Below are 72089 nucleotides of genomic sequence, written 5' to 3' on the forward strand. Positions count from 1 at the left end.
GAAACGAGGCTCGAAAGAGTAACTTATCAGCGCGATAGAGACTTTTTGCGAGGCTACGGGGCGCGTTACGACGGAAAACAAAGTAGCCACACTGTGAGATGACTCACGTATTTGGTATTCGTTGGCCGCGTATATGTTCGCTTCGCTCTCTCTCTCTTTTTCTTTCTCCGTGGACGATATTTGTAAAAGTACCGGCGAGTGCAAGCGTGTAATAGCGCGAACGCGCGCGCACGAAGGCCAATGTAAATTTGTCTTTCGACGTTTATTCGTTGCAAAGCGTTAATTTCTGTGGGTTACCGCGGCCCGTTGCGACGACGGTACGCCCTTAAATGGCGACCAGGTGGTGGCAGCGGTTTCCACCTAGCGCTATTTGCATTGTTAAATATTACTAATAATCGGACCTGGGGCGCGACGCTGCAGCAAGGGTTGCGCAATTTACGAGCTAGGAATAAATACATCGCATCGCCTACAGCCTTGGACTAACGAAGTTGGAGCTGGTGAACCAGTACGAGACCGTAAAAACGGAGACCACCGGCAGGCTTCTACTTCTTGCGACGGTCTCTACGTTTCGCGAGCCAGATCTCGAACGCGAGATTGTTTCTCACTAAAGCTTGCCTTTTTCGCCAGAGCTCTCCAACTATGTTAATCGATATTCTGGCATTCGATGAGAAAGTTGGATCTGGAATGACGTTGTTTGCGAAGGAATCGTCGGTCATCGTGAGTAAGATACCTACGGCAAATGATGGGCTGAAAATGTAAAATTCGTTCTTTAGTACGTTCGATGACTATTTCTTGATCGAATCGAGAATCGGAGGAAATGGAAACCGATTTAACATACCAACGATAGAACGATAATTTCCTTAATTCGAATATTTTGCTGCTATTAAAAGTTAAACGAGAAAATTACGCCGTTCTATATTTGAAAGGTAATTTTATTTTATAGACGCATCGCGATATGTTTTAAGAGGCAATGCGTATGTTTAGGAAAGGTTATAAGGAAATGATTTACTCTGATGGATCTATGATTGGATATGGGACTTGTAAGAAACAGAGGTTCCGTTGTCACGCTAGAAACCCCATGGTGGCGGGAACTAGAAGTACCGCTACGAGTATAACTCGCTTCCCGCTTGTTTCGTCGTTGTTACGAGTAAATTGGCAAGTGTTTATACAAATACCTGTAATTATACACTGTATCGAATAAAATATACACGACACTGTGGAAAATTCTTAATCGATAAATCGCAAAAGTCCACATTTCGCAATATTTTTGCTATTAAAATAATAAGAACAACTTGATCGTATCACGGGCAACGTTGCGTAGGATTTTATAAAGTAAACGAAATCCAAAGTAACCGGGAACAATCGTTTCGACTTTCCGTGAAATATCTAACGTTCTACCCTAAAAAATCAGACGAATCAAGCTGCCAATATATATTCGACGGTAATGTGAAAAACATCGTAAACCACAACGAACCAAAGAAGGTAAGGCAACGAGACCCACGCTTTCAATTCATTTATACAGGTCAAACAGGCAGTAAAACGATGCCCAAAAAGAAAGAGCAAAGGAAAGTAGGAAAAAAAAGGGGGAGAAATAAGGACGGGAGGGAAAAAGCAAAGATAAAGCGGGACAAGAGCGAGGTAATATCGCGGCGGAAAAAGTTTGGACTCGGAGACAAAGCGGAAATAAGCGTCGAAACCGCGATTCGATGCGTCCCCGGTGGCGAAACGCGGTATGGCTCGCTTTTTTGGCCGTGGTGCGGTCAAGCGAGGTGTCCGCGATGACGAATAATGCCCAGCGCGCAAATCAACGCCGTGAAAAAGAGCGTGCAATCGGGCAAGAAACCGCGCCCGTGTCCCGATCGATCGCGACCGCGTGCGACCGCTGAATGACGTTGTTCCGTGGCAGAACGCAAGTTCTGTTTTTGCGGCATCATTGACATTTTCATTAAGCCGCTTCCCTTTACAGAGATTCATGATTATTTATAGGCCGATTAATGACCTCCGTGGCGCGTCCCAATCGACCTTTTTTCCACCGGGCTCCGCTGATTGAGAGTCAACGCGTGTTTCACCGACAGATAGCATGGCGGTTCGGTTGACGTGGAATGTGAGTGTTGACTGGTGACGTTGCCGTTGCTGCTATTAAAGCGTCAAAGCTGTATCACGCGTTGAACGCGATAATTATATCTAAAATACTTATTTCGCAAAACTGACAATCTTATTTCGCACGTCGGTTAGAAACTGTTCCGAAGTTTAGAAAAAGAAGTGCCATCTGTGCCAGGCTGTATTTTTCAAAGTGTTCAAACTATTTCGTATAGTCCGAAAAGGACTACGCTCTAACGTGCACGCTCGCTAAATTCTGCGTCTAGTAAAACAAATTGCGACCCAAGGAAATAAAAGTTTCGCGCGTCTCAGTTCGCGTTTGTAAATTGTAAAGCGCCATAGAAATTATTACCATCGTCTGTTCAACATTGCGCATTCCTCGTGCAACGTGTGGTACATCCATAACATTGTTGCAAAACAAGGTCGGCAGTACCACTTGTGGACGGGATTGCCTCTTAACATGGAGGAGGACTGCGTGCCGCAACGTCGCGTCAACCACGATGCAATCAAGCTTAAGCGTGCAAATGCGACGTACAAACAAACGCGAACTGGAACGGCAATTATTTACGTAAGCATCAGGATCGTGGGATCTTGTCGCTGAATGACACGTCGTTAGCTGGCAGGATCGATATCCCGTTCGCGAAGAATTATGACTGGTCATCCTTCAGACCGAGCGAAACTTTTAAAATCGTCGATTGACAAGTAGATTTCGATCGATCGTTTCGGTGATTTTTGATAACTGCGACCGGAGTTAGCGATGCGGATAGTACACGAAATGGCACGAAGATCCATAATCCTATTTTTACAGGGATGGATATCCGTAGGAGAAAAATTCAATTTTACAGCTGGCTTTCGATCTTAAAGATGTAACTTCTTTTTTACAACTTCCCTAAGGCTCGTCCTGTTCGTTAAGGAAAAAGAAGGAAAACGCTTCGATGGTGTTTCGCTCTACGCTCGCACGAACCCCAGGCGCATTAATAAAGGCCTGTATCCTCAACAGTTGTTAATTATTTGCATTACTGCGTTCGTACCTTATATTATTCTACCGAAGCTGCCATTCCATCCGAAACTTAATTAAATGCATTCAATTTGTTACACGTACAGGATTATCGACGGAATAGTTTTGCGTGCAAGTCCAGCGACGTTGAAGAGCAAAGGCGCTGACCTTCGGAAGGTCATCCGTCTTGCAGCGATAGACGATATGCTTCCGTGTGCCAGCAATGGCTACGCTACGTTCTCCTCGAGAAATATATTGACCCACGGTTGAATAAAATCATTATTCCTGGCTGTTTGACGGCTGGTTAGTTGATAGAAGCGATTAAGTTGTGAAATTATTTCGAGAAGATGTGTTTCGCTAAATTTATAAATCAATGGTTTATTGATAACGTTGTTTATTCGTGGACGAAGCAAGATATGGTTCGAAGATATATGAAATTTTACGAGAGGATGATTACGTATCGAGCTTCCAACGTATAGATGCGCTGTACGATTCCGACCGGTGAATAATAATTACTTCTTTTATTTCATTCTTACTTTTTATCCAATGGAAGTTTGTCAAGAGCGCGCGATTAAACTGACATTGAATGTTTCTTTGGATAAAATGATTAAGCAGGGAACTGACGCGACGGTTCTCAATCTTTTCCCTATCCCGTTGCGATATCTAAACTTCGTCTATTAAGTGAATATTCCTGCTATTCGATAAAACTTATCTTCCTGTCTTAATTAAATCTTCGCAATAATTTAACGTTGATCGTTTCAATAACAAATCGAGAAATGATCATTTTTCCCCCATTTGCCTAAGTCTGTTTCCACGCAGAATGTCCTTTTCATTTTTCCTCGGATCGACTTCGTTTCATGGAAAACGATGTCGATACTACGTACACATTTTTCTTCGATGACAGAACGATTCGAGACGAAGAATTCTGCCGAAGCAACCGGCGGAGAACCACTGGGTTAAGGCCAGTTCACGCGTGTATGCGAGAGCGAGTACGAGAGTACACGCATGTACTCGCGTACTTACTAGACTCGTGAGCGGTGTACAAACCCGGGGAATACGTACGGCATGTTTGATGACACTCGTCCCTTTGAGCGGCGCGGAAAAACCGACAGGCAGCTCCGTCGCTCAGGATGTCACGCAAGTTAACACGCTTTGATAACGTCCGCATTAGCACGTTCAACCGGACGTGAATCGTCGATGATTAACGCCGTTTCTCGACGATCCGCGCCGCGCAAGATTAGAGATTCGCGGAAACTTTCACTCGAACGACCAGGTAAAACGACCACGCAACGCGGCATGCGTATGGTAATTAATGCGATGTGATTCTGCAGGCGATCGACGTGAGTGAGCTGGAGATCACTGGCGACGAGGCCGCGAGGCTTAGTCCAAGTTAAAAGCTTCTCCGAGTATTCCAAGCGTTTTCGACGATAATGCGAAGAACGAAGAGAGAAGATTTAAAATAACGTGGAAAAATATCGGATTATGATCGATTCGTGCAAGACGCGAGTTTCGTTTCGATCTGCCAATCTCGTCTTTATTCGAACGATTCGCTTTGAAATCTCTAAACAAACCTGTTACGATAACAAAAGAACCAGAGCTAGACGATCCTACACCGACAACGATCGAAACAAAAATCGAGGCAAGTATACTTGGCATCGACTACTATCCGCTCTCTTTGTCGATCGACCACTCTGAAACAACAACGTGACGAAACAACATAACCGGACAATGCGTATAATCATGGGGCGTTCGTCGAATCTATCACGAGGGATAACGCCAGCGATAAAGTATCTGGCAAATGCGTTTCTTCGTTGAAAGACAGCCGAGAAACACGAAAAAAGGAAAGAAGCGAAGAAACAGAGAGAAAATGCAAAAAAATGCTTAGCAGGGTGTGACTCGAGTCAAAGGCAAACAATCACGTCCACGTATCCTTAGCACAATGCCAGTCGCGATTCCAGACGAGGCACAATGAGGCATAATTCAAAACGAAGATGCACGTTATAGGGGCGCTGATGTTCTCTCTGTTCCATCCATGACCTCGGTCAACACGCTTCGAAGAGAAGAGAAACGTATTAATAGGCCGGCGCGGCGCGTCCCCAGCCTACAATGAACAGAGCCGCTGCTCGTCGTTGTAATCAGCGTCGTGGCAAGTCAATAATCATTCCGCGACCGGTAATTACGGGGACAATGACGGCCAAGTAACAATTTCTCGTCTAAACACTGCCATCAATATTCTCCGCGTTCCGGAGTAATTAGCAGGTGTCGGGACGTGAAAGCGTTTTCGACACCGTAATGGACGATATGTGCGTATACGCGAGTGTGTTTGTACAAGGGGGCAAATAATCAAGGGGGAATTCGAAGGAGGAAGCGACGAAAGGGAGTATACCGTGTGATTTCTTTCCAATTTTTTCTTTCCTTTCAGAAGGCGAGGCAAGAAAAGTAGATGAAAAAACACATTCTAGTTGGCTGAGTTATTGGCAGGTTGGATGAAAGGAAGAGACGTAGAGGAAGTAGAAGATGTTAAACTATGCTGTTAGTTCTAATTAAGTTAAAGGATAATATAGTTAACGATAGTTGAGCGATGGAATCTATAGATTTCACGGTGCTTTTTGTACAGTGAGATTTTTATCGTTGGTCGAATAATTTTTCTGAATATGCCACGATAACTACGATTTTTCTACGTCGCTGAATCTACGCTGTTATTGCTACGTGTAGTGTCTCCTATAATTTAGTTTTTCAATGCAACGATAGGTAAAAATAAATTTCAGAATCCTGGCCATCGGTGACCAACTGTTGAACGAGCCGAGTTTCGCATCGACCAACGTTAATATACCATAGAAACAGTATCGGTAGCGGTGCAACGTTGCACAACGATCAATCCTGTTGCATTATTGCTTGCATACCGATACGCAGTTGCTCGTTTTTCCGAGAAACAGGCACGTTCGATGAATAGGGTACAAGGAAACCTTGTATCGCAATGCCCGAGCGTATCGCTGACATCATGAATATTAATAATCCGCTAACGGTACCTGTTTTTGCTATCACGACCGGGCTATGCTCAGGCATTATTGTTCATCTAAATCTTGATCGGACAAGCTCGAAGACAAATTTTGATACCTAATGAATATTTAAAATATTTCAAACCGGCGTATGATTAATTATTTTACCGAACATCGATTATTATGGAACATTTCAATCTTCTAATTTATCTTTTATTATGATTACTATTCGGAGATGATCTTTCAAAATTAAAGAACCACGCGATTCAATGTGTAAGAATCGTTATACGTTTATTCTATCGGCTATCAAATACACACAGAGAATCAATTCTATTTTCTAAGATAAAAATAGGGTTTTTTACCTTATAAGAATAAATTATTAAGGCTTCGTAAGGTCAAGTAAGCCAATAATTGACAGCGATGATATGTAGTTATTTACTCATCAATCAGTAACTATAATGTAGCTATGAAATGGAGAAGCATTTACAACAGTACTTAACGGATGATTCTCCTTTGCTCCTTGTACGTCTTCGATAAATCATTTTTAGACTTGCGTTCGTTTGTACCTTTTTCATCCGCTAGATTTTTTCATCCAATCAATATGCTGTATCAGTTTGGCAACGATCTATCGAAGCATCCTGCGTATTATAACAGCAAAATGTATTATTATCCTATTGAAGATCGTAGTTAGCAAAGTTTCACGATTGAATTTACGTTACATAACGTGTTTAACATTGCGTAACGCGTGTCTAACGTTATTCAAATATCAATCGTGGAAGATATTTTGGCAGGAAATTCATATTTACATAAAGTGGTTGAAGATCTAGTTGATAAATCCAGTCTCTGTTAAATTTGAACGTTACGTGATCGAAATGAACTATTACAGCAAATAAAGTCGAAACGATGTAGATAACTGTAAGTTAAGAACTAGCCAAAAAGTCGTGAGCTAAAAATTTCACCCACAAAACCAATACTCTCTCCGTTAAGTATAGAGTAGCGTAGAACGTAGCGATTCGTCCGAAGATTGACGACATCCTGTGATGCGTTGGAGGTTAAGCAGTAATCATTGGTAAATTCATGTTAATTGTTCGTATAGACATAGCGAGGGTTAAAAAAGATCTTGAAAACGTAAACGGATATTGCGATCTTATGAACGGGGTACGCGGTACGGGGTCAATGTCGCAGAGAATCGCGTTGTATAGCGGTTCCTCGGGAATTCAGAAAAGTAGCACGCCATATGTTCGAACAGCATCTGGTGAACAGGATTTATGAATAGTTTAGAAGTACACGCGAAATCATATATGTAGCAACGCGATTAAATCAAAATGAAATTATAGAAAAGTAACTATGGTATAAGTATAGTAGAGTAAAAAGTTGAATAATTTGAATCGCGTTAGAGCAAACATAATGAAAGAAACGCGGAAGGAAAAGGGGATATCGAGGAAAGAATATAGTTCTACTTCTATGAAACGGATAATATCGGTATTAAAGAAAATATTGAAAAAGAGCATTGAAAATATTTGAAAGATCACAAAACTTGGCAGGATGTATATTCGATGAATCTGCTCTGGTTGTCCTCGAATGGTTTCAAGTAACGACTAATGTTACCATGACTAACGTAGAAGTCAAGAACAAGCGTATTCTAAAGAAAAATTACAGTAGAATAACAAAAAAAAAAAAAAAAAAAAAAACGGCACGTCCTTTGCGTAATTTTTTTTTGCAAATCTCGTTATAAACGAACAGAAATGTAAGAACGCGTGCAAGGTCTTTCTCACGGAATACCTGTTTTTACTGGCAAAACGTTTCTTACTTGGCTTAGTATATGTACCTATCTCTCTTTGCATGATTGTATAATCAGTTTCATGGAATTATTACTTCCTCGTTCTTTTCAAATTTTTTAAAACGAAACCTAACGACGATCTCTGAGAAACTGTAGCACAATCGTGGATAAATAACGTAAAGAATGGATCCACGTAACTCGATCATTCAAATTATCAAACATAAGCGACGCGGTAATTGTAACAGCGAACAAGCAAGCCAGAAGCTTATTTTACGCCTGAAGCTAAACTTGGAAACAAAATTTGTAGTCTCCTTTAAATTCATAAAAACAATAAAAAAAAAAAAAAAAGACAGATTCTACGTTAAAGGATATACGCAGGAAAGATGGAGAATCTGGAAAGTAACGAGCTAGTTCACACGAAGAATGACATACCAAAACCGCCTAAGAAAATATTTCTTCCGCGACTTTTCCTCGGATTTAATTACAAATGTAACGCATGGAATTATAATACTGTAATTACACATGCAAAAAATCCCTTTTTAATGAAACTGCAGTCAATTACACTCTAATTGGATTTGACGATCTTGGAAGAAGCCCATAAATAGATTTTCCAACGGGATGGAAAATACGGCGACTAGCCAGATAGAATTATTATTAATAAGTCAATGGTTTTACAACACTCTCGATACATATCCAACACGATTCGAAGCGTTTCAGAACGCATCATCGCCGAAGGACAAAATAATCCAATGGCCTTCATCGCTCAATGAAGATTGCCACTTGTTCGCTCGACTAATTTTTTCGAAACTAAAAAACGTCCGCGATGAGAATTAATGGAATCGATAATTTATACCGCGCCATTCAGTGAAACATATTTAAATGATGTTTTAAACTGGAGGAATTTATGCGAGCTATACAAACGCGTTACAGTTTTCTCAGTTACATCGCGAAATCCTAAATTAATACGATGCAGTAATCTGTGTTAATTACACGGATAGGTTATGTAATACACGGTTGTTTATTAGACCGTGAACGCTGCAATTAAACCGTGGTAGTCGACATCGATTCGACGATAATCAAGCTAACGTCGAATACTTATCCCTGTAGATGATCGAGAAATTTCGCATAGATATTAAAGTATTGGTGCGCATCGATAGCTTCGAAGCGGGTTCCAAGCTTCCAAGGAATCGGCTTTTAATGGTATTTTAATTAACTTGACCCTAACCCTAAGCCTAATCAAACGCGAAATACGAGTCGGAATTGTTCAAACAGTGCCTTTCGTAATACGAGAATCGAGGATTATATTAATTCCTAAATTAATATCTTTGAATAATATCCTTCTCGTCTGTGTATACCGTAAACCACGTTTCTCCTTAGCTTCATGAGAATACACGAAGATGCCAAAAGCGGTCGGAATCAACGTGTTACGCAACGCGGTATACCGCGAAGCGATTGCCCGCCTATTAGAATTTCACATTAATCGCGTGGCGCGATAGAAAAGCACGCATGCTTAGGACCGTGTCGGAGCGAGAGGAAAATCGGTTGGAAGAGCATGGAGAGAAGGGTCGCGCAGCGGGAAATCTGGTACGGAACCGGAAGCGGGCTAGTTGAAACAGCGGAAAAAAGAAGGCAGGACCGAAAGCCAGTCGAATAGAAAGGGAGTGTGTAGAGAAAAGGCGGCGGTGGCGGCGGCGGCGGAGATCGTCGGGAGTCGGCCGGTGTGCCCCCGAGTCTGCGCGATACAGTTTATTTAAAGCAAAGTTGGAAGGTGGGGGTACGGTGGCTCGGTCGGTCGGTCGGTCCGCGGCGCGTCCTCGCGGAACGCGCGCGAGCTTTAGTCGCACGATCTCGTCCGGAGCGTCGGGCCGCTCCACGTCGCGCCTCCAAGCCTCGATCGATCGATGGATCGATCGCGCCGCCGCGTCCCTCTTCCTGCCGCCCGATCCTTCGAGAAGTCGACCGATCGTCCGTTCAGTTTGTCGTCGATCGTCGATCGTTGATCGATCGGTATCGATCGTTGGCCGGTCTCGTCGATTCGAAGGACAGAGGCGAAGCAGGATCGTCGGTGATACCTGTCCAGGTGAAAGTTTTCGATCGAAAGCTCGATCGTTTTCGTTCGTGGCCATGCTCGTTCTCGTCGCGAGTTTCATGGTGCAGGTGAACCGCGTGCGTGCTGCGATCCGGGCCTATGTTCGATCTCGTGGCTCCTGAGAGATACCACGCGTTTACCGGATCTCAAGGACCTGCAGATATCGTTTTCGAATCGGCCGAGACCCGAGTGAGAAAGGTGCGTACGCCGCGCTACCCAACGCAGATGCCAGTACTTTTTTTCGTTCCTCTTCTCTCCTTATATTTCTCCTTTTTTTTCTCGTTCTTTTTGCTTTCCTTGTTCGCTCCTTTTTTCGACGTGATGCACGGAGATCGTTTTACTAGCGCGGTGTACCAATATCCAAACGAGCCTGTCGATTCCGATGGGAACTAGATGGGAAAGATGGTATTTGGTATCCGCCTCGGTAAGCTACGGAATCGATCGACCGCTGTGTTGTTTCACAACTCGTGTTGTTTCACCGTGCAACCAATCTATGGACGAATTGATATCGCTTCACGATAGAATACATAATAGACATGAATCGAGCTACATAAAACATTGGCCGAGAGCAAGTTAGTGTTGCTCTTGCGGTCGTGAGAGCGTTTTTTTTTTTATTATTCTCATTGCTGGCGTATGAAAATCGGGGCTAGAAGGATCGTGTGGTGTAACTAGGTGAGAAAAGATTACGAGCTCATGGTCACCGAGTCACGATGGAATCTATGGCCGCAAAAGATTAGTGTCGTTTATGAAGAACATTGGTGACAGTACGATACAGAAATGGTGCGATTTGCGATCTTCTATAATGTGGGAACTTGCGATTTATAAAATTTCGCCGATAATATTAATTCGAACGGTCTTTGCTTTTTACCACCGCGATTTCCAATCTGTCATTCGATATTGATAAAAACGATTGAAATATGATATGGAAGGACTTGAACTTGGAGGAGGAAAACATAAAGATGTAATATTAATCAGTGTAAATGGGAAAAATTATCGAAGGTATTCGCATTATGACGGGGATACTTGGTAAAAAAAGAATTAGCTACTGTGGTTTGCCAAAGAAAAGTAAACAAGCTGCACTATGTGTATATTTATACGACGGCAAAAATGTTGCACGACGGCTTTTAACTTCTCAACCAACCAGAACGAGTTAACTCGTCTTCTATGAGAAACGCTTGCGCAGCGAAGTTTGCACTTTTATAAGGATAACACTTAATCAAAGCCTGTTGACGAGTTTATTTGGAATTTTCTAGTGCTGCGAGGCGAGTCCCGGGTAGTTCGAGAAAGAACACGATCGTTCCAGTGATAAAAATTCTACCGAACCGATCGACGTGCTATTCCTTTTTAGCAACATTATGCGAATGACAGATTGTTTACTGCTTAAACGTTGATATAAACTCACCAAGAATTCTATTTGTATAAATCACTGCATCTCGAGTTTCAACGAATTTAGAATTAATAGTTTCCGACATGTAAACGACTTTTTAACCGATTTCTTCGTTTTATAGTTTGCCTCTCGTAGTCGTGTGTCACCTATTACATGAAATTGTGTAAGAAATTAAGGGAAGTATGCCATGTTTGTTAATATTTACGTTCGATCGTAGTCCTGTAAGGAAAATTAAAGGAAACAAAAATGGAGGAAAAACGCAAGATGAACGAGTTTTGACGAACTGAAGCGAAAATGCGAAGCAACTTGCCTGTGCATGTGTACGATTAATGTAAACGTTTGATAATTTCTTACGATAGTCTTTTTTCAACTTCTTATAGAAAGATGCGTGCGTAAAGATCTGCATATATGCAATGTTATTAGAAGAGGGCATATTAGAACAGGTATAATCAAACATTTTCATGATCTCCCCTTCGTTAGTCGTATATATTCTTCCTTCGAGTCGAAGAAAGATTTCCATCGAGAAATCTAGCGCTTTTAAATCAGTAAAGTGGCTACTTACTTTACACACGCTGGGTGCTTCATAATGCCGATCGCTATCTATGCTAATTACATTCTAATAACCTGAATTCTTAGACGGAAGAAATTCGCCGCCATCAGTTCCAATTTAAGCATAACCGTGTTCGAACTCGATTTCTTTCGCTTCCTACGATTCTTAAAATCTCAGATAAAATCTCAAAGGTTTCGCCGACTGCCGAAATACTCTGACAGCAATTCCAATATCGATTTCACAGAGAAGAGAATTTCCATAGTTACGGCACAATCTCGTCCATGATTAAGTAGTCTATAATTTAAAACGATTTAATTGCTAATTAATCGATACGATCGCGCTCTCGCGTACAGAAAAAGAGGAAAGAGAAAAGAACGAAGATTCGAAGTAATAAAATTACGCGATATTTTAATTTCAATGTCAACGTAAGAAATCTTGATGGAAACGAAAGACATTAGAAAAACTAGTCGAGATATCGAGCAAACTGGCGGTGAATTGCGATGGAAAGGACGGGTAAACGCGCTAAAAGGCCGCAATCGCGGCGGTGGTTTCGTTCTCACGGAACTCTGTTGCACAATGCCAAACGCATCGCGATCATAAATTCAGATGGTCCGCCTCTAAAAATAACCGTACAGTATTTTTTTTTCTTTCTCTTCTCTCGCTGTCTGAGCGCGAGCAAGCTCGTTAATTACAACTGCGACTCGTAAGAAAGTAAGACGCTGCACGATGCACGCTGCCGACTTTCCTGTATGCTCCTAATTAAATTCGTTGGAGCGTTTCGCGCGTAGAACCGCTCGCGGACGCGTGCGGCGTGCACCGAGTCGAATTACGTCAGGGACGCGGCGGAATACCGTCACGCGGAAAGCATCGAGCGTTTCCAGGTCGGCGTGCACCGCTAATGGGCAAATTGCTAAATCTGGGACTTTCACTTGCCTCGATCCATTATGCGCTCGCTACGGAAAGCCTCTTTTCCATCCACGTCCTCCTTCGTCGCGTGTTCCGTTCGTGCTTTGTCGTTGGATTCTTTTCGTGGGCTATTTTTTACTTATTAACGAATTAAATATAATTAGCAAGGTAGGAGGAAAATAGGTGTTGGCGTGATACAGTCACTGTGAGATAGTAAGACAAACGTGTGTATAAAACGCTGTACTGAAACTACGTTAACGCTCCGCCCGAGTTAACTAAGTAGCCTACGTAGACCTTCTTTCTAAGAAGATTGTTCGAGGTGGAAAAAAGGTTAATAATATTGCACGAATCGTTGCCTGACAAAGGGTAGAGTAAGGAGGGAGACCTACAAAAGTACAATAGCATGACGCGTGCAAGTTGACAAGGCTATGGACCTGTATCGTAATAGCCGTAAACGTAATTGCAGTTTTATATTCCACGTATATATTTTGTAACAGAATACGTTTTTTACTCTTCTAGAAACAGACAAAAATTTGAAAAGAATTCTTCCTAGAGACTGCTCGGTTTTTGTACGAGCAATCCGATGTTCTTGACTGTGTAACAAGAGAAACGTGTAACATAGACTAAATCTACAAACTTTAAGCTGTGAGAACAGATAATATGAGAACCGTGACGCAAAACGAAAAACGCTACCGCCACTCCGCATCGATCGCGAGAGTTTTAATTATCGGCGTAACGAACCTCCTCTTGTAATTAATCTGGTTCGCGCTTCACGGCAATTTTACCCAATGAAGCGACGCGTACCGGCGATTACGCGTGTTACAGATGACAAACGCCGTTTGATTACACCGGTCCCGGCCGATACCAAAAAAGGAACGCGTTCGAAAGTGAAATGGCGCGCGGCCCGGACGGCTTCGCGAACGAAAGAAAGCGTTTCGAAAGTTTTGCTTGTCGAGGACAACCGGCAGCCCCTGTTTCTCCGAACGAAGATCGAGAGCATACTGCCACTTTGACCTTTGGGCCATCTCTCTTACCTTAAGGAATCGTAACTTTGGAATTCAGTCGAGGGACGTTGAAAACGGCCACTTCGATCTTCTTGCAATTTGTCGGACGGTAAAGTCCAAGAAATATTTGCGTACAAGAATATCACGTTCGTGACTTTACGTTCGTGCATGGCGTAGATTCGAGGGATGGAAGTTTCCTCGACGACAAAAAGTGCACCGTGTTATACTAGAAACGAAGATTTGCAAGTTGGAACATGATAAAATTCACGAAGGAAAAAATAAATTTAATCAAACATTTTAAAACAAAGGATCGCGTATGCGGAGGCAGAAGCTATTTCCCGTGGCGGAATACAAAACGTTTGACCGAACACGGCAGGCATACTGAATCACGAAACGCGCGGAATAAAGCACGCACTTTTAACCATAAGTCTTCATATCCTCGTCATTACGACACGATAAAATTGAAATAAAGATACGAGTCAACTACGTCTCTCGATATTTACAATGAAAATATCAAACTGAAATTATACAAAGAGCCACCTAGTTTTTACACCCTTTAAATAACAGCAGAGGTTATCAACGGGATAATATAGCAGTCTCGATAATCGTCACTTTCGCCATCGATATTTTAAAACATGGTGAAATTTCCACAACGCTCGAGCTTATCGTAATTTCTTTCGTCACGAGCAATTAAACGTCCATTACGCGGCGATTACGGTAACTTGGAAGCAAATAATCGAAAGGATCAAAGACGGTGGCAGATTGTCTCGTGGGTTTCAGGGAAAAAGGAAGAGAAAAAAGTGCTTGCTCATGCGTATTCATGACCGGAACCATGGATAATGCCCGGGGTCTCTGCACATCATATCTTACACAGCTGGAATATTAATTCTTGTCATTCGTATGCGATGTGAGTGCAATGTTGCCGTGAACGCGCGCGCAAGGCTGAAGAATGGTACAGGTGCAAGTCACCTAAGAGAAACTGCGTTTTTGCGTATCCCGAGACATGATCGAAGGGAAGATGCTGCCCTGGAATTTAAATTGGCTCGATCGAAGTAATTATTTCAACCTAATTTGGATCAATTAACGGATGATAAAATTTGATGAGCCGGGGAAAGAAGTTGATTTCTCTGTTGGTGGATCTCGATTCTGCGCTGGATTGGACTGTATACTGTAGTTTTTCACGTGTTTTAAGAAAACACCAGACGTCCGAAATGAGTCCAATAATAATAGATCAATGTTCGTGGAACTACATTTTGTGGAATTTTTCGATGTCTTTTTGCCTCATTATTATGCGAAATATTATACGACGCGTCGACAACGAATCAACGTACTATAATTTTTGTCAGAATAATATGCGTGTAAGATTTTCAATGGAAAATGTAAAATAAGTCGCAAGATTAATAACGTTGTCACTGAAAAGTTTGGGAAACTGGTTGACAGAATGAATTACTAGCATTTATTATACTACGATATGTCATAATTATCATATAGGTATCATAATTTAGCGCAAAAAAAAAATATAATACAAGCAATTTTGAAAATATCGTTGATCCGTTGCCGATTAAAAACGCATCTTTCCACAAGTTGTGTTCGCGTCAAGCCCGCGATAAAATATCGCGCGACGAGCATCAAATAACAAGTAACAAGAAACTCGGGGGTTGATTTATAACGGTATGATTTAAACTGACACGGTAAATTATCGAGTCATCGAATGCAAAAATCTCATTTGTCATAAGCGACTGTTAACTAGGCGGAGCAATTTGTATGGTTTTTCCGGTCCAAAGAAATCGCAATTGTCGTCAGGTTTTTGTTAATGTAACTTTATAATTACGTCGGTAGACGTCGGCGGAGGGTTTACGATCGCTCTTCTATGATATCCAAAACTTTCGCTATTAATCGACGACCTCTTTCTCCCACGAATACTATTTTCTTGTAAAATGACTGGCGAATATATTCTTCGCGTACTTTCCACGGCAACGATAATAATTTCCAATCTTTCATTGCTGCAACATCGCAGACGCATCTGTGAGTAGCCGTGTGTAATAAAAACAGCGTTATAGTTCGAGTTCCCATTGAAAGCAGCATTTCGTTCGCTACGTAATTTGATCATCTTGAGTTGCAAAGTTCGTGTAATCAATCATCCACCGCACGATGAAAGTAGTCGTCGTTATTTCGATATTATTCCAGTTCCATAAACGCGTCGATGATGTACCATATGGAGCAAGAAGTCAACGACAGCGCTCCGAACACCCATGTAAATTGGCGTCCCGCTAATCACCGACAGTGATTCGAGTTATAAATTTTACACAGACGCATGTGTCCCATTCATCGGAAAGAAAGTGGATCGTTATTAACTTGTTCTCGGTCCAATTTTGTAATCAAATTATCGTGTCATTAACTGGATCAAAAATCAACCTACATCTTTCTAGGATCCCATCAATCACCTCGGATTGCGAAAATTGAGATACCTACTCTACTTGCTTTAAAAGAACAATCGCGTTTTCGAATTTTCAGCGCTGGTATTTATCTTAAATTATAAATAATTCCATAGCTTTCACCTCTCGATAAAGCGAAATGGTTCGTCTCATCGAAAAGGTTCACTCGCTATTACGTAGATCCGATAAAACGCCGAAAGACGAAGAATTTTCGAAAGACGAAAAACGGATAAAACGATATGCGCCGATGCGATACATCCAGAAAAACCTTACACGTCTATGGGATCGTCCGATTCGAACATATCAGAGTATAATGATTTAGATGTGGTTTCGAAACTCCGACGATCAATCCAGCTCCATCCCAATCAATTAGGACTAATTTGTCAGCGTTGTTCGTCGCGTGTCAACGCCAGTCGCAAGAACAATCTTTAAACGACCGCGAACCAGACTCATTCCATCATTCCTTGGCCGTTTTTTCACGCCACTGTCTCGTCGTCTGAAAGACAAACACCGGTGGCGACACAGCGGTACGCCACCAGAGATAATCATCGTCATAAATTCATCATCATCACCATCATCGTCAAGCCAGCCTGAGGAGCATAATCACTCGTTAGCCGAGGCACACTTCGCCGCCGGCGAATCACTGTCAAGGCTGCCACGCTTCGTGGAATAACGAATTCCTTCGGAACAACCGACTCTTCCATGCTTTTCTTCGTCTCCCTGATATCGTCTGGATCACGGCATAAGGTTTTTCTTTGTTCTCCGTAAAAAAAAGTACATACGTTTTGCGTCATGTTTTCAGGTTCGTCAGACTCGCAGCAAGTAATTCCCCGCCTTACGTCCCGTTCAGATATTTATGATACATGCATCCTCCTAATGATTCACAGATGCTTTGAATACGCGTTTGCAATCTCGTTCGATATCTTAACGGACTTGGCCAGATAACAGAATCAAGTATATTAATTCGTTTGTCAGGAAGTACGCGAGGAAATAAAAATAACCGTAAATCTAAAACATCAGATATAGAGCGTGTTTGCACGAACTCGGCTGATTATCTATTTGATTAGTTATCTCATTATTAGAGATGATTATGACATCTGCTATGCGGGTTATGCTCGTTAATATACGTTTCGTATACAGTTACGACTAGATCTGAACCGCGGATATCCCCGACTGCTTTTCCAAATGCCTGTTATCTAAACGTTGACCGATCGATATAGTTTCGTTGACAAATGCTGTCAAAACAACATCGTTCTTTTCAAGCGATAATTGTTCGTTTTATCGTAAAAGAAGCGATGATTCTAAGCGAAAAACACTAATGTCTTGCGTATTTTTGTTTTCAGAACGGACACGTTATCGTGGTGAAACTGCCGATCCGCCGTGATACGAAATAACCGCTCGCGAGTCTAGTGCGTATGAAATCGTGGAAACCGAGCCGTGTGTAACGATGTCGTCGAGTGGTGAATTTTCGACTTTGTCCAGTGGCGAGGCTACCGGAACTGGCGACGATTCGTTGCCCAGTTCCCGGGAGGCTACCGCGGAAGCTGCGAGTTCCGGAGCTGGATTCATGCCATTGCGCGAGTTTCTCGACAGATTCTCGTTACCGAGGGTGGTAAGGGTGGAAGGTGCCGGAGGAAGGCCGATATTATTGTACAAACAGCAGCAACGATCGCTGAGAGTCACGGCTACCCTGTTGATGCATCGTTACCGCCATGACGTGAAGGTTGGGCCTGAGATCGTGATTCCAGAGGGATATCCTGGTGAGTCGAATGGCTTCTTAAATTTTTTTCCTTTTCTCCACCGGTGGATCGTAGCGGCCACAGCGGATTCAAATTAATCGATTCGCCTTTCGAACGTCGAACGATCTACGCGCGAAAACCGAAAAGCGTTGTATTATTCGGTGCTAATCGTTCAACTTCTTCACCGACGATGTCCATCGATTCTACGTTTCCACGCTAATTTCCAAATGTTCGAGAGCGAAACTACCTTGGATCGCTCGTTAATTCGACACCCGCCTAACTTCTATTCCGTTCAATTATCCGGGTATCGTATCTGTCGCGCTATCGATAATACGATCGACGTGTAACTCCCTCGGAACCAGATTCCACCACTACAAAACGTTTCGTTATCCGAGCAATCTGCAAATAATAGGTACAACAGGAGACGGAGTTGAATGAGTCTTGTAGCATTTTCGAACCCGTCGGTTGGCATTCGAGACAGCTGGAACTTTCCCCCCCTCGGCCGATAAATCAAGTCAAGGAGAACCGTCGAAACGCGAGGCATGGAAAAAGCGAGAGCCAATATCCGTGGCCGGCCAGAAATTCATTAAAGTCCGGTGTGCCGGTGTGCTGGTGGCACTTAATGGACCGCGAGATATCCGCAACTGCATAGAATTGACCGAGCCCAACCGTAGTGTCGATATATCGATCACGTCGCCGGCGATGATCGATCGTGCGCGCGAATCCTATCGGGAATTCGATCTCGGATTAAAGGCACTGGCGGCTGCTTGCGCAAGATCGCGACCAGGAAAGTGGCCGATTAATAAACGGCCTCTTTGATCGATGGAAACGTTTACATTCCCATCTCGTTTCTTTTTAACCAGTTTTACGAGCTTTCTGCAAAACGACTGGGGCGACCTCGAGAATCGCCTGTACACCCCGAAGCACGAGATTGCTGTTTGATTTACCGATCGAGCTTTTATGCCAACGGTACCCAATACCGCTCTTGTATATGTCTTCGTTTATTTGAACAGTATTTGAGAAGCAAGGATAATCGCGACGCCGAGTGTACCGCTCGGACACGAGAAGATGACCAGCTGAAGGAATGCGGTTCTGATTGGATACAACGTCGTGTAGTAGACTGGGTTCCTCTCGCGCGATCGTACGTTAAGGTACAGCGATTTTTGTTACAAACCGAAATTGTCATACGTCAAATGGCAGCGCGTAACATCGCGTGACGAAGAAGGCGAACGAACGCGAGGTCTCACAATTAAAGTCTGAACCTATTAACATAAATACTCATACAGCCACCCACTATAGCTCGCAAGGAGTAACGTAGCTATCGTGACGCGAAACCGAGTATCACAATTTCGTAGGCACTACTGTAGTAATTCCGAGATTAAGAACCCACGACACGCAACGCATCAAGTCATGCCATCTCGAGGGTTAAAAAGCCCCCCACACAAGCCGGTCCGAGCGTCGCTTGCAACATTCTCGAGATTTCCTGTGCGCCGCGATACATAAGAGGAAGGCGCATTTGTTTGCTTATTTACCCGCAGCCGAGTGTGTACATATGTAATCAGGTTGTAGTAGGCACGGTGGTGATTTAACCGAGGCCCACAGAAAGAAAGTAACAGATGGTTGTAGGTGGCAGTGGCGGTTTAACAATGAAACCGAGCGTTGCACGCTGGGGCAGCGTTCGACTTGAACCGTGCTCGATCCTGACCAAGCGTTTCGTTACGCGTCAGTCCAATTACCGTACGTCTTTGCCAATCGAACGGCGAGTTTCACCCGTGACAAGCGACGTTTCATCGTAAATCGTGAATTATGAAAAAAATCTCTTATGCCTTGCGCTGTATCGCGATACGATGAAAGAGGAGAGATTACGATACTGATTGGGACGATGGCATGACACGTTCCAACGGATTATGAAAAAATGATAATCATCGAACGCGATGGTGCGTATTATCGGCCGTCCTTTCTTTTCTTATTTTTTGTCTGGCAAAATTGGCCGCAAAGACGACTCGAGCTCCGACGAACTCGAAACTACTTCGACTTTGTACCCGACTATCCGAACTGCGTCAAATCCTGTTCAAAGAGCTTCTACCGTGCAGTTTCGCGGATCGTTCGTAGTCGTTACTCGATCGCAACTAGAAACGGGCGAGCGTCAACCTATAAATAGCGAATGAAAGTATGAGGTAACGCGGCAGAGCGTGCCGTGAATTATAATTTAATATCGTCCCGAGTCGTACATCCGCTAGCGTCTACGGCAATGCTAGTGAACGTACGAATCTCTGTAGCAACCTCGTTCCCGAATACGTAGTCCCTGGTCGCCGTGCAACGACCAACAGGGCGTCTATTATTCAACGGTGGAACCGCGGTCGGCCGCGGCGGAGGTGGTCAGTGACATATGGCCGCGTGTAACGGCCCGGCCTCTCGTATTAGCATAACGGCTGACGATACTTTTTCAATGAAAACGCGCGAATTACATATGCGCGGCTGGATATAGCGTGGGTCGAAATTACGCCGATACCGCGATTCTGTTGAAACGGTGCAACAGTTTCGTTGCAAACGCTCTTCCTGTCTCTGTCTCTTTTCTTTCGCCGCGTTCTTTCGCTTCTTCTTTGCCATACTTTTCGTTTCGTACGGTGATTCCTTTTCTCGCGCATTTCGCGTTTCTTTATTTTATCAAGGGAAATCAAAACGTTTCTTTTATAGAATTACGGATCGCGACCGTTCCAAATCGCATGCCGTTCCTATAGTCAGCCCACTATCGCGCTTGAAACCAACGTTAACTCGTGTACGCTCCAGCAACTCTTTCCTCTTTGTACCTTGGCGCACCGTTCGTTTCCTGCTACCCTTATCCATTTTCTCGTCCTCGGCCGACGGTCCCCTCCCACGCAGCAGGAACTTATGCAAACGAGACGCATAATGATCGCATCTGTTCACAATGGGTCGCTAACGAAGTCTCGACTGGTCTAATCTCGGCGCGGGGAGCAGCGCGTTAGAATCGCCGCCGCCCCTTTTCAGCCACATCGCGTGCTCGCTCGCGTATTTGTTCCAGCAACGAGCACGCTCTCTCGATTCGCGTCAACGAAATCGATAGACTTTGAGGATTTAATTACACGTTCGCTACGTACATACAAAGAAGCTAGGGACTATGAATCGTAGAGAAAGAAAGAGGAATTCGAACGTTGGAAAAATCCAACGTCGAATGATACTCGCTACCCTCTGATATAATATTTAAGAAAATATGGATAAATCAGACGCTGTGGTATAATATATACGTAATGGAAAAATACCACGAAACGACCTTACACCACGAAGATTCCAGTTCATGAATTTCCACTCGGTACCCACGCTTTTTCGATCGAGAGAAAAAAACTGGTCGCGCCGTGTTCTTTGTTCCGCGTGAAACGTTATCAAGGAGTCGAGCGAGATCGGCGTGTCTATCAGGTGCGGCCAAGACGAAGTTTATGTGCCTAGAAATTCAACCACGTTCCTCTGTAAAGCTGGCAGAGAGGAAGAGAGTAAGAGAGAGAGAGAGAGAAAAGGGGCCTATCTTTATAGGGGCGGTTGTGCAGATATCGCGTGAAAGCGCGCTCGTGACTTCGCGAAACACCGTGGGAGTGCCGCACCGATCGAGGGAATCGCTTTTCAGTCGAGATTCCTCCGAGCGAACGACTCGGTGTCTTAAACGTTTATATTATGCGCGTAATTTCGCGCGCGCCCCTTACTAGAAAAACCGGTGTCGTACCTTCTTCTGCGCAAGTTCGAGGAACGCGAGTCGTCTACGCGTGGGCGCGGACTAGGGAAAATGACCGCCTTTTTTAAAAACATGCCGATGTATAATGTTTATCAGTCGTCGTGCATCTACAGGTTCGTAAACATTTCGAAAAGCATAATTACACGAGCCGTTTCCTTCCTTCTTTCAAAGCGAAAGTACTCTCTGTACCATAGAACTTCGTTTATTGAGATCCACTTGCCTTATTTTAGCTCCAAGTCATCGCGAATATTCTTCGTCTCGCTTAACGCTTTGTACATTGCTGGAACGTCGTCTTCGCCGTTGATTCCTCGATACATCTCGCGAGATTAGCTTCAAAATTCTTGCAGTCAACTCGAGATTACCTAGCAACCACCGCGTGCAGAGAACATTCCCACGAAACACAAAAAATCCATTCAACATGGAATTTCGATAACTTCTCGGGCATCAAAGCTGAAAGCTGATACCAGAAGAGGTAAATGGCGCGTTGTCGGGCGGAAGTGGGTGCCAGCTCGATTCCCTCGGCATAACCCGTTGATTTACAACCAGAAACGCGTGGTGCACGCGGATTTCCAAGCGGCTTCTAGCACGGGTGTTAGAGACTCGCGCGCCCCTGGATTTGCATAAATCTCGGAAACGCGAGGGAGCCGCGAAATCGAAAGTTGAGCGTCGGCCAGGCGGTGAAGCTATTAAGGGTATTCCCGGCGAGCTGGTGCGGGCGCGCGCGCGCGCAACCATAGCGTTTACGATGGAGGCTAGTCGAAGGAGGTTCCGTGGTTCCTTCGAGCCATCGAACGCCGTGGACGCGCGATTTATGGCGGACCAAGTCGAGGAATTTCTTGTTTTATTTATGGCCCGATGCTCGACCGACGATCGCCTAGAAAATATGTTTATTCCCGCGTCGGCCGGTCTACACCTGGTTGACTCCGCGGAATCGAATTCTGCCCTCCGGGGGATGCTCTCCGGAGGAAGAGCCGGATTCTTCCAGGTGAACACTGCTCTGCCATTGGAATCTTATAGGAAGCGGAGAGGGTGTTGAACCGTCGGCCAGATTAGCTATCGGGGCTGCTTATGAAATTCCATCGTTTTCTATGCTTCGTCGTTCAATTTTTATGTCGATCAAATAATTCCTTCGATATAGGCGCGCAGCATTCGCGAGTTTAATATTGCGATCGTAGATGTACGTATATAGCAATGTACGTCGTTAGAATGCCTAATTTTCAATGTATTTAGGCTGTTACAATTAATAGAAAAGAAACTAAAATCAGAAAGCAGGATAGCTTCCAATTCGGACGCTAAAATTACTCGGTGTAGATCTATATCGACCAGGTAAGTAACAACACAGAACTAGTAATATGATACGAATGGTATCTATAACGATAGTCGTGAACAACACTTTATACGATATGTATCTGGCCATGATGTATCTTATCGATAATTAAATCGGTTTTACTAAAACGCATTCTGTTTTAAATTAGGTATAGAATTTACCAACGAAATATCTTTTAATCTCGACCGATCGCGGTATGCAAATTTACCGCTTTTAATCGGTTTCTCGATCATCGGATAGCTACGTTAACTTCTTTCCGAATCGGATTAAAGTAACGACGCGGCTGGCGTTAAACGGTCGAAATCGTGGCTCTGAATCTTCTTAAAAGCCAAATGTCGACATTTTTAATGCTCGTGCAATTAGCAAGGATATCGTCCCTTAAGATATCGCTGTATCGTTTCCATTTTCGACGGAAAATTGCCGAACGTTAATTAACATTTATTCGCGTTTTGCATTAGGTGCCTCTCGATAGCCGCGTTGCTAGCACTTGCGCGCAAGAGAGTGGAAACGAAAGGAAGGAGCTACAATCATATGGCATTATGGACCTTTTAGGTACTACGTATCTCGAAGCTCCATACTTTCCCGTTACTTTATTTCCTTTCCTGTTGAAAGATACGCGAAAAATACTCGTAACCAATAAAAATTAGAAACAGATGGCAATCTCTTGCAAGAAGCGCGTTCTATTCATACGTTCGCCTTAATGCAATTATCGCGATCGAAACTTTTTCACCTCGGTTTAATTCAATCATCGACATAGTACGCAGAGATCACGGTAGTTTGCTACGGCTACCGCTCGTAGCAATCCTCGAGCCGAGCTGCGAGGCGAGAAAGAAGGAAAACATCGTGAACGGTGATTTTTTAACACGGCTAAGTGATCTACAACCGGAATACGCTGCGAGAGATCGAGAGTTGTCCGCGATTACAGTCCACCGTGCACATACATTTCGAGTTTTCTAAATCAGACGTTCCCCAGGCAGAGATTTAGCAGAGAGTAGCAATCTGGAGGTTAACAGGAGCCTGGCAGAGATTCCTGGTTCCGCTCGGCAAGAAGATCGTTCCAATTTCAGCCGGGGAATACGTGATATTAAATCGCGAACGAGCGGCTCATCCCTGCCAGCTAACGCTTAATCGCTCGAGGAAAGCTCGTGAATTCATTCCGGCAACGAGCATGTAGATTTATTACTGCCACGGAATATCTGTTATCACTATTCTGTTATCATCGTTCCAGGGAAATACGTTTAAACGAGCCAAGGCGAGAACCATCCTTGGCGTTTTTAATAAATTCTTCCGGATACGTCAAAAATACTAATAAATTATCGCGTTGGGCATATCGTACTCGAAAGGGAGCCGAGGTAATTACGAAACGCGTTTCATCGAAATGTTAGGTGTTGCATTTTAGTCGATGTTATTCGCACAGCGAACAGATAGATACGGTTCCATAGGTACAAACGAATTTTCTTCTCGGATAAAATATTCGAGTTAAAATATGCAAGCGTAAGATAGAGGATTTTTCTTTCTTCGTAAGAGCGCTGTGAGACCGAAGGAAAAGATATTTAGCCAAGAAAGGGATAGATCATTGTTACCTCGTCATAGTCGTTCTTCCAATTACACCGCTTCTGGATAACATTTCTCAATAATTTCTCAATAGTCCATTCGAATCGAAAGAAATCAGCGTTTTACGCTGTAAATCGACCGCGTGTTTCCCTTGAAAGCGGTTTTCCTAGAAAGAGAAACTCATTGTCGTACGAAGGCCGTAGAATGTCACGCGAAGAGAACTGGGGAGATCCATTTTGAGGAAAGTAGAAGCACTTTCATTGAGAAATGCTTTCCAGGGGCGGATTCGTTTCCGGTTTTCACAGCACTTTCATTCGATTCAAGTCTGTGGCAGTGACCCGACAGTCACGTCAAATTTGTTTCAACTTATATTCGACGACAAACTCTCTGCTTAGAAATTCATAATTCCATAAATTCTGTTATTCGAAGAAATCGTATCCAGTTATCGAAGCAATTTCCAGCAAAAGATTATTAACGAAACAATCGCTCACGTAGTAGAACGGACACGAACGACAAGACTAAAGATTCGACCAACATTCCAGCATCTGTTTATTCAACTATCGAACAATCCGCAAGAATCCGTAGACCATTCACGGTCTCGCAAACAATACACGCAAGAATCACGGTGAAAAATGGTGACTTTCCGAATTGAAAGAAGCTTTTGTGACGGCGTCCAAGGTTGAAGCGGTAAAAGAACAACGAGCTGTTGATGGTTCTTCGCGTTCTATTGGACGGTGTCTTGTAATTAGTACTCGTGCTCGATGTCCGCCGTGCAGAAAGGAACCATTGAGAAATCTACTTTGCATAAGCGTGAATTTCAATCGTCTACGCTCGGAAAGAATAAGTTTCGAAGGTGTCGTCGCGACTGGCATCGTGGATCGACAAATATTTGTAAATGTAGCTTACCGCTTGAGAGCATCCGACGTCTGCTTCTGCCAAACAGGATGTAATTTAATCAGAAAACTAGGAACAAAAAGGGTCGCGATGATTTCGTTGTCGGTTCGTCTGGCTGGCAACGAAAAACTTCATTATACCGAGCAATTTTTCACCGAGTATCGCATGGTAATATTCCATGGTATTTTAATAAATCTCTCCGACAGAACGAACGCGATGTACGAAACGGCGGCAATTAAAATAAAATCCAAAGAAGAAATATTTAAATTGAAAGTTTAATGCGAGATCGCGGTTGCTTTATGGGGTAAAAATAAAACAGGCTGGTTTTATGGAATCTGCGGATCGTGTGTCTTTGACGGTATCCTGTAATTAACACGTGATCGATGCTTTGCATGTAGAAGGAATCCATCGAGAAATCTGATTTGCATAAGTATGAATTTTAAACTTTAAAGGTTAGCATTTAAATGGGAACGCATGTATATTCTTTTTGGGAACGAACGTCCATCCGGTGGAACACATCGAATGCAATGATGATATCGTTTAATTTAGGATCATTTCCTTCGACGCGAGCCTCCTCGCCGCTTTTAATTGTCGATGTTTTTCTTCAGGCGATACGCGCGCTTCCTTTGTGTCTGTTTGCCAGACGATGAAACAGTAAAACGTGTTTTTCATCTCCATAATATTCAAACTTATCGCGTATGCAATAAAGGGAAAAATGGCATCGACGAGCAATATAAAAAGAGCACGCGTTACGAGCAACGATGCTCGAGTCTCGGGTAAATTAATAAATGTGATTTTTCTTTCCGTGAACGTAGCCTTGAACGCGATGCGAAGGATGAACCACGCTATTCTATTGTTCATTCGTCAAGCCGTATTCGTTTCGAAGATTTTTCCGATACTAATATTTTCCGGATATTTATCTCCGAAATAATTGCGCCATCCTCCGGAACAGACTATAGAATAGGCTAAAATCGGGCATATTTTTCGAGCACGCGGATGAAAGAATTTCGCTACGAGTTCGAATAGAAACCGATCTTGCTTTTTCCTCGAATTCTAACGAGAACGTGGTGGCTCGATACGAATGTCAACGAGATCGTACGCGAAGCACAAGCAAACAGGACTCGATCCGTAATCCCGGGATAATTTCCGACGTCCCATATTACGGCCGCGGTATTCGCTACAGATGTAAATACCCGTGGGGCCCGAAGAGCCCCGTGGCTATTAAATACATACGCTGGCCGGTGTTCGACAAATTGCTCGCATGAACCAGAATAATTAGCATCGCCAGCCTCCGGTGGTGGGTATATCCGCGGCCTCTGCAACAACGAACAACGACTCTCCCAAGGCGAACGGAAACTGCGTGAAGCGACGTGCAGGGGACGAGGAACGTGGTCGTCGTCGAAGAGGTGAACGCAGCGCCGCGACGCGTCTCTCCCTTTCCTTTCACTTTTCGTTCTACCCTCGACGTCTGTTGTCGTCCCTGTCGTTCTCATCCGTAGCAGGATTCTCGCCATGACATCGCGGCATGGCTCTCGGTTGCGTTTAATCAGACTCGCTGACTTGATGCAGCCCTCTGGTGCGCGCCGGCTGCTGCTTAAGAATGTAATTTAATATGCAACGTTACCGCGGGCCCCGGCGTGTCATATTTATAGGTATTTATGCATCAGCTTCGTGGGCACGTTTACGCCGAGCCGGTGCAGCCGGAGATCATTGAAATTACCCCCGGAGAGGCAGCGACGCGAAGATGCTCGGCTACGTGGGAGGAATTTATCGTTGTTTATCACTCGTTAGTTTCTCCTCGAGGCTCGACTTTACGCGCGTCCTGCGTTCGAGTTCGAATCTTCTACGGATCTGATCGTGTTCTCCACGGTTTTATACGGTTCTGCTCTCTGTGCTTGGCCCTGCACCTGTCGTTATCGTAATTCGTCCCCGATTCCTACCTTGCACCACTCTCTGCTCCTATCGCGTCGTTTTTTACGACTTCCCTTCGTTCTGGCCAGATAACCGCACTTTCGTAATCTCTTTTGATTTTGTTTCCACCTGGTCTATCCGCTGAGTTTACTCCTTCTTTTGTATAGATAACGCGGTTTGTTTCCTTTCTTACGAAATTTGTGGTTTTGCGTTTTCGACTGCGACGACGGCTAGAAAATTTAGCCTGATTCGAGTCAACTTATATCTCGGTCCTTTTTCTCCGATAATTTATTTTTTCACTCACTTAAGCTTTGAACGCAGTCGACGATCTTTATCGTGTTGATATTTCGCACGCTAAAGCCACGTAAATGAAAGTTAGATTTTTATATGGATTTCTAGGCAGATGAGTTTATGTCTAAAATGAAAATGACGAATTTGTGGTATATAGTATGTACAATTATACGTACAATTAAGTTAATTGGACTAATTAGTATTCAATTCGCATTTATCTCTAGGATTGCCTAATTGGAAGAATATTCTGTAAACTAATCGCGCAAGCGGAATTGCATTCTGCTATCATAATCTTCTAAAATGTTCTGCTTCTTGCGTTTATACTTTCGTACATATTTTTATGTTTCCATATTTTATTTGAAACGTTCCACTATCTTCGTTTGTTAGAAAGATAACTAGAATTTATGGTATCGGGGTTCGTCAAATTTCTTAATACGGCAGTCTCATATCCTTTCAGCATATACGTTCGTATAGATATAATTATAGAGTAGCGGAATATTCGACGCAATCCGTGCAACGTTTTCAAAATCCAATTCCCAAGAATGAGAAAATTCATGGGTGCAATTACACGATAAACTACACGTAGAAAAGTATCGTAATTTGTACGAAAATTCAATCTTCGACTGTGAACCGGTTCCACGCTGCTAAAAATTCTCGTTGCTATCATATTGGGATCGATAAATGTAGCGCGATTAAACGTAAGCGTTTCGGTAATCGCTTCAAAGTTGAAAACGCGCGGCTCCAGAAGGTGTACAATAAATATTAGCCGCTGTCAATTACGGTGAGCTATTATTTTCAGGTAATTCGCGCAGCAAAAAGTACCTTAATTGATATCCCGTGAAATAATGAACGCGAAAATCCATTCTGAAGCCGAACGTGTTTCAAGGGATCATGTAACGAGTATTGATTACCCGGTAACCGATGGAAAAAAAAAAATGTAGATCGTCGATTGATGAAAGGTTGTCGATTAAACTGAAATTAGAATGTGAATCGAAAAAGAACTCGCTCTCCAGGTATCGATAAAAATTGCAAGTTGCTAATTATACATAACTCGTTCAAAGTGATATACTATACGTATTAATCTGAAAACGAAGATCTAACTACGTACTGTTGGCAATTTACAGAGCTATATATCTATAAAGTGTACTTAAATGGCTGTGCTGCTTTTAAAGATAAATTATCAGGAATAATGAACGCGAAGATAGTAATAAAAATCGTAACAGATGGTTTTGCGTTGAACTAGATACGTATGTATTCGATGATAAATGAATTAAAATTGCAAATATCCCTACGTCCATGTATCGTATGGTACGATGCATTTCAATTTACGCCGAAGACAATGCCATTGTCTAGCGATATTCCGTGAAACCAAACACAGGCAGAATCCATTACCGTTAACAGAATTCTTTAATTCAAGAAAGCTCGGTATAAAAGCCAGGCTTCTTAAGAGCCGCGCTTTATCGATACTCCGTGAAGTCATCAATGCGCCAAACACACGGTGCGCAACGTGCTATTACGGTACCTTGCTTCCGGCGGAACGTTTAATGTCGTCCTGGCCCATGGAACGCGTAGAAAATGCGGAAAATTGTGTCTTGACGGTCCACCGCGGGAACGTGTCGTTTTATAAATAACGCTGTTACGTAGTAATAACAAATTGCAACAACTTTGAGCCTCGGCTAGCCGACCGTTTCGTGAAACTCGAACGCGCAGAATACGGCTATTACCGTGATTGTCTTTATCATTATTATTATTATTATTACGTACGTTAGTGGTATTTTTTTTTTCTGTTGCTGCTTCATAACTCTCCGAGGAACGAATATACGAAATTATCTTTGCGAAGTTACACTATAGTTCAGAGATACACAGTGGCTGCGACAATTTTGTGCTTGTAAGAGACTGACGAGTAGCAGGAAGAGTAAAAAGCTTGTCTTCCCTATTCAGAATTAAGGGACAGTTTTGCTTAGCGAGTCAATCAGAGGGAATGAAACGCGCAGGAAGCATTGTATTTTCACACGTACTTCCAATCCATCTGTAACCATAATAGCTTCCTGACAACTCCCTGACGTATTGTCTCGTTTGCAAATATAATAAGACGCGTTCCTTCCTAGTACCTTCGTGTATGGAATATCTTTCGGACCACCGCGACGATGTTTCGAAAGTCGCACGAGACGTATTTCTCTTCTTTCGTTTTATATTTATCGTATTACGAACAAAGATACGTACATGTTAATCGAATCTCGCGATGCATAACGTTGAAACATATAAGGAAACATTGGCCAGGCGAAATAATTAAATACAGCTTTCTCCCAATGAATTATTTTCTTATTTTTCTAAGCACAACTCGTAGAATACAAAACACAGGATAGTCTCAGACTACTATACATCCTAAGAAACCTTATACGTGTACTCATAGAACTCTATATTCGCGGAACACCGTATCGATAGCGCGAACCGCATCGCGTTAACATCGATCACGTTGCAGAAGCTCGATTAATCGAAGAATTGACTTGTTCGATATTCGCTGTACCTTCGGTCACGCCTTCCTTGTCCCAGAAAAGGGAGTGGTTATGCTAATCCTGGGATCTGTATTCGTACTTTGCGACACTCTTGGTATTCGGTGCACGTGATCGTACACGTGTTTTCAGAAATCGTTTCTGCGTTTCGCGAATATCCGTTAGAATCATCTAGAATAGGTATCTATCCTAGGTTTTGCCACTTTTTATCAAACGCGTGAAATTAAATCTCAATAAACAGGAAAAGTACGTTTGGTAATTCACATTTAAAGATATTACGTGTGTATTTATACATATATGCATCGGTATGTATTTATACGTATTCGTGACATGTATGGACGCGACATAACCAACTCTCATTCAGTCTTCTGCTCTTTCAGCCCTGACAAGAGTAAGTAAAGACTAATTACAAACTGACTCGTGCAAGCATCCTCCACGGCATTTATCCTCGCGCCTACACGTTCTTTCTCTCTTTCGCTCGATTCAGGCAAACTCTACGGACATTTCTAAAAAAAAAAAAGAAAAGAAAAAAAAACATTTACAAGCATTAGAAGCATTTAGAAGCATTTGCAAGCTGCTTTGTATGTAACCATTTTGCTAGTTCTTCCATGCTCTTCCTCGATATAGACTTCCTTAATAGACTCGTGGAGTGCAGCAGGTAAAGATCATCTACGACTTTAGCGTTAAATACTATTATACTACTCGTTTCTTTTCTACATCGTAGCGAAAATACCGCAAAGTAATCTGTACTACGATGTTCTATTAAGAATATCGCTCAGTTGAACAACAACATCGAATTAAATTTGCTAAGAAGCTGGATTCGAATTTAGAGGAAAGAATTCTTTAAATATCGGAGAAATTCAATTTAGTGGGAAATATCGCGAGTCATCTCTTCATATCGCATGCCACAGCTTTGTGAAACATAACTTAACGCGTTGAAATCGCGTTTCCTCTCGTCTCTGCCAAAAGGAACAACGGGAAATAAGACAGTAGAGAATCGTAGCGTGCATTGGAGCAGAGTCAGCTTAGCATTACTCGGTGAACGATAAGCGGGTGAAGGCCCGCAATAAAGAAATGATACGAACCTGACGTTCGAAGGAATACATTGAATGGTAGATCGCTGAGAGATTGCCGTGCCTCAAGGTGTGACTATACCACACGATTGATGATCAGCGTCAAAGATCTAGATCTCTCTATCAAAAATAAAAAGCCGCTCGTCGAGAATATTAAGAGCCGGCGAAGGGCTGATAACTTCATATTAAGGCATCTGGTATTTCTGTTTTCTCGTTATTCCTTTCAAATCTACGGAGGTTTGCGTCGAAAATCGTAACTTTTAACCATCTGTAAGTAAACACGCGTGTTCCAGGTTCGAATAATTTACGACGCATTTCCGTGCATACCTCGCAAAATTCTAGTTCGTCTATCCGATCGAGCCACCCTGTACATGGTGACAGAGGGGTTGTTGAACCTAGGGAGTAGGCTCGTCAACGCGGCGACGTTGAGTGGCCGTAAGGAACTCCGAAGCGCCTCGTTTCAGCAGTCATAATTTTCAGGATTCCTGATGCAATGCTATAAAACAAAAGGCTCTGGTCTGAGCAAGGCGGACGGTATTGCGACGGCTCTAAAGATATCGTCGAACGGTGACGCCGTGAGAAACGACACCCTGCGTTCTTCCTCTCTTTGTTCCTTAGCCACGTAGGTGTGTTATCATTCCAAGAAACGTTGCCAGCGAACGTGTTCAATTTCAAAATGGAAAAGCTTCGGCTCGTTCAACTTTCTTCCCCATAGAGTCGAAAGGATTCGCCAGGGTAAACATAAACGTCTGGACGTTTTGAAATTATTCGGAACGTCCGTATGGAAATGAAACGCGTTTCTACGTTTTAGTCGGGCGCGGACGAGTATCGGTGGATTCATAACGTAGCAACATTTTGAAGGGAGACGATAAGTTCTTTGGTGAGAAGCTGTTTCCGTCTCGTCGAAAAGGCGATCTCGTGCAAAGCGCGCAAAGTCGTTGCGTGGACGTGTTTTACGATGTTGCTAGGGTGGAGGATTTAAAGCGAGTACACATACATGTACAGGACACGTCGATACGCTGTGATAGCGTTTTCCACTATTTCTGAATGTTTACTATTATGTGCGAAGTCTATTACGTGGCTTGTATAATAGGAAGGCAAGACGAAAATGGGGCGACTTGGCGAGATTTCAAGCATCGTGCTCCGCACAGACGCGCGATATTAGAATATTTCTTGCAAACATGTTTTTTCGTCGTTCGAGATCGATTCTATTATCAGGTTGCAATTCTACCGCGAAAAGAAACGTTTTACCTTGACTTTCAAGATCAAGGTGAATTTCGTGGCAAATTTTTTAATTCGTCTCCGTTGCTCGTAACGTATCGTACTACTTTACAAGTAGATTAGGAAAGAAACGATTTATTATACGTGAAACTCTCATGGGTGGTACCGACGAACTCTATGCCCCGTTGGAAAGTTTCAACAGATTGTTTTCGCCAGTAGGAAACTTCGCTATGTTACTTCCTTCCTGCAATACTTTCCATTATTTCAAAACTAATCAATCAACACGGTTGCCAAACATCCGCGAAGAAAGTCACTTCCTCGAGTCATCTGTTTGATAGATCCTAACACTTTCCCTTTCTCTTTGTATTCCACTCATCGAAATATTCGATCGTCCGATTTATATATCTGATGGTGTAGACGAACCAGGTGTTGGCAGTTTCGCGATTTTATCGTTTCGCTCGCTGCAATCTCTCGGGAATATATTTAACGCATAATTGACCGAGACTTACTCAGAAACGCCTGTGGTCCACTACCTTTCTTACACGACGATATTGCAACGCCCATTTGTGTGTCATCGAAATTATCGATCCAAAACTTTACGAATTTTAAGCTCTAACAACTTCGAACGATGATTTTGTCTGCTTCTCTCTGTCTAGACTCGTCTGACCCAACAATATTCGAATGGAACAAGACTTAACTACCAATTCGCTTCGAAGCAAGATCTAATATTTATAAAAAAAATGCTTCTGTTAAACTTTCTTTAACGAAAGATTCGAGCCTAAGCAGCAGACCGTCTCTAGTCGCTTAGAAAGTCGCGAAGCTTCGTTGAACAAGTAGTTTCGATCGTAAAGTACAATGAAGCGCGGATTAACATAAAGATGCCACGACCTATCAGAGATTCCTCTTCTCTAGTTACGTTTGGCGTTCGCGCGTAGCGAGCGTCACGCCGAGTCACGTGCACGTCCCGCACCGTCTTGAACGAGTTTCTCGATGTTCAGTTCTCGAAGAATGACGTGCTTTCGAGCGAGTCCCCTACGGGCGCTCGCAACGTCTCGATCGTAAATAACCACCCTCGTGGCTGGATTTCTATTATAATAGCCACGCTGCACGCCGCGCAGTCGTAATAATTCACCGACCAATATTTATAAATAATTCATACTCTGGCGTGAGAATTTCCGCGTGCATCCCGCGAAGGTAGCAAGCTGTTTCTGGATTTCGTTGGTCGAAATTTGAATCGGGTTACTGACCAACACTGCGCCCGTTTAATGAGACCGCTGTCACGCTAATTCTCTTACACTCATCGAAATTGTTTCTCTCGAAAATGAACATGCGAAAGCTTGGTTGTACGTTGTCGGTGTATTTCTTCGTGGAAGGTAGTTAGAATGCAATCCATCGCCAGCTATTTTGATTATACTCGTACATCTTTTTATCGACTGAATGCCTGCACCGATTATAGTCCCTAAGATGTTTCGAGGTGTGAGTTTATGCGCGAGACATACGTACGTAAGATTTAACCGCGTGACTGTACAATTTCACTAAAAACTGGTCTCGTTGATTTGCATAGCACATTTCAACGCGTTTGAAATTATTCTTCGGAATTGTTACATATCTATGTTATTTCATGATTTATGGATCAAGGTGCTCGCGCTCGGAGGATTAAGGCTTGTAGGATAGTACAGGTGTTTTTACTCCTATAATGGTGTTGTAGATAGCTCGTAAGGACTGGTCGATTTGCACAGGCACGAAACACTTCTACGATGAATTATTTGAGTTTGAAATGACTCGAACTTTGCGAGCATTAAAGGAGTAATAAGATTGTTAGCTGTTGCTACATGATTTGTAAAGCTATTAGCTGTTATCTACCGTTGAAGCTTGTTATAGTTTGTTGCCGTCGTAGATCACGCATATATCAAATGTGATAAATTTTGAACTTCCAACATATTTGATAGACAGCCAGTTATAGATACGTACAGTTTAACGTGAGAAATTTAATTCCCAATGCAACGGCATATTTGTTATATCCTGGAATAAATTGACGTACAATTGCACTTGTCAAGAAATTCTAAGCGATCCATTCGATCCTCAGTCCGAAGAGTACATTTTCTCGAAATATTCTGCAATTGAAAAGTTGCGGTCTTGATAACGGCCATCAGTTTCCTTGCTTATAATCGAGTAGCAAAGTTTTTCCCAGTGTCCTGGCATTTCTCTACAGATTCACGGGGATACAAGGCAAATATCGAGCGAAAATTGCGAAACGAGTAAAGAAAGGACACCATTCGCTCCTTCTTTGAAGGCAAAAATAAAGACCAGCGTACACGAAACCGGTAATTTTCACGCGTCGGTAATGAACAGTTTCCCAAGAGAACCACAGCTCGGCAACCGTAAAACAATCATCAGACGTTTCTTCAAAAACAAAAGGAGAAAAAAAGGTGGCGCTTCCACGGCACGGTAGAGTCGGTCGGGCGGCGAAACGCGCATTCCCTTAGAAAATGACACGTAACAATGTTACGCTAGCTGTGGGTAAAGCCGGAACGAAGCAGAAGCGGAGTTTCGCTAACCGAAAAATTCTCTTTGGATGGCAATCGAGGGAAACGGGTCAGCAACGTATCGGCCCAACTGCGCTCCCGTTGCACTTGGCATCCTGTAATTTCGTAGTCGTCTCTGATTGCTTTTCTAGAACGCTACCGTCGGTCTGCCTCCGCCAAAGTGGCCACTTAGGCCACACAAGGAAAAAGAAGCTGCATGGACCACGGTTGAACAGTGACGGATGAGAGAAACGGATCAGGGATACCGCAAAACTTGGGCTTTAACGCGCTTTAAAGATTACGGTTGGTGTTGCTTTAATTCAACGAAGAATTTGCTTTTATTGGAAGCGATACGAAAATACTCGCAAATAGAACTGAACGAAGTATAAAGTCCGACTATCTTTCGAACCTAGTAAATTGCTTTCGATCTTCAAGTTTACGCAAACAGAGACGTGCAACGAACTGAACACAATTACAGGAAATTAATACACAGACGAAATATGAATAAAAGAAACTCGGCTTACGACGATTCACTGCTATCGCGTTTCGCGTATATCGGACATTTTTCATCGATGTATGGGAATTTTAGAACTAGCCTGTTGATAATAAAAGCTGTTAAACAGTAAACGTATTACATCCTGCACTGGTTAATCCAATTGCATTGGTATAACTGCGGCCGACTAATTAGATCATTTAATACGACTAGATGACTTTCTTTACTGTCTGTGCGGGAGATACAGTTCATCCACCTATTACTCTTACTTGTACTTGTCAGAGCAACTGTTAAATTCGACTTTATTGGACGAAAGAAGAAATAGAACAGATGCAGCTTTACATAGAAAATTTAAACGAAACTTTATCCACGAGAGATCCTTTCGACAAGTAGTTGCCAAGAGAGAAGACACGCAAATTTACTCCAACAATTAGAACTTACCATCATTTCTTTCAATAATATTTCTTTTATCGATAATTGAACTATATCCTTGACTAAACAGCAATTATAATTAATTTCTGACATAATTTCTCGTCGTGAAACTCGATCGTTCGAGCAAATAATTTCGTTGCTAGAGAATTTCTTTGAAATCACCAAAGGTGCCGTATCTGCTAAACGTAAAAATACGTCGATACGTCATCGCTTAACTCCTAATAATTCACGATGCTACTGTTACGTAAATTTCTTAAGTAAATCTCTTAGTCCGTACATGCCGCCAAAGCCCGAACGGCGAGATCCTTTCCATCCCGAGCTCAGAAATCCCGAAAGAATAACGGGGAATCTACTTTTTTGGACAAGCTGAAGTCACCAGCTAATCGCTCGTTTTTACGTAATTCTTCTCCCAGTCGAATCTATAGTACCAAACCGATCATCGGTCATTCTTAGCTACCCAATTCCTCGGCGCCGATTTCCACCTTGTTCAGGCACGGTTGCTCGATCATTCACAATCAGAGTTCGTTCAGAACTACAGTTATGTACTGAATCATCTAGTCGCGCCACCATCCCAACGTAATCGTACTTACTGGCGTCTTTTTGTTGGCAAATTTTCTACTATTAAACTTTTTACGCCTAATTGTTAACAGCGTAACGCAAAAACCCGTCCAAGACCGAGCGATTCTCAATTTTATCCAGATGTTCGCTTAGCTTCCCTTCATTCTGCTAATCGTGTTAGAGCGGAGCCACGCTGTAAAAACATCAGGCGTGTTACACCGTGCCTAGTCGCACCGTTTCGCGAGAACTTTCAACCTCGCCTAGCTCCACGACACGTTGGCACACGTAAAACCTGGCCAAGTTTAAGACCATCGCGTTGCTCTTCCGTCCAAGCTAGAAGCAAAAGGAGCCGCGAGACGCATCACCGTTCCAGCATCATGCCATGTGAACAAACTCGTAGCTACCGGTCCAGCGAGTTGACTTAATCCAATGAAACGAGTCCCCGGACGCGACTTCCAGGACGAGCCGACGATCCAGGGGGGACCAGCGTGTATACGTGACTACCGGTAGCACATGTACACACCGAGAGACAGACAGGGAGAGGCACGCTTAGCGCGGCTCAGCTTCGAACGGTGCCTCCGATCACGTAATCTGACTAATCGCTTCCGGTTTCGCGGACTCGCTTCCAGTATTATAGCCACGCGAGCTAATGCCAGGCCATGTTCGAGGCGCTGATGATACGGCTGCTGCACGAGCACGGTCCACTAAACAGAGATGGGCGAACCGGCGAGCCGAGAGAATGAAAAGAGAGTGGACCACGTGATCCATCGCCAACAGCCACGAAGCCGAGGTTAAACGAGTCGTTTAACCCTTGGCTCGTGGGGGGCCGCGGCCAACAGGGGGATGCACGTGGCTGCGCGCAGGGTGCTTTCGGTGGTTCGCTCGGCTGCATCGAAGAAAATATCCTATGGCGATGTCTGATGGAACGACTCGTTCCCGAAAGGGGGAACCGAGGAGTCGCAATTGCCGCGGTTACGGCCACCGTGCCCGGATCCTTCGAATAGCGCGCTATCTGCTTGGTCAATTAATAATATAATTTGCGGCGATAATGGGATTCTATTCGTGGATTGGCCGAGCCCGAACCACTGGATAGGAAGTCGTTGCCACTCTTGATGCTCGTGTTCAGCACCAGGGGTTCGTGAGAGCCGTTTCGCCTAGATGGAAATGAAGCAGAGACGATCCTGGCTCTCTTGGTTTTCGTTCTCGGTTCACCATCCAAGAGTTTAGCCGCAGACCTTCAACGGTTGCTCATTCTCTATTGGTTATCGCGGTGTTCGCGTATTCACTGACGTCGTGGTGGTACCGGGGGTAATGCGCACTGCTGAAAACGTTATTGCTTTCTACATTATTCTATTGATTTATTTGCGTCCGAGGGGACGAAAGTGTGTAATCCATTCTAGTTGCGTATTCAAAGTTATGTTGTACTTTCTAGCCGGTAAGCACGTAAATGCAATTTTGCCAACCAAATCGCTTACGTATCTCGTAATAAGCGTTATTTGCAGTACTTGAACAGAATCTAGTTGTTTCGTTGCAGGTGATTTTTAAGCGTGCGTGTCCAATCGTACGAATCTTGTACGATGTTTCTTTTAGTAGAGATATAGAACCAGCTGTTTGTTCGAATTTGGATCGTTCTGCCGGTTGTCAAGGAGAAACTCGAAGAAACGTCGTCGATCGGGCGTAACCGAAACGCGTTCGACGATGAAAGTCGACGAATGCGCGGTCTCGCGAGCGTAACAGTACGAGAGCGAGCGACGCGTTGTATCAACCTTTTTCACGCGACTGTGACTTGCAGTATCGCGTCATCGACCAGCTTCCTGGATCTCCGCGGGTCTTTAAACTCGTTGCATCGATAGTGGCGTGCACTGAAAGACCTTGACCTACGGTAAAGGAAACAGAGCCGATGGTAGAGGAAGTAATAGCGGTCCAACTAGTGGCTGAACGATAATGCCGAGCCTTGCAAGCCCCGTGCGCGTTAATTACAGGTTGCGTTGTTCGTTACGTGGCTTTTTGATTCCCTCGCGATCCCTGCCTCACGGGTTGATCGACTTTTTTTTTAGAGAGATACACCGAGCACGATGGAGAAAGAAACGGACAAAGACGGAGAGAAACGCTCGAACTCGAGATTACTAGCTACCTGCCGGTCAGCGAGGCGTTCCATCGTGAAATCGACAACGCGTCGAGTGATACCGTATGTTTCTTCCTCCTAGCGACTGTTTAAGGGACAGCCTGTAATTAAAGATACGCGGTTAGCGGCTGTTCGAATCTTACTTTTCGTGTAATAAAGGATTCCGGAGTTCGTGCAAGAACAAGTTGTAGCGGTGTTTGATTTATGGTGGCGTTTAGGCTGATGGGCGTGTCGCGTAAAACGAAATAGTAGAATAAATGAACGTTGTTTACTGTTATTATACAGCGCGTAATATCGAAGCAGCGATACGAGCGAAAAGGCGATGATCTTTGTTTTTTATTTTAATAGAAAAATACATCGATCATACGGATTAACGCTTTTCGGAAATTTCAACCGTCCAAGGTTCCGGCTGATTCCTCTGCTTCTCGACTTTTTCTCGTACATCGAGTACGCGTACGCAGCGAGAGAAACGGCGAGGACGGTGCATTCGCTGACGATCGTTACCGATTGCCAACGCGGCTAATAGAACGTGTGGTATGTCCGTGGGTATTGTTAGCGCCTAACCGGCGCACTTTGTTCCCTTTCGAAAGAATGTGCAGCCGCGTGCACCCTTCTGACGTTGCAACACGACGATGCACCTCGCGGGTCCTCGTGACCGGTTTGCTCGAAAGGATCGTGGTATATCCTGATTACTTGGCACAACCTTGCGATCACCGGGCAACGGAGCGACTCTGAGAATCGTTGGAGTTACGATTTCAAGGCTAGAGAATGTTGCAACTCGAGGGAAACGTTCTCGCGCGCGCTCGCATTCCTCGAAAAAGTCAAATCGCGTCCGCGTCTCCATCTCGAGCTCTCGTTTAACGTTCTATCTGTCTTTGCGAATATTTTCAATCTCCGGCGGCTCGTCGTTCAATTTTATTGAAGAAAGGAAAAACAAAAAACAAAAAGAGAGAGAGACGAGATCGTCGATCGGACAAGATCTTCGTCAAACGAGATGTTCGGCATGCCTACAATTTGAGCTCTGGAAAAAATGCATCGCTATCAGGAAACCATTACCATGGGAAGATGAAGCGAACAGAAAAAGCTCGTATCTGCTGAGAATCGTCATTAACGCAGGCGGTAGATTGAAAACAGATGTTGCATAGACGGATGAATCGAAACTCGAAATTTTTGGTAATAACACGTGCCGGTATGCACGAGAATGCAAAGAAGAGAGACACGAGAAAACACATTTGAAGCCACAGGCAAGAGATGCTGGAGAGTCGGTAATGGTCTCAGTGATTATTTTATCATTATCCGTAATGGTTTCTGGGTATGGGAGATTTGGTTCGTATTTATGGAAAATTAATAACTGGATGATACTTGCAAATTCTGCGGCAGAATGCAGCGCCGTCTCGGCAACGACCAATTGGAAAGCCGTTTATTTTGCAACGCGATAACGATCCTAAGCACGCTATCCAAGTGGTAAAAAAATATTCGAAAAATTTGATGCCTCGATTTAAATATCGTTGATATTACCGAAAAATTACGCAGCAGTCGTGTATAGGAGAATGGAACCCAATCCCGTGGCTATTTGCTATTGCCGCATCCGCAATTACGCGCAAAACGAAGCGCAATTCGAAAATGTCAGAGCGCGGAATAAACAGCACGAGTCCATTCTACTTTGGTACTTGGCAAATCGATCGGAACGCGAGGAATAGTTGCGCAACAAAGCACGAAATATCACCGAGCGGATCCGTTCGGGTAAATCGGTAATCGGTTTCGAAACGGGCGTGAACAGAAGAGAAAAAAGAAGCGAAAAACGCAGCAGATTAGTCGGCGGTAGGGGCTGGTGGCTGGCCAGCCCGGAAGAAATCGAAAGTGGCTCGACAAGAGAGCCGGGACAAGGTCGTAATCCCAAGGAGGTTGGAAAGGAGAGAAAGCATTTAACTGAATCGGTGTGCTTCACCGGGCCCCCGTATTCTCGAAAGTATCGACGCGGCACGGTTGCATAAGCAACGATCCTAACCCGAGGCTATGGGCGAGGGATCGATTTAATTTTTCGTCTCAGCCTACAACGTACGGTTTACGAGTGAATTTACGAGGATCGTGAACGTATCGGTCCGGGGACGCTGTGCAACGATCCCCCAAGATAGAAAGTCGAGATACTACCTACGTACGCGATATATAATTCGATATTTGTTAGAACAGACTGATCGTGAGCTTGATTAATGATCGGGCAGCGACCGCGTCAGTGTTACTTACGCGCGTCAGATTGCAAAATTTGTCGCCTGTGCTGCTTTGGAATACGATAAGGTGGTGTCCAAGATACCGTTTCTTCTTTTCTTCTTTTCTTTTTCATACGAGTAGAGAGGAAAGACGATGCAGACTTGTAAATGGTTGTACAGACTCTGTTTCGCGTTGTACCGCGATTACAAATCTTTTACTTTCGACGTCTTAATTTGTAAATTAATCTGCGATTGTAATCAAGGTATTTAACAGTTTTTTCCCAATACTATAAACGTTTTAGAATACGAATACGCTTCCAAATTGGCACTCGTTTCGCGATCTCTCGTGGTACACGACGTCTCTTGCTTCATATGCTAACTGTTACTATCACAAATTTCCTCTTTGACGTTGTTACACGTAAAATGTTAATCCGTTTAATGGCAATCTGAAATTTTCAATTTGAAATTGAACAAAGGTCCTTGGTGGATTGAAGGTATCGAAACGCTTCATTGCCAACGCTAGAAATAATACGCCACGACGATTTCTTTTCATTGAACAGAAGTCGCCATTGATCACGGTCGAGCTGACGAGAAGATGAAAAACGATCGTATCGATTCAGTTGCAAATTGTTACGCAGAGCGTGGTGAATTATAGCGTTAAATAACCAGGTGTGAACGACCGTGGTACAGATCGTATGCCGGATTAACAAGGATACACGTGGCGATCGTGTGTCACACATTTTCTTCAGGGATATGTTACAGCGATTAACAGGAACTAGCGATGGAACTAATTCTAACAACGATCGAAAGCCTCGAAACAAATAATTAACGACAGCCATACGGCAAAACGCGAGGGTGTCTTTTTGCTTCTTCGAGGAAATAAAATAAATGGCACTCGAAGAGCCAAAAGATTCGCTAAATCCGTGCGCGTATCTTGTTTCGACGTTTGAAATAACCGAAAAATAAATTACGTTCGTAGCATACTAAACCAACCACCCTGAAGAAACACACGCTGAACGAAAGTCGAAGAACCAAAAACCTCTGCCGTATCCTTACGCGCATACCACGCTTGCAACGTTCGAGACAACCCGCAAATAAATTACAATTAAACCATACCAGCCTGCCAGTAGTTGGCTGAAAAGGAACACTAAACGAAATTCCAAGAACCAGCTGACGGAAAAACATCGACCGGCGAATCGAAGCGACCGTAGAATCGTAGAATGGACGGCTTGCTGCAGCCAGTGTATAAGGAGGCTCGATACGGATACGTTGGCCGAGGTGTCAGCTATCGGACACGCACGACGGCGCGACGTACGCGAATGGAACGAATAATCAGCCACGTTGAAAAAGCGGTGGAACGTTTTCCGCGAAACTATCGCGAGGGTGTCGTTCCCATCGCTAACAGGAACTCGTTCCACCTTGAACGGTGTCTTCCGTGTGCATAACTGTCGCGGTCCGGTGTGTTACGCTTGAAAAACGAGCCAACTATTTCAGCCGGTGATTATTACGGTGGAACTATTCAGGCGGGAGTTTAAAATGACGGAAACCATGGCAAAGATATACGAGTGAGAGGAATCGCTGAATGCGGTTGAGATTGCGCGTAAACGTATGCCGGGGCCGGACCGGCTCGCCTTCGGATTGATTAATTCGCTTTTAATTGTAAATCGTTGTAACGGAGCAACACGGAGCTCGTCAACGGATATTGCACGCGCGCTATTACACAGTGTGCGGAACGTTGGATACCAGCGAACCGTTGTTTGCATGATGAAAAGCTCGATGATATACGGTGACGATAATTGCAGAACGGGTAATCGAGCGGCTCACTGGGAAAGTGGAACGTACAACTGCGTTTCTTCTAAAAGCGAAATAAGTACAAGCAACGTTACGTGATATCTGTGTTTATCTGGAGTATGACGTATAAAAAGTTGCAGAGCAACGTTCAAATTATTCAGAGTACTGTTGACAACTAGTTTGAGATGGACGGTTACGGTATTCATGAGTACTCTTCGAATCAATTAGAATGCCTGACGGGGCACCTAGATATATCCGTATTGATTAATTATTCCGCTGATCTTTTATCAGGGAAAGAGAACAGAAGAATGATCTTAATCGACGACTAAGTACTTCGAGAAAATTTGAAAGTACGAAAGTCAATTTCAGACAGTCATACAACGCGATTGCTTCCGTTTCATGTTACGTACGAAATCAAAAACTATTACACGTCAAATATCATGTTGGCGAACGTAACGAAGTTATTTCATTACGTAGATAAGGTTACTCTAAATTTTAAGTTAATACGTTGCGATATAATAACGTCCAGGTTTCTTTCACGCTATCCACGGACGCGTTCAACGAATCTCTCGCATATCAAATATTCGACGAGCTACGCTTTTCGCCGTTTTACGAGCAGAATTTTCATTGCTACTTTTGCCAACGAGCAGGCGTTCTGCGTATTGTTTACATAACTGCAAAACCACGTAATAATTTTCTAAAACGAGCGCGAGTTCACGGATTGCGAAAAAGCCGTGTTAGAAAGCGCACCTTAAAGCCAACGTAAATGTCAACAATTGTTTACGGAAAGCGAATTAAATCGGTATTTTTGTTTGATATTAACACGGTTGAAAACTCGCCTGTACCCACATAGTAGCGCAAACAGCGCAATTTTATTACCGCGAAATCTAAGATTCGGTCTTTACACGTCCGCCGATTAATGGATAACAAAAAGCAATAGAAGTTTCTATTTTGGAAAGTGGGACACCGCACTTTGAGTGTTTTCTATATTTCTATATTTGGTCGACCACGTTCAATTACGCGGTATCATTTTCCAAGGAAATTTCTATCGTTTTATACCGTAGCATCTACTGTTAACGATAGCTGCTCCAATATTACACGCATTTATCGATATTCGATCCAATTAACAATTCTGTCTATCCTTAGCTAATAAATTCATCCCGGCAAAGCAAATAACAGGATTGTTACGACACGAAGCTGTCAACGAATCGTCGATCTCGATAGCTGCGAAAATAATATACGTACACAGAGTGGAGCGCGTTAATAGCGCATCTTCCTGGAACACGCGGATTCCTCGACTTCCTAGTCTCTCGCGGAGCGATATGCTGAAAAATTGCCTTTCACGCGGCGATGTTACGTGCGACGAGTCTCATCCGAGTCAGCGGGTTTGGGAACGAGGCGAGCGTCCTTACAATACCGTTTGAATTCCTCCGTTCGTTGGAATAGAGCTCGGCTGGAAAGTGCAGTCACGGAAGCTTCCTTCGTGTATAACGTAATGCGTTTATCAGATTCGCGGTAATATCGCGCTGATTATGTGGACCCTGGGAACATCGGCTACCAAGAAAGTGTTTCTTACGAAAAGGCGCGACCTGGAAAGTTCTGGTTACGCCAAAGTATCCTTATCGTCTAAGTTTAAGTAGGTGTGCACGTACTATTGACTCGGCTCTGTTAACTCGTATAAATCTAACAGAGAAATAAAATTGTTGGTAAGATCTTCTTGCGCGTGCCGACGCTTTGATTAATAATCGTCGTGCAGGATATGAAATATCGATATATTGATAGTAGTAATTGATTAAGACGATAGAAATGGAAATAACGTAAATTCTATATTAATGGCAACTAATTGAGGAAACGAAGTTCCAGTCTTTCGGTCGTTCGTGATTGTAACAAATATATCGATAAATACAATACAGACGATAAAAATAGTAGTAATATATTTACGAACATTTTTCATTGCACCTAAATATAGCTTTTCTAAAGCTTCGACTTTCTAGCTAATCGTAAAGGTACGAGATAACAAATGTGCAAGTATTAATCACGTCCGGCACAACGTACGTTACCCACAGAAACGAACTCTCTCGAAAGTTTAAACCTTTTCAATAAATCCAGTTACGCGTACGACAACAAGACGCGCGTCTTTTGACACGGGATAACGAGTAAACATATTTTTTGAACAAAATCCGCGAGAAGAAACTCGGCCTGGCAAGCTGAATAAGCGAGAAACAATTCAGTCTTAATCGTCCGCGCTCTATTCGAGGGACGATTGCAACACACTCTGAATACAAATATGGAAAATTTCTCAACATTTAGCGATCGTTGCGTTACAACGATTTATCTCGTTTATCCAAAGAGATAAAGAAATAAAGCAGGGGAAAAGGGGGGAAGGAACGCGCAATTCCTTGAAACGGCCTGCCGACGCTAACCACTGAGAAATTGCATGGTCCAGTACGATCCATTTGCAAAAACCCATTAATCCCGAATGATCACGCGTGCATGTAACGAGCAGCACGAACAGTCGCGTAACACCAGGGAAAAAGTACGACGATCATGAAGAGGCAGCAATTTGCCCACGGTGATCGTTATTTATCGTCGATCCCTTGGATAGGAACTTCTGAGGAACAGCAGAAGAAGAAGGAGGATATTTGCATGGAAAATCGACGAAAAGACGAGCGACCGTACCGGCGGACGAAGGCCGACTTGCGCAACAACGCGTTGAGACGATGCGATGGTCAGGGATCGGTCATACGCCGTGGCACGTTGACACCTACCATTTATATCTCATCACGTCCGTGGAAATTTAGCAGCCGGCACAGGGGGAAACGGGCCCCAAGACAAATTGAACGCGTCAGCGTGGATGGAATATGGACCATGGAATATGGCTGACGCGTCGAGAGTGAAATCTTGCGTCGGGTAATTTGAAAATAAAGTCGGATGGGCTGCGGTGTAAGTCCAGGGATTTTGTTGGACGATTTGGACAAGTCGGATTGCGAACGACGTGGCTGGAAGTAATTTGAAAGGAAGATTGAAATTCGGTACTGTACGTATAGTGGGGTTGACGGCTCGAGAATCCTAGATAACGTAGCTTTGATACGCGTTTTGATCTTTTGAAAGCGAATTCGAGGGACGAGAAGGTAGATCGTGGTTGTAGGAAAGTCGTAATTAGCTTAACCCTTAGTAATTGAAATATCGTACGATTTTTAGTCGCGATGGGCGTTCACATTCGCCGAATAAAAACTTGCTCTCCTTCTTATTCGTGCAATTTGCTGGAAAAAGTGCGTAACACCTATTCCATCGTCCATCCACAGCTGTCTTATCTCTTTCAGCTTCGCTTTTTACCAGGCGAGTATTACTCGACCCTAAAAAAAAAGACTGGCAAATAGCATCGCCTCATTTGGTAGCTAAATTCATTTGCTCGTAAAGCAGCATCAATTACGTGCTGATGCACACACCGGGCTAGTGCGTTCACGCGTGTCCACGTGCACGAGAACGAGAGAACGCGCGAACGAGAGAAAAGGAGAGAAGACTCGTTACGCAACGTGAAAGTCGTCGACTGGAATTCATTCTTACTTCCAGCTTGCCCTGACCTCCGAGATAATGAGAGTGATCTGAATCTGAATAATCTGGATCGGTATGTATTTGGCAATGTTCACGGGCCTAATGAGTATCCGTATAGCCTGATTTCTTTTTCATTTCTCGCAACGAACGATTAGCATACGGCTCCGTTCCTCCTTGCGTAATTTTTGCCAATGTAATTGCTTGTGTACGTACTTTATATACGAGAGCCGCGTGTGCGTGGGTAAGTACGTGCGAAAGATTAAACGATATTATCTGGAGGTGACGTTACGCGTGTGTCAGTACGTTGTCTGTCTTCGCTGTATAAAACTCTGCGGTAAAAAGAAAGTTACGTCAATTTTTTTGTCAGACCCTAATTGACCGGTACCTTTGATCCAACCGGTATGGTAGCTCGAGGGGCCACCCGATACATATTTCGGCCATTGCTTTTGACGCAATTTTGCGTGCAATCCGCGTGAGGTAATACGTTGATTAGAAATTGGGTAGCTTTCGTACGTTCTTGCTGTAACATTTAAATAGGTTAATTTACGCAATTGCACGGTTGCTTCGTAAACGAAATATATTTGCCGGAGCATCGATTTCAGGAGTTCACAGTTCGGCATAGAGTCGCTAAATTTCTTTTTTCTTTTCTTTTCGACTATCGTTATCCGTCTTTGATTTCATCTCGCTAACAAACTTTAACGATCAACGCTGTTACCGTTTCCACAGTCGCAGACCCGATTTCCATACAACCGTACTTTCCTCGACATCGGAGTTGGATCCGAAGGAAGTTAAAAACAGAAAGAAAAAAAGAAGACTCGCGAGACAGCCTAGCTGTTGGTCCACGAGCCGAAACATCGTGGAAGAGCCACGACTCGACTGCATTGTTCACGGGACACAGGTTAATCGAATATTAATGACGGAACAGTACCAGCTAGCTGTAATAGAACGAACTGCAACGGCGATGCATTAAAATGTATATCATCGTACGGTGGCTCTTTACTTATCTGGATGTATCGTGTTTGAGTAACGGATCGCAGCTTGAAATATGTGAAATATCGCCTAGTTGCCACTACTATTCCAACTATAAATCGATCGAAGCAACTTGACAAAAATTTGACGAGAATCCTTCGAAGATTTAGTCGACATAGCAGATGGCGAATGTTTCTTTATTTTCGTAAACGTGAAACGAATCTACGATAGTAAAATCGTTTATCGCGACGAAGCTTGGAAAACCGATAAACGACGAAGAACGTGAAAATTGGTCGGAATGGAAGAACGTAAGAAAGTAATTAAAAGTTCCTGGAGTTAAATTTATTACGCGGCGTTAAGCGTCGAGCAGCCTCTTTGTCTTTGGGAAACGAGATTGTAATTTAATCTAACCTGACAGTCGTGGCCTATCGACGATAAATTCCGACTTGCTCATAAAACCGAACGTGCTGTATCGACGATAAAACACCCACGTTAATACATTCGTGGAAAGGACGTTTCGCGGAAAGGACGAAACAATCATTGGAACTCGCGCATTAGTACCAGCTGTAAATCAATTCAAGATGGCGGAAATACGATGTAAACCGCTTGCAAATCGATTCAGCGATTTATACGCCTCCATTGTACGTGAAGCCGGGACAACCGGCGGATGTTTTTACATTCGACTATAAATTATCGGAAGAATCGCGCGTATATTCTGCAAATCGTCGATAAATTATTAATTTAAGCCTGGAACCTCGCGCGGCATGATCTATCGCCGATTTTTCCAACGTTGCTGGGTCGTTTAACTCTTTGCTCGAGATCCCCGAACGATCGATCTTAGTAGGCGAAGAGATCTATCATTTGACCGGGTAAGACGAATGATATCGCTGAATAAAACGGGTCAAGTGCGCGTTGCGATTTCGCGAAAAGTTATCGAGCGTCGATCGACGATAACATCGATGGCACAGACGTGAGTTTACGAAAGGCTAGTTTTTCATCGGCAAGTGGAACAGCCATTTCCACGGTGCAACGGTAACGTTTGTCACGTCCGTTTCAGAATGAACCGCGCGAACGCGTTAACGAACCGCTGCTCGACGAAACGAGCACTGTGGAACGACGGTGCACCGGGCCTCTGACACAGATGCCATCGCTTGCGTGTCCTGGCTTGCACGAGAAAGCGAAAATTACTATGCCAACCGAGTGCGACGACTGAGTTTCTCGTAGTAATGAGCGTAATAGATATATCGTACATGCAGAGTTATAAAATTACTCGACCTAATGCAAATTACCATCGATTACGAACGATCGAAAATTTATAGCTCTCGATCCTTGGATATTAGCCGATACATTTTCCACGCATTTGTAACAGGCTAAGCCTTTTGATCGTTCTAGCCATCTCGAGCTTTATTACGATATCGTATCTGCCCCCAGGATCGTAGAAAATATCCTGCGAGCAGTTTGAAATAGACGTTGGCTAAAGAAATACGCATCTGCATCGTGCCTTTAGCCACGCATTTGCGCTCCATGAACTAAATGTTAGACGTACATTAGGCGAAGATTCTGCACACGTTGATAAAGTTAAAGGCGAAAAGATCGGAAGCAAGAAAATTTTTGTAAGAAAGAAAAATCGAATAATATTCACGAGATGATTCGCGTTGGTTGCAGGCTGGTTCTCCGTTGTGTCGAACAACAGTGGTACCGGAAGTGCCAGGGTGTACCGAAGAGTAGGAGCATTAGTTCGAGCCGGTGTTCCGGCGTTTTTGCTTGCCAAACCTCTGAGAGCTTACACGCTGACACACTCGAAAATGGGTAAGTTTTAATAATGTTTAATCCACTTGTACAGTTACTTTGTAAATGACACGTAATTGCACGGCTCACCAGGAAACGTTTCGTTCGTTCGCTCGTTACGATCGTAACGTAGTTGAAGTAAAACTATGTACGACGAGTGCTACAACGCGAATGCATGATAATATAACATAATGATAATGCGCGTTTGTAATAGTTGCTCGTTTATGATATTATAGAAGTTTTCAAATGCGATGATCACGCGTACAATTTCGCCAAGTTCCCGGCGAAAACGAACGCGTTAGCCGGCAGCCACCGATCGCATATGGTATTCACGCGTTACGCCGTTTCCAATGAATCAGCTGTTTCGTTAATTACGACTTCCGTTGGTCGTATCGGCGCGGTAAAACACCAAAGCCTTTTTGCTCGAATCCAAATAGATGACCTTAACGCGATGTAGCGGTATCTAGGGAAGAAAAGTAACTGAGAAATTTATGAGGAAACCACTCGTTTATGAAGTCATTATCTTCCGTACTTTCGTTTGCTAAAAGGAAAACGAAAAGTGCGCGTCGTAGAGAATTAATGGTAGTGTATACTGGAAAGGTTTCGCTGTCGGATGATTATTTTAATGGTGAATAACGTTCCTACGTATGAAGCTTAGAAGGCAAACTAATAAAGGTTGTTGCATAGACAAGCTTATACCGTTTTCGATTAAGTTTTTACGCGCGAATTAATAGAAAATCGAAAAATACTTAACACCGAGTATCCTGTAAACGTTGCTTTCGAACTACCGGTCCACCGTCTTTCGTACGAAAGCGTATATATAAAAAAAAATAACGTTTACCATGGAATGATTTAATATCGTACCATTGACAGTGCTATAAAATACATATAATAATAAATAAATGCGTGATTCATTCCGCGTTCCTATAATCTCTCCCTCGCACATCCAGTGGTCGGGTAATCGGCGTTTCCCCACAAGCAACGTTCGAGCAATCAAGATTCTAGCGTAAGAAATACTGTTCCGTAGAAGAATTCGAAAAACCCTCTTTGCACAAAACCTTCGGTAACCCTAAGGACTTAATACATTCATCATAACGCTACGACCATCCTCCAACACCGATACCATCGACAATACGGAACACGATCACGGACGGATCCGTGTGAGAAGCCCACGGTCTTCCTTCACGGGCTACGAGCGTGAAACCGTGTCGAAGTCAGGATTGTCCCTATCGAGTCTCTCGTCTAGGACGTGACAATGCATCGGGGTCCGGTGCGTGCACACAAACACGGCGCGTGCACTCACGCACGGTCCGCGCGAAGGATTATTCCCTTGGGTGCAGCGACTGGCCGTGACACGAATGTCAATGTGTCTGTTAATGCGAGTGGCCGGCCGCGGTTGTTCGTGCGTTTAAACGTAGGCGAGGAGCACGTAACGTAATAGGCACGCGGCCCGGTGAAAGCCGCTGGGGTTCTTACGATACGCACGGCCCTCGTGCCATTATGCACCATAACGATTATGGTCGCGCCATATTCTATCGCCAGTTCTCTCCTGCTCGCCGACTCTCGCGATATTCCACGTTCAAACCGAGTGAAATCCCGCGAAACTGCCAGCCCCTTTTAACCCAAATCAATCCGCACCCGTACTTAGTTTACGAAGCAAGGGAGCAAGTGATTTCGTCCTACGGAGGCCGCGGTTAGCTCATCGTTCACACGAGCAAGGTCTTTTTCTAAAGATTTTTCATCGGATTATGAATCGTGTATGAAAGGTAGTTGGTGTACGACGCGTTAAATCGGCGTTGTTCATCCTCGGACACGAACGTATACGGAACGACGAGCAAGTCCGGTCTTAAAGATAACGCGTAAGGTACGTCTCTATGGTATACTAGACGTTTTAGCAGAGAATGGTTAATCGGGTATAAAATTAGCGAGGAAAATTACTGGATGTTAGTGGACGAAAAAACGACAAATACGATAATAGTAATATTTGTTGAAAAAGAGATGCACAAAATCGAGAAAATCGTACGTCGCCGGTGTTCTGGCGTTAATACTATTATTAGCTCGGTTGGTTAGCCTAGGAAGAGATTCATTAGACAGAGTACTGGAATAGACTGGATGGATAGAACGGTAAGAAGCAAGGTGGAAGCTGGTTTGTTAATGATAGCGTGGGTAGAGGCAAGTTAGGTAATTGGAATAACGAAGTGGAAGCTACTTTGTTGTAAACTGCGAGTAAAGCTATGTGTTAGAATTTCTAACACGACGACTTTCACAGTTATTAGAGAACACGATGTTCGTGATAAGATAGCGGTACGCGAAAGTACCGGGCCATAGAAATCTATCGTTACAGTTACTGGAAATTAATTAACCCTGCAAATATTTCTTTCGTTGCTCCACTTATCTCTTGCGGAATTTATAAGTTCGAACAGCAACGATATTTCGTTATAATTCTTCTTTTGTCAGAGAAACAGATCGTCTAGGCTCTAAAGAAACCATCGTAAGCTCTAATAACGAGTTAAACTCGAGTCGTAGACTAAACTCTAAATAGATCATCATTATCACAGGCTTGGGACGTAATAACGATTCAGAGCAGAATGATAATTTCCGTTTCAGAGAACGGTAACCTGAGGGCTCACTATACAAAAACGACGGTACGCGCCGGGGAAGTTCTGCGACTGGCCGCGGTTTTCCAAGACACGCGGAGGGCACCGGTTTCCAGTGGTATTTCCGGTGTCGTTAGTGGTGTCCCGGAGGGCAAGAGTTCAAGGTCGTCGGAACGAGATCAGTACGCGCAATGCCTGGATTCTCACGGCCACGAGTTGTTCGCGCCGCTTTCCGCCAGAGGAGAATTCTACGCGACTTGTCAAAGCGGAAGCCTCGACACCGGAAGCGACGCCGTGCTCTACAGGGTTCATCAGCTTGCCAGAAGGGATCTTCCCCTTAGGGTAAGCTCAAGCAAAGTATTTTCTTGGAAAAAGTGGATAGCGAGTTTCGTTCGATCGTCGCAAGAATCGCAAAGCTTGCGACGCATAATAACGATCGAGTTCGGAAATTTCCATCGATAGGTACGGCTGGTTGCCGGACCCTTGCCGATACCACTGCCACGAGATTACAGCGGCCTGATGCAGCTGGAAGGTGCAACGAGGGGTCCCATAGTATTAGGATGCGCGGTACCTCTAATGCCCGAGAGGCCTGTACCAAATTCCACGGTCCCCGAGCTACTTGAACTGGTTGCCACAGGGCCAACGGCGCCCCGAGTGAAGAGGGCGCGATTAGGCTGCCCTTCCGAAGCACGGTTGCTGGCGTCGCCAAAGATGCAACGGTTACTTTCGGCTTGCAGGTAAAAATCCACCTGACAAGGATCCACCTCGTTTCTTTGCTTTGTATCGTTCTTTCTCTCGTCTCTGTCGCAAATATCTTCGACGATTCATTGATGGTGAATTTTCGTTGAAATTCCAGAAGAGCACTCGACCAGAGAGCAACGGAACCACGCGTGGCGCCCCCGAAGCCGCCCTGCAGCGGCGGCCAATTAAAAGAACTGCATCTGAAGGAGATCAAATCCAAGCCAGAAGCGAAACCGATTCTTCAGAGTCTAAAGGAGGGGCTGGAGCACATTAAACGAACGACCATCAGGGATCGTAGCAACAGTCGAGCGAGTAGCAACAACCACAGCTTCCTCGACCGGATCTCGAGGATAGCTCAGGGTGGCAGAAGCAGGAATCCAGCCAAGAAATCGGCCTCGTTCACGTTCGCTGTTCGGCCGGAAATCGGCATGAGGTCCGAGAGATACGCCAGCCTCGAGTCAGAAACGAATCTACTGCAAGCATCCCCATCCTCGAGACAGCAAGTTCAACGATCGGTTTCTACCAGTGTGTTGGAGGTTCAGACTCAACAGGACCTCGATCCTCCGTATTCCAAGGTCAGGGACAGTTTAACTCCATTACCATCAACGCCGCCATCGAAGACAGAGGAGATCTATGCGGAGATTTGCGAGCCTACGAACGTTAGTTCTCCGGAAGAGAAACCTCCTCCTCCTCTGCCTCCAGGAGGGAAGAACGGGACCAGAGAGAAAGACAGAGGTTACGTAAAGCTGGCGTTACCTCAATCCGAAGTGTCCGATTTGAACGCCGGTGACGAGGAGGAAGGGATTTACAACACCGTCTGCTGATCGTCAACGATTCGAACCAGATATCGTGCGATCGACAAAAATAAATCGCGTATGACGAGTGACTAAGAGACATTTACGGTTCGACGTGATGGAATGCAATTTCTGGTGTCGATGGTTCACGCTGCTCGAAATAATCGAGCGTTCGCTCGTACCGAATCGAGAAAGGAATTGCTTAACGTAGAATTTTGATATCGAGATGCGCTAAAGAGAAACGAGGTAGGTACAAATATCGAGAAATAATAAAATACTTGTTTGATTCTGACGACATTCTAGGATATAACGAACGCGTAATCGGTTCATCGATCTATCTGTAATCTCTGGATCGATCTTAAAGCTACTAAATCGAAAGTCACTGTCGAGTTTCCATTGCGTAAAAAATGAAACTAAAAGAGGAATAGTGGAGAGGAACATCCTGCTAATTATAATTTCCCTTCTGCGAGATAAACAACCTGTTCTTGAACGGAACGATCTTTCGAAAAGCTCTACTCGTAAACAGGATCAGAGTCTCCGATGCACCTGGTAAAAATCGATCAACGATAGTCGCTAGACGACTAACAACAGCCGGCGGGCACATCTCGATTTTCAGTCACAACGGGACGCATAAAATTTCAATTTCTACCGCGACCGATGCCTACATCGATCTCCAACGAGCCGAGCGAGTGACGTTCTAATTGTATCGAGCAGGTTGGATCGCGATTCGCGACGAATCGTTAGGATGGTCGCGCGGATTCGATCGCCAGCACTCGTCGACACATTCATTAACACACGGCGGACATTAACCATGGATACGCATCGAGCGCAGTCGTTGGTAGTCCATTGACGGGGATAACGTGCCACTTCCTGGGTCGGACGGGAGAACCGTTGGGGCAGAAACGCCGCTGCGGCGCACCAGCGGAATTTACAACGCCATTTGCCCAAGAAATTATCCTCCCGGCGTCTTTTTCTCCCCTTTTTCCGCGGCGAGAGAGCGGCGGCGTCCTCCACGGGGAACCGGACGGAAGATTTACAAGGCTGTTGACCGGGGAAAATGATCGCGTAATTGCGGTCCCACGTGTGCGCAGCGGATGTAGCGGGTCTCGTCGGGACGCCGTGCCACTTCCGGTACACCGAGGAATCTGTGCTATGACCGATCGATATTATTAGAAGCGACCGATGACCCGTATTCCTCGATCGACACGGTGTTTGCGTGCGCGTCACCGGTGAAATTCCATCATTTCGTAGGTTGTGATCTATGTTTCGATTCGTAAAAGACTACGGTGGATGGAGCGAAAGATAGCAAAGTTACGGAAGAAATAGTTCCTTCTTACTTGGATGCGTGCGGACGACTTATCTTGCGACGTTTATATTTTAGAAACGAATCGTTTTGATGCTTGAAGAAGAGCATTTGCGAACATTTTTGTACAGTTGTTGGTAACGTTGCGGCGTATGACGATGGTTGCGACGACGACCAGCGTTTTGTACATTTGTTGATACTTCGCGTACTAGTTGCGAGCGCTCACGAGAAACGATTTGTAATTTTCTTACTGTATAGTTATTATTTTAAAATACACTGATTTCCAGTTAACACGTGTGATGTTCTATTTTTAGTCGTAGAGAGCGAGATGATACCTGTTACCAATTATAACGATATCCGAAACGTTCCGACTTCTCGTTATACGTACGAGTAAACTAATCAAATGCTTTAACATCCGCGGTGCACGCTGAAATCTATCGATTAATCGTTATACCGCAATTTTCCTTTGAAAATAAAGTTTTTCGTCGAAAGAAATAAATCATGTCGAGAACAGTCGTACCTGATTAGCTTTGAAAGTTGCACGTTAATTAGAGATAATTTTGAATAGATAATGTTGTAAAGGTACGTGGACTAGAAAAACCGTGAAAAATACGTAATAATAGCGTTACTGATGAAGAGAGTAATTTTTTACTATATCCGGTTTCAATTACGTATCATTAGCCTTTCGTTCCTATCATAATAGAGCATGTCTGTTGATTTATGGTACATCCAACCAGGATATATCATTTGCGCGTGACTCTTTTGCGACAGAAGCAAAACCATTTGTTACGCTTGGCAATAACGTTTCATCCGCACGATTTAATGTAATATAATTCGAGATCTGCTCGTAGAAAGGAAATTGAAAATTCTATTCCGACTAATATCTCTGAAAATCTATTCTCGTTGCGTGTAGCAATCGCGACGCGGCGCGTCATCAATTGCGTCCAATAATCGTCGGATAAAATCTTCGTGAGTTGTTCATTCGAGGAAAATCCTACGGATCCTGACGCGACGATCGTATCAAGCAACAAAATCGTCGAAGAATATGAACGAGTAGATTCCGCTAACGAACAGTTCTTCGGCGGATCGTGAAAGAGCCTGAACGTTCCGGGAAAAGAAAATTAACAACGTCTTAGGAAGGTCTAGGTCGTCGAAATCGGTCGGAGTAGCCGATGGGCGAGGATTCGTCTATCAACCCCATTATACGGAGTGACTGGTTGCCTGTTCGTGGAAGAACGACGAGGGGGAGTTTCGTGGGTTCGCACGACCGATCGTTGCTTTTAAACGTGTGGTTAGGCGAATGTAAAAAACGTTTCGAGGAAAGTAGAAAGCCACGTATGCCAGGAATACGAACGAAAAAGTCTACGAGGAACAGGATCCTGTCACGCTCGAAAATCCCTGACAGGCATAATCTTCTCCCTTCCTAATGGTTTCTGTGTCTATGAACGCGGATTCTTCGTGGCGTTTCGCGTAAAACGGAATGTCCGAATGAATAAGAGAAGGGCACGTTTTGGCATCGCTGTTGGCTTTCGATTAAACGACGCGTCATTTTAACGATGATCGTCGCTCGATAGACGTGTTCTTTGATGTTTAAACGAGTAACAGTATAATTGGTTTCGGTTGAATTTAGATTAGATGGATAAAAACGACCTGCAAATTCAATTGCTCGTTAGTTTCGTTTCCGAACTAATATTATACCCGATAATTCAGAGTCGAGCTAGTGCAGATCTCCTTTAATCCATCGTTCTCAGTTAAAACTGGAAACCAAAAGCGTTTCAGACGCGCAATTCCCGCAGGGGAGCTTCTCTCTTCGTTCTATACAACGCGTTTTAACAAGAGTCCCGTTTCTCGAGAGCACAATCTCTCGAATACAACTGTCGTCATTACATACGCTTTCATCCCGTCCGCGCAGCAGCCGGTTCACCCACGATCAAGAAAATTGAAAATGCAGAGATAAACACGCCGGCTGGCTCTGACTTTGAGGAATAATATAACGTGAAACGATCGTCAGCGGCTATAGGTCATTAATGTTTTACGAGCACGTAGAGCGCACAGCTGCGTCCGTTCAATTACAACTAACAGGGAGAGCCACGAATGCCCATCTCTCTCTCCTTTTCTCTCTCTCTCTCTCTCTCTCTCTCTGTCGATCGTTCTCTTTCTCTTTCTCTTTCGGATCGTTTCCACCGACCAGCGCAGCGATACGCGTTTATGTCCATTAATATTAACGGCTCGAAACAACGATAATAGCGAACAACTATAGGGATCCCGAGGTGTTTTCCTTGACCATGCCGACTGAACTCTACGGTGGTCTCTGAGTCTGCGTCCAATGAGATACGCGTTGTTGTCCAGCCTTTCGTTCCATCAATCGAACACTGCCAATGATTGGTAACCGATACTCGTATCGTGTTACTGAATTTTGGATGAATTATTAACCGGACAACGGTCACGTATAGTCTTCGTATAAACGTTTATGCGATGTACCGTGAAACTTTTCCTTTGAGAATTCATTACGCGGCATGATCCGCGTAACGCGATCACCGTACATTATTTTCCTGCTACCGAACGAGATTCGTTTTACGTCGCGTAGTACGGTGGAAAGAGGCCTTCGAGATGATCGCGATACACTTTTCATCGATTCTTCGCATTTCGTCGTAGCATATTTTAAAAGCTCGTTCGGTCTTATACAGATAATCCGAGGATATTTTACATTTTTTAATAAAACGAATCGAATTTATAAACGATATGCCTCGTTTCGAAGTTCTAGTGCCGTGGCAGTGCAAGTACTGACATTATGGTTTCTTAGTTTTCGATACTTTTGAAATTAAGATGTCTGTGTCGTTTAAGACAAGTGAACGAGACGTAGCAGTCTTCGCATTACGCTATTCGAACGTTATTACTACAGGAAATACTAATTATTGCGTCAATTTTCCAGTCTTCAACCGTGACTTTAAAATCTTTATTTCGTTTTCATCTTTACCCGCTATCGCTCCGTAATCAATACTCAATTTCACGTTAGATCGATCTATCACTTCTAATCCGCGCAGTCCGTGCACTCGCTTCATCCGTTTCCCATTGCGAAACATATTTCTAATTACTTACGAGGGCAATCAATCGTTCAACGAGAAAGCAGGATGAATAAAAGCGGAACGAACAATTCAATTGGCGCGTTACACGTGCGTCCACATTTCAGAATAGTTAATCAAAGAAGCGAGACAACAGGTACCGGACATGAGTACACGGATTTCTATAATTACCATTCGCTGCACATATCAGCCGGCGAACGTGAAACTCGGACAAACTGGCTACCGTTCGTCCTCGAACAGGTTGGATGCTATCGTCGATTTGTTGTTTAGCGAAAAACATAATAACGGAGATCTAAAGTAGCATCTAATCGAAAGTTAATCAGCAGAACTATTCCCATTGTCCATCCTACCATGAGATCTACAAATTTCCTGTATTTTATTTCTACTTTTAGCCGGTTCCTCTCTTTATCGCTCGTTCCTCGAACAATCGAAAAAATAAGAAAAAATTGCTCCAAAGAATCGATACGATTAACTTGAATCTCTCGACTAACCTATGGATCTTCGAGTTGAGAAACTTTCCACGAATCTGTCGAATTTCGTATTGCGGTTACCACGACACAAATACTTTAACACCCCAGCTGATTGTCCTACCTACTCTGGATTTCTTCGATCGATAGTACCCGATCTCGAGGAAAAATCGACGAAATCGCGAGTAACGAGCAAACCTAAACTCGACGGTATTCACGATCCTCCTCCTCGTTGCCTCGGTTCTGTGCAAACAGTGAATCGCAAGGACGCGATAGGCTGGAGGATCGATCGAGACAACGGAGCTATCGGGGTCCGGTAATCTTGGTCCACGGGTGCATATTTCAAGATCGGCATGCGTGAACGATCTCATGGCCGTCGGGTTGCCTTGCGGTCGTGTAACTCACCTTTACAACGTTAATGCGACGGCCACGGAGAGCAACCTATCATATTTCGCAGCCCTGCTCGCCTGATCGACGAGCCGTGTTTTAATATGCAAATTAAAATGCAAATAATCCGCCTACCCTTTCGCCCTGCAGCGTCCTCTCGGCGTTTCACCCTTGTTGAGCCTTCGTCTAAGCTCGGCTAGTTGTCATCCCTCACGGTAGAATAGTTTTCGGCCATCCATTCCGTGGATCCTCCGCGCGGTCTTCTTTCTTTTTCGCGTCTCCGCGCCAACAATTCTTCGGATGCTTCTAAATTACCTTTGCCAGGGAACACGGGCACGAACGAAGCGAAAATCGCACTGAAATAAATTTTAGAATTTAGCGCGAAGCTATTATCGATGTAAAAAGAAAGAGAGAGAAGAAGAAAGAAAAGAAAAAAATATCAGACTTTTATGTTTCGCTTTAGAGCCATGCGAGGAGAGATTACAATATCGAAAGTTGCATTTTATACTTATCGTTTGACGAGGATGATATTTCGAGATTACATCCAGCAATTAGATACGTACTTGACACTGTATTTACGATTAATTGTCAGGATCGCGTATATTACCGCGGGTCTTCAACGGGGTAAGTAAATTAATAGCAGCGGCGAAGAATAATGGCATAGAAATTAGAGTTGGTAGCACGTGATGGAGAGAAATGAAGCGGTCTAGATAAATGTGTGTCCAGAAACTAATAGTTTTAGTAGTCGATTTTTTAATTTACAAATTGATTGTTCCCAGTAAATAATATAAGATTTAACCGTAAGATAGATTCAAGACGATCGTTGTCTATAATTACGATCCATTAACACCGTTACTAATAAAATCCACTATTAGCGCTGCTTACCAAATCTATGTAATTAAGATACGCAGAGAAAGCATTAGGCTGCTCGTAAACAGAAGTCTCATCGTTAAAGTCTCGTTAGAACCCTATATTTTGTTACACGATCAGCCTACATAGGTCCCTAAAGTATTAACCATAGTAGTTATTTTCCAAAGCATTATTCATTCGTACGCTCGATATTTCAAAGTCTAAATTCATGTAAAATACCACTGAATGGTGTAATAATTGAAGGCAAGTGCAGCGTTAATTAGACTTTATATTTCTTTATGACAAATGCAGCTTTCCAACGCAGGAAACTCTACTCTCCTTTTACTTATTTATCACGAGGAGGTGGCAATTCCAGAAACGTTAGAAAATAACGCGTTATATCGTTTGTGAAAACACGGTGAATCTCGAATACGTTGTCTGGAGAAACAGTTGCCAAAATATATTCCGCAACTGGAATTTCGAATCTCTTGTTCGTATTCGAACGATCGTTACTACTCGCCCATTCGTATAATTCGTTCGGATCTGTTCGTTACGAAGTCCGGTGGGGAAAAAACCGGCAAGGAAGACCGCGGGAATACGCGGCAATTTAGCAATTCAAAGCGTTGATCCCGCGAGGCCCATAAAATTCACTCCGCTGAATCTCCTTCTCAACCGATCCGTAAAATGCCAGGACGGTAGTAAAGTTTCCTTTGCTTGCTTTCAACGCTCATCGGCAGTCATTGATCGAGTTAAAGACGCCTCGTTGTATAGCCAACCGACGAAAGACCAATATTATTATGGCTTTCTCCTGTCCTGCATATTCAGGTTATATTTACCATGCAACCTAGCCACGGTGATCGAACGTTCATCGATATTGTTATCGACAAGTGGAACACTTTCTTTCGAATTTCTTTCGTAGATACGATCGCGCGTGAAACGACGCAATAGACAGCCTTGAACTGAACGAATAGCCGTCAAAAAACATCCTGATACCTTTCTCGTCGTTGCCTAAATAAACAAAGAATCGTAAGGAGGTAAGGAACAACATTGTTCGGGTGCCATTCCGTGAACTACAAGGGTTGAGACGTTCGACGTAGCGTTATCCGATTCGTGAGAACGATTTGAAAGAGCTGAAAAGACTGAAAAGGTTTTTGAAATAGTACGCGAAGGGGAATTCTCTTTTGTACGCCGTTCTGGATGATCTCAGATTTTACCAAGGAGATGTTTCTATCGATGACGTAGCTAAGAGTTACGTGGGATTTAAAATACGTACATAGGTCAACGAACTATAACTATAGATATTTTCTAAAACGATCGATATCGACGTAAGATATCTTGATGAAATTTCCATCGTTGTTTCGCGCTAGTCTCTACGAAAGGCACTCGAGACGAATAACAACGAACGATGGAACGTGCGTAGATTTAGACGCGTAGCATTTAATAAAATCGTCTGGAGCGAAAGTGTGTCACGTAGAGCTCTTTTCAGTCCAAAATTTCCTACTTCCTTTTCTACTAAAAGGTATTAAATTGTTAAACAGTGTCGGAATTACGGAACACGAAGATCGAAAATTTATCGCCACGGAGAACTAGCTAATTTACATATAGAGATGAAGGTACAATATGTCGAGGCGTTGTCCGAAGAAACGTCCACTGTAGAGATCTGTCGTAAGGATTAGAATTTCAATTCATGAATTTACATGCAACGTTATAAAGTGTTAAATCCCTGAAGGATGCTTCTGTAAAACGTGGCAGACATACGGAATATGGAAATATCGAACATTATACAGGAGGTACGGGATATCAAGGAACGGACGTTTACATGTGTTTAGAAGAAACGAAGGATGTAATACGATACAGGTACGTTTGTACGCGGCAAGTTAAAAGAAATTATACGACAGATCGAACGTGTACTATCGGCTCGATCAAATTATTAATAGTCTCGCGCAACATATAGGTGCACGTTACTGCGCGTTCATAGTTTCAAGCTTGCATCGCCTTAAAAAGCATCAAGTTGCAAGTTACTCTCTTGGGACAGCGAGATATCACGAATAGAAGGTCGTTGAAAGGGTTACAGCGCAGGAAAGGAAACTGCAACTCGAACAAAACTCGAAACGATCTAGAGGCCTTAAGATGAAAACCGCGTGCAATTCCACCCCTGAGAACGCTTTATCTTTCTTCAGAGGCGATTCGAAAGGCCGCAGGCTGCCGGTTCGATTCATCGTTGGCGAAAAAATCGCTGGCCGATTCGCAGATTGCGTCTCAAGGCGACTCTGGTCGGCACAATCGCGCTCGCTCGTATATAAGCCAAGATGAATCCCCGAGCCATCGTACGCGTAATGTCTTCATTGAAGCAGCCTCCTATCATAATCTCGCTATGATGGACGAGCGGTCTTTATGCGGGGACGCAGAATGGAACGAGATTAAACGAACAGTCATCAATAGCGTGAAAGGCGAAGCTCGTGGAAGGAACGCGAGGAAAAAAGGAGGGAATGGGTTGAAGGGGGTGACGAGACGACTCAATTAGTCGCGTCCTACCCGTGTACAATCTGTCACGATATACGCGAAACTCTTTTCTCCGAGTCGGCTATTGCGAGGATCGCGCGCCGCCGGCGAGAGAGCCGCCGCGATTTGCACCGGTGACAAATAACGCGTCGTCGAGTGATCGCGTCCGAACCGAGACAGCGAGAACGGTATCGTCGGACAAATCTCACCACCGATTTCCACTTTGTCGCGTATAATTTTCCTTCGTTGTCTCTCTTCGGAAATCTTTATTTAGAATCTTATCGCTTGTTATCCTAATTTAGCCACGTTATTTCTCATGGACGCTATATAAATTCAAATGCTATAAAACCACAAAACCTCGCATCTTTCTTCGAACACCGTGCAAGAGAAAAATAAAACGTTTCAATGGTGGACTGACGGGTTCACGGAAAGCCTTTCGTAGGAAAAGCGTTAATTACGGTTAACAGGCTTCAGTCTGTTTCAGCCGGGCAATATCGCTATATTAATTCGTTCGCGCGCAAAACTTAATTCGTTGCGCTTCCCTTCTGCTCGTGCACTACGTGTGTAATTAAATTCCAACGGATGGAACGGTGGATGTGCAACAGCGGCAGAGGCTCGATCGGACGACACCCTGTCGTATACGACGTCGTTCAATGCATAGCAAGTAGTGCTAGAAAATCAGTTGCCGGTAACTCGCAACGTTCTGTCTACGAAGCAATTGAACGAATCTACTTATCTCTGCTGTCCTAGCAGCGTTACGCTGCTAATCCACCCTGTATACAGTGGGTCACGAAAGCATCGGTACGTCGGTGATCAAGCCTTTTGTAATTCATTGTCGTGACAAACTCTCTGTAGTCTCGACAAACGGCGCTGGAAATTCCGAGTATGGAATCTCACGTTTATTCTGTGATATATGTAGGTTTTATCGTTGTTAAGCGTTTAAATCCCTTCTTAGAATTTTTGCCAAAGTTTCTGATCGTAGTACACGGGTAGATGAAATCTGAGAAATTTGTTACGTCGATGTTGACCGGCAAGTTATTAAAAGCGACGAAGATTTAGTTTTTGAAAAGGTACGAAAGCTGCGAAAGGTTTTAATTGAAAAATATGTACACGAAGCTTGACGTTAACTCGTTCGTTATACGATACGAGCTTTGAATGTCCGACTAATGACACGAGCACACGTTTACCTCGCTGTACACTCTATCTACTATTACATCGTTAGTTAATTGGACTAACAATGAATCATTTACCTAGTAAGGCGGATAATTGGTAATTTACTGGATTTACATTTGTACGTCTAGAATATTCTGATTGCGTTTCAACATTCGCAAACGAATTGCATTTATTCATACGGTTAATTAACAACTCACATAAATTTTCGTTTAACTCCATAGCAGTGACTATAGGCTATTAAAATTTGCATACATTTTCCAATTCATCACGAGTTCTTACGAATGATTTACGAGACGCCTTTACGCGAAACAGTTGTTCGGTCGAAGATGTTGCACGAAACCTTTCCTATCCGTACCTTTCTTCAAATATACCTCGTGCTTAATCGCAAATTTGTACGGTGTCGTCCGAAATATCGATCGGTGTAAGAGAATCGTTGCCGAAACGTCGAAGCTCGCTTTGTCCTACCATCTTCGGATTCGGCTGAACACGGATGAAACCCTGGACGATCGCTGGCCATCGTGAAAGGGACAAAAGTCTGCATCGGACGGTGAAAATTCAAATTTCTATAGAGTTTTACGTAACAGTATCGGTGGTATTACTCTCTCCTGCGGCACAGTAGTCCAGCTATGGTTTGTCGATAACGCAACTGCATGCAGTTGCATTATTGCGAGGCAAAGATGGGAGAGGTTCGTTGGGGTGGCGTGGAGGGGCAGCGAAGAAGGTGGCCAAGCCAGAGAGAAAAGAAGAAGGAGAAGAAAGACAAGGTGGAGGAGGCGGAGGAGGAGGGCACGTTGGCGTCGCCTGGAATGCCCGCGGACCACGAACGGTGCCGGTACGACGGGTTTACCTTTTACAGCCTACCTACCGGTCGTTTCACTGCGACTGCACCTTCCACGTCTGCGTTACCACTCTTTTTCGCCGTCGAATTTCACCTGGCCGGATAAGAACGCGGATAGTTACGCCGCTTCTCTCTGACCTCTGCGTTTCTTTCGATTTCGTCCATGACTACCCTCGCTTTTTCCTTCTCTTTCTTTTCTTCGTTTTCTTTTTTCTTTTCTTTTCTTTTCTTTTATTACAAACAGTAGGTACGTTGAGAATGTTCGAGAGAAGAAGTTGTATCCAGCGTTGTATCTAAATTCCTTTGTAAATTTTTTATAAGCAACTACGATATGAAACGTTCATTTCTACGATCGCTAACGAGCTTCCTGATCGACGCTTTCAACGCGTATCGGATATTAAAACAACGCTGTACGTTACACGCACGACGTTGCAAGAACTTGAAAAAGATGCAAATCTTCAAAACGTTGTTGCAGGTGTATAAATTGTATACAGATGTCACATTATCTTCTCTGGAAGGAGGAAAGGTGCTATTATTTCGCATTGCTCTCGGTTTACATCGGTGGCTTAATTATTAACACTCCGGCTGGAATTAATTAACCTAGCTGGACGCGTTTCGAAAGAATGGCAAAGAAGGACGGAAAGACAGGCGAACGAGGATGAGGTAACTGCAAGTATCATCGCGTAGATGTCACAATTTCCACGATAATGTTTATTCATGATCACGATTAGCCACTTACCACGCAGCCTATCGCTCCGTGCAGCGTGGCTCGTGAATTTTCATGGGCCATTACTTTCTCGTTCTTGAGAATCGATCCGATCTTGATGCACGAAGCCCAGTCTCTCTCCCTTTCGAGTCAGCAGAACCGTAGAATCGCAGATCCGTTCTACAATCGCAAAAAATTTCCCGCAATTGAGTAAGTTTCAGTCGCTATAGTCGTTGCGGCTATAACTAGGGGATGGTTTATTCGAGAGACAACCTTGGATCGATGGAATCTCATCGACTGGAAAATAAGATCCGATAATTGGAGTACAATTTTACTCGTAGGTAATAAGAAGATGCGCATCTCGTACAATTTTTCCCCTCGATCGTTGAACGCTTTCAAAACCTTCGTTATCGTGTAAAATCTTCAGCTACCCAAGCGATTCGCAATTTTCCTTAATTCGAGAAAGAATATAGACGAGATCGCCATGCACGAGGAACTAGCGTCTTAATCCAAAGGCCTGACACGCCACCCACGTGCTCTCGACTCGTTAGATGACAGACGCAATTTGACCCATTAGCACAATCGCACAACGTGGCTAACGGAACCGGTGGAGGCGCAGACCGGAAAACAGCGGCGCGATTCAGAATGCCAACGCGTGCCGCATCGCGCTCGCCTTGCCCTGTATGTCCATATACGCGACCAGTCGCCTCGCTCACCTACGAGTACTCGGGCGTGCGTGCACGCGCTCTCACGAAAAGGAATTTCTCTTGGACCAAGACCTGGCAAAAGCTCGGTACCGACGACAGCATTAGCTTGGCTGTCCGACGAGTCTACCATTAAGATCTTCGACCTCGACCAAGCGGAGAGATCCGACATCGCCACAGAGGATACAATACGTGGCAAGCTAACGATCGTTTATCGAGATGAAAAGTGGGCAACGGCTCGTTTCGCTATTAATCGGGCCGAGGGGCCGGTGAAAAGGAGCAGGTAGCCAGAGCGTCGAATGAGAAACGCGGCCATCATGGGCAGACGCGTGTAGAAAAGAAGAGCATCGGACAGGTCCGGTTTGTCGAACGTGGGCGCGATGCCCTCTTCTCGCAATGATCCCCGCGATCTACACACAGCGAGATCCTGTACCCTTGTCACCGGCTGCTCCTCCAGCCCCCCTTTCAAGGATTTCGGATGAAAGGTTGGCGAGCGGCCGAGCGGCCGAGCGGGTGAACGCACCCTGAAAGCCAGGACGTTGTCCCTAGACGCCTACGTGGGTTTCGTCTGGATCTGTACAGGCCGGCTATAGGCTAAACCGCGGCAAGGACCCGCGGTGAATTTCTAAGAAAGGCTATGCAATTTTCGAGGCCTGTTCCGGAGCGGTCTTGTTAGCCGACACGCGAAAATTTATCACCCCGTCGTCGTTACAAGCGGCTAACTATCTCTCGTGCTCCTCGCGCCGACCGGATAGGGTATCATCATCAGCGCGTGATGAGCGCCGTGGATGTAATGAACGGAATTACTTCGATGGAAAACTTCGTGTATCATTCGAGCGCCGTTGGACGCGGCGAGATTGAGTTCTTCTGTCTGTGGATGACGCTGTAGGTCCTGGAAGATCCAACGAGAACAGCAGAATTTTACAGACGCGTCTAGAGAAATTCCTTCTCTCGCGATAACCATAGCAATAGATGTCAACGACTTTGTCTATTTGCGACTATTTTACAACGTTTCTCTATCAATTACAGCATCGGAGCGTCTTTGTTGCATTATTGCCACGAGTTGCATCAGCCAAACTCACATACCCGGACGATATTTTATTCCTCGCATTTTCGTTCGAACGAGAGGATTAACTGGAGCTTGTTAACAGACTGTCGGCCGGCCACGACGATTTGGCCACGCCAAATACGATTATTCACCCCGAATAGCCCGTCCATCGTGGACGAAGAAGGCCTCGCGAAACTTCGTTTCGACTTATCGTTTTATCTCAATCGGCGAATCTAAGAAGCCAGAAACTAGCACTTTGGCATGGAAGAAGCCGGATCAGCCCGAGTTCGTTTACCAAGCGGGCCAAATTAAACGAACGAGCGACAAGCGAGGAATTCGTGCGACGAAGACGTCGCGATTCTCGTCGTCCTGCGTCTTCGCTCGTGTCAGATCGAACGGATGGGAGACGAAAGAGAAACGACGAAAACATCCCTGCACGAGGGAATGCGGGGATCAAGTTGTCTCGGGACTTTTCTAATCCCGCGACACGTTGGAATTAAAACGGCTTGTCCGAGATGTCGTCTTCGATTTAAACTATGGTCTCTTTGGAAGATGGACGACGCGACGTGGACATAAATATAGAGCATTTCCAATTCCATTCTCGCTTCTTCTCTTTCCGTTACTAAACCAACGACGTTCTTTGCTACGGATCGAACTATATGGCGTGCAAGTTCTTTCAATTACAAGGCCATCGAAACGTCAAAAAATTTACGCAACGTTGGAACTTGATAAATCATCGTCGAAAAGAAAGTTGGAATATCCTATTCTTTGGGTAATTTGCTGGGAACGATCGCAGATCGCTCCGAGCTGCGATCTATCATTATCGAAAGAACGGTCGATAAATTACGTCTATTAGAGAACAATTAAAAGAAGGAAACAGGTAGCCAGTCTGGTCGGCTTGGGCGAAGAACAATGCGGCAGGGCGAAGTTTGCGCGGTTCGTGTTCAGGTCACTGGTGCGCAGGCGGACCGTTAGCAGTGGAACATTGTGCATAGCCATGGGCATAATCTTAACTTCTAAGAAACGACCACTCATTGATCCTAGGCTCTACTATAGACGACGACATAGGTCACGTCCACATAACGGTCAACACCGGAGAGGACACGTGCCTTTAAACTCACGGCTCGGGCTAATCAACTTGACACCAGCAGGAACTGCTATTGTAATCGGACCGCCTGCTGCGCTTTTCTTATACAGAAACTCTTGTCCATAAGGGAATTTAGTCGTCCACACGGATACTCGAATACTTTCGTAGAAGGCTCTCCATGGGTATTGTCTTTTCAGTGAGTAATGCAGTAGTACGATGTAGGTGGATTTGTTGCAAGATGTGAAATTTATATTTCTGGATAGCTTCTAAAGATATTGGCGTAATACTTGCGAGTAACGATAGAAATATAGAGCGTAGCATAAAAAAGAAACCGATCAGAAAAATTAAAAGTATTGCACGTCTGGTTTCTGTCTTAAAACTACACGCGTATCGTACATACCAAACACGTTCGCGTCTAAGTATAATCAATTTGAGCCACAAGGACGAGCAAGCTAACAAGCTTTTTTATCACACTACTCGGACAAGCCTCGACACAGTCGATATCCTGCACGACGTACTACTGACCAGTAACCTGTCGACGGATCGAGGATTCACGATCGGAAGATCATGTATCAAGCATACACGTTTTCCCATCGTTCTTTACCACGAGACCTGAACAGACCTCTGACGGCAGGGCAGCGCTTGGAATGATACATAACGTGTCACGATATAATAGGCCTTCTCGACCGTCTATTTCTGTTGCATAAAACGATCCACTCGAGCCGATCGAGTAGATGCCATAAGATAACGTGTCTGCCTAAAAGTCGCAATCGATCAAACCATTGTAAACCTATTTTTGAGACTCGACGTCAGCGGAACGGGACAAGGCTCGTAGACCGTGTACGTTCGCGCGTGTGATTGATGGAATACTGTTGCAAAGTGAGACGCGATACTTTGGTCGTGGTCGGTGGGAAATTAAACGCGTGCGTGCTCGTAAATTTGCCGTTAGTAATATAAGTTTTTGTTAATTCGTTTTATAATTTCTGCACCGAGCATTACCTGCATCCTATAAAGTTATATTACCCGTGATTCGCATAACTTAATCGCAAACAAATACCCGTTAACCGTTAGCCTGAAAAGATGTACCAGGTACGATCAAGATGCAGGAACACGAAGGAATTATACATTTTCCGTGAAACCCATTTTCACGCGTGATTAATATTTTACAAAGCAGACACGTATCCCAGTTCACGGCGTCCGTAGGTCGCGTATTCAAGCATGCACGTAACTTAACGCTGATTTCTTCGCGAACGAGCGAAAAGGAACAGGTGAAACGACAGCCGGCATGGGAACATCCTGTCCAAGATCGCCCGGGGTCGATCGCGTTGCAAACCGCGTGATCCATGAAGCACAATCCATCAAGTTACAGTTACTTACTGGCGGGCGACGTGTTATCAATCGATAACAGACGATAACACGAGCAAACGTCCTGACCACTGGCAATTACCGGCCACGGTTATTTACCGAGCCTTTGACGAATGAAAGGCATGCAAGATGATATTCTACGATGAAAAACTACGATAGGCGGTGCTCGGTTTTACCCACAGACGCGTTTCGTTAATGATAGATGGACGTCTGAGAGTCGGAGCTTCGATCGAACGATTTAGGATAACTTTTTCCCGATTAGAACGCGAAAATTTTCTTACTTTTCTTACTTTTCGGATACGATCGAACGAATAGAATAATTCGTAGTTAGTAACGAAGAATTTACCGTTGGTTACGAAGCTCAATTGCCTTGAGATTTAATCGCTCGATCGTTTAAAATTACAGCACGATCGAATCTGACGACTCATCGACCTTGCGGAGGTCCGAAACTTCTGTTACAGAGACGCGATACTCGTCCCGGTCGTTACGTCAACCAAGAGATTTAACGAAAAAGATGGCGCGTGCGTAAGGCGACCTAGCAGACAGAGGCCAGATTTTCCGCGTAAACTCGTCCACCGTTAAGTAGCTGGAAGTACGAGCGAGCGCTATCACCGGATCTGGCATAATGATCCATATCGCGCTAGGACGCGGCGCGCCATCCTCCGGACGAGGCTTTATCGCGGAGGCGGACACGCAGGTACGCTCGCTACGCGTCCTTCGAACTAACCAAGTTTCCCGGCGTCTGGTTATGCTAATTATGTATATCGTGCACCGCTATTACTGGGACACATTCGCGTGGCTCGTTAAACGGCCGTGTGTCCCATAAATAATAACTTTATTTTCCACAGGTGGTGGTGTCGGGACCGCCGATAGGATTCTCGAGTACTGGAAACACGGTGGCTGCGTGGGAATTCGAGTTTCTCTGTCGATTCTCGACCGTGGAAAGAACTATGTCACGGGAGGAGGCGAGCTGCGTTTAAACAGCCACAAATTCAGTCTATCGGTGTGGCGGGACCGCATTCCGCTCGGGCAAAAACGCGTAAATTACGCGACGAACGGGCCGTCGTTATTCGAACGAGCGGCTAGCCAACCACGAGAACCCAGCCGGACGGTATTTCGTCTCTTTCTCTCCCTTCGCTCTCTCATAAGTACATAAATTAGCCGCGCGGCCGGCCGGCAAAAAGCTACACGACGGAAGAGCTAACGGGCGACGTCCACGACACGCGAGTGAATCGCGGCTGCACGTGGGAGAGCACAAGCAAATAAAGTACGAATAAAGAATAGAGTCTACTACTGTACTACTTGGACGGCCGTGCAGCATCATTAGCCGCGACGTCCAGCTTCTGATTTCCTTCCTTCGCTCCCCTTTGCTCCCTTTCCAAGCGAAAACCGCTTCCCTCCTGGTAGCCGAGACGAGCCTCGACGTTTTGTATGTTAACACGCGATACGCTTTGCTCGTACTGTTCACTGTTCGGCTAGATACGCCGCTTGTTTGCGATTTCCCTTCGCGACATTTGCGTGCGAGTTATGAAAAGGGGGTTGAGAACAAGCAGCATGTTTGATTTTTACCAAGCCTCGGGTTCGTTGTAGCTTGTTCGCGGTTGCAAGGTTTCGATTCGATTGACCTTTTTGCCAAATGCATACACTTTCGCTCATCCCACGCAGCCGACGCCGATTTCTCTCTGCACGACGGTGTCAACGTGTCCTTTGACGCGAACGGTAATTAGATGCTTTGAATTAGAATTTCTTTTCTAGACTAACATTCCTGTGTAGCGGATGCCTCGCGCTGGTTCCGTTTAACGAACGAATAATTATTTCACTTCTATTTTATGCGTGAAGCTAGTTAACGCACGGAGTTCTTTCGTTACACTCTGATACTTTACGATTTCTAACGAAATGCATACGGATACCTATGCGTTGCTAATAAGCGCGTATGCTAGCGTCCAGCTAGAAGAGGGTTAAGAGCTAAAGGGTCAAACGTACGGCAAGTTGCGATGCAACGTCAACGAGACCGTTGGAGAGGCTCGTCAGTGCCAACGTGCATCGCTACGACGAAAAGTAGCCGATACTCGGGTCGTTGACTCGAACAGGACGCAAGGGATCGACAAACAAAGTAAGGGATAAGCAGGGATAGGGAAGAACGTGGCCAGTGGCGTATACGTACTACGTAGCCACGGCTCGTAAGCAGAGAGCGGCCAGCATCATTAGCCAGAACGTCCAGTTGGCGATTTCCGTCTGCTCGTTTGTGGGACGAGACGCTCACGGGCTGCAACGTGGCCTCGGCGAAGGTGGGGGCTGATCGCCCTTATCGGGTAAGGGGGCCCCCGGACGACGCTCGATGGTTCGTACGGTGAATGGATACCTGGTACTTTGTTCTCAGTTCCCGGTACTCCTGTGCAGCCGGTGCTCTCTCGCCGAACATTCGAACACGAGTTCGATGACCCTTCGACTTCGCAGACCACGGACCGCGCGCCCCGTCTACGTTCGAACACCGCGCCGCGCCGCACCGATGGCCAGGGCAGCGCCCATCTGTGACTCTCCAAACGACCGACACCACCCCGTTATACATCTGCCTCCGGGATTCCGCGATTCGTTAACATTCTTGCCGAATCGCTCCCTCCGCCTTCGTCAGACCAGATCAACGGAACGACGCGCGATGCGAGAATCGAACGGGAACTGGCACCGGAGATCGTTTCGATTTGACGAAACAGGTTTCTTATCTTTCCTGCTTCCGAAGTTGTCGATCGTAAATGACGACCGCGTTTAATTATACTTTTCGGAGATTTCGAATTTGTTACTACCGGAGAAGATTAGCCGAGTGTCCTCGGCAAGGCAAAAGATCCTTTGATCATAGGATGTTCAAGATATCGGATCTTAACGAAGTAGGAGATACGAAGAGACAAACAACCGGTATCAACCATACATCGAGAAATTAATTATAAAGTTATTTAAATTTTGATTCATTCGTTGCTCCAAGCTTACCTTAGCTCTTAAAATAACTTGCTTTATATGCATTTCGAGTATCGCAAACGACGCGAGGATATATTAAACATCTATGAGAGAAAATTAATCACACGCCACGTTAGATAATTTTACTTAAACGAATTTAGCTTTCGATCACGATAAGGAACTCCATAAATACGCGCGTAGAACTGAAACAACGAGGACCTTGATACTCCCGAGAAGCTGTACAGACAAACGTACACCCTTAAACGCAAAGAGCAGCCGCTGCTAAACTAAATCTTGAGCGTTCGCGAAACCTAGATTTCGCGAGGACATCCAGCAAATAAATCTTGTAATTTAGCGATTAAGCGAATGACGAACGCGTTGAGAAATCGCAGAAAGAAGTTTCCTATTGAAAGGAACGCCATTGATAAAGTTTCGCTCGGATGAGGCCTGCACATTGTCTTTTAAACCGAGCATGCCATTAGGAGAATAGTGCGCGTAGTCGAACGACTGCGATGTTAATGTCTAAAGTATGTTTCCT

At 44.3% G+C, this 72089-nt stretch overlaps 1 protein-coding gene and 1 pseudogene across 2 annotated transcripts; one reads left to right on the top strand and one right to left on the bottom strand.

The window, feature by feature from the left end:
• Window positions 1–9686: 9686 nt before the first annotated feature.
• LOC100644889 lies at window positions 9687–54684 on the top strand. Of its 2 annotated transcripts, XR_001098913.3 has the most exons (7): window positions 9687–10163; window positions 17591–18007; window positions 48836–48979; window positions 51566–51897; window positions 52018–52292; window positions 52412–53336; window positions 53394–54684. XR_001098913.3 is itself a non-coding variant. In XM_003397006.4 (6 exons), exons 2-6 carry the CDS (start codon window positions 17695–17697, stop codon window positions 53118–53120), a joined length of 1773 nt encoding a protein of 590 aa, XP_003397054.1. In that variant the 5' UTR covers window positions 9687–10163; window positions 17591–17694; the 3' UTR covers window positions 53121–54684. The 2 variants fall into 2 exon arrangements, 1 of the variants encoding a protein (XP_003397054.1); XM_003397006.4 differs by having other exon boundaries at window positions 52412–54684.
• An 8564-nt stretch (window positions 54685–63248) lies between these two features.
• Window positions 63249–71617, bottom strand: LOC125385572 (annotated as a pseudogene).
• Between the last annotated feature and the right edge of the window lie 472 nt (window positions 71618–72089).

Source organism: Bombus terrestris, chromosome 8, assembly GCF_910591885.1.
Source record: "Bombus terrestris chromosome 8, iyBomTerr1.2, whole genome shotgun sequence".
NCBI classification, from domain to species: Eukaryota; Metazoa; Arthropoda; class Insecta; order Hymenoptera; family Apidae; genus Bombus; species Bombus terrestris.

What these genes read in the sequence shown, in the direction of transcription:
- LOC100644889 (XM_003397006.4), top strand. Translation starts at nt 17,695, where the DNA reads ATGTCGTCGAGTGGTGAATTTTCGACTTTGTCCAGTGGCGAGGCTACC. An exon ending in GAAGGGATCTTCCCCTTAGG is followed by an intron (nt 51,898 to 52,017) that starts GTAAGCTCAAGC and finishes TTCCATCGATAG; the next exon opens with GTACGGCTGGTTGCCGGACC. An exon ending in CGGTTACTTTCGGCTTGCAG is followed by an intron (nt 52,293 to 52,411) that starts GTAAAAATCCAC and finishes TTGAAATTCCAG; the next exon opens with AAGAGCACTCGACCAGAGAG.